General features: G+C 33.2%; 1 protein-coding gene across 1 annotated transcript; it reads right to left on the reverse strand.

Annotated features, from left to right (window-relative positions):
* Positions 1 to 15,552: 15,552 nt before the first annotated feature.
* On the reverse strand, positions 15,553 to 35,095 carry LOC133203440 (uncharacterized). Its single transcript, XM_061339221.1, has 6 exons — positions 34,279 to 35,095; positions 32,085 to 32,390; positions 29,777 to 30,292; positions 24,872 to 24,969; positions 20,759 to 21,988; positions 15,553 to 16,224 (listed from the first exon to the last, which is right to left on the reverse strand). Exons 1-6 carry the CDS (start codon positions 35,093 to 35,095, stop codon positions 15,553 to 15,555), a joined length of 3,639 nt encoding a protein of 1,212 aa, XP_061195205.1.
* Positions 35,096 to 72,089: the final 36,994 nt, after the last annotated feature.

The following is a 72,089-nucleotide window of genomic DNA, read 5'->3' on the forward strand; positions in this document are numbered from 1 at the left end:
AAGGCATGGTGTGATATTGAATTTTACAGAGGAATCAGAGTTATTCTCATTAGGTTAGGTATTGCCTTCATGGCAATGTTGAATCATGTTTGAGACATACTAGCATGAAATAGAAATATTCTGGTCTGGGATATATCTTTAAGAGGGATTGGTGGTCATGATTATTTTTGAATTAATTAAACCTACGGGAAGAAGAAAGCTTTGATTGTTTGAAAATGTTAAAAAAAATGCATTTATTTCTATATAATGGCTAGAAAAATGATAATTCATGTTTTTAGGTGTTTACCAAAATGTCTATGTGATGCGTACAGTGTTTATTGTCTGAGTCTGTGACGGTCACTGTCGCTAACTCTGAGTAGCAGGACAGACTGCAAAAGGGGCGCAGATAGCATGTGTTCTTTGCTGGGTCTCTTCATGGAAAGATCCATGTGGCTCAGATCCTCCTCGAGGTAGTAGATATAAGTTGAATACTATAAGGTCCCAAACAGAACCACAGGGTATCGAGGGAGACAAGGCCCCAAAGAGCAGACCTATTTTTTATATTCATATGATGCAGAATTTATTCAAAAACTTATACATGAGAAGAAGAAAACACTTGCTCTGGCCTTCAACTCGATGTTTAGATAATTATATCGACGAAGTATTATCAATTAACAATAGTATACACTTATCCACTGGCTGTGAGTGGGATAGCTCTTTTATCAAACCCGCGACAGGGACTATTCCCCGAGGGCTTGCCCGAGGGGAATAGTTCCTGTCAAGGGTTTGATGAAAGAGCTATCCCATTCAAAGCCAGTGGATAAGCGTTTTATTATACTGATGTAAATTATAATTTCTGAGGTTTATATAGGAAACATTATAACAGAAGTATAATAATAAATTTTATTATACTTCTGTTAAATGTTTCCTATATAAAGTTAAGAAGGTAAAATAACTATCTTTTATAGTCTGAAAATTTCCACGCATAACAAAGCTATACCCCGGGGTATAGTTTTTGCTACCCACCCCTCGGAAAATTTTCATGCAATTTTTGCCGCCAATTTTGATTTCCTGTAAACAATCTTATGTCATCCTGACTTCAGTAGCATTGTGGCGTCATCAGGATTTCAGCTCATTCTAGCACTGTTATCTTATTCCAAATATTTGTTCAAAACTTTTATAATTAATTTTTTCATGTTTTGTCTATGAAAATGTAGTATCAGGTAATTCAACCCTCAGAAATTTTCAGACTATAGAAAAATAGTTCTTAACTTTATATAGGAAACATTATAACAGAAGTATAATAATTAATTCTATTCATATGCCGACTCCATATACCACAGTGAGCTCATCTAGAGGAACAAAGCCCGGACAGATACACTTATCGATGTGACGTCTCTCTGTAAACCTTCACACAATTTGTATGCAATGAGAGGTGGATCAAGTAATATTTTCAAAACAATAAATGCATTATATGATTATAATAGATTATTATATGCCGATATTTAAGAGGCCATTAATTTTGGTGGGATGTCTTTTTTTAATGATTTTATTCATATATTTTCCGAACATTATCTACTTAACTGATGCTGCCGTATATTTGTAAGCAGGTATATGGAAGGGTAATGTAAGGGTTAAAATCAATCGATCTAGTGCAAGGACATACCTTCAATGGGTCATAGTAAGCTTCTACACAAAAACTCCAGAAGTATTGAGCTAATTGAATAGTGCTGTGATCCCGGTGAAATCCTGAATATGAATTAATTATTTCTAAATTTAATGAAGTTGACCACCAAAAAATTCAGCATGCGGTCTTACAAATATGATTTTAACAATAAAATAGAAGAATCTACAAGGATCACAAACTACAATGGGTGTTGAAAATACTTATAAACTACACTTAGTATTTTAACTTTGTTATGCCCTTGCGGTATTGAATTTTATAGGTGACCTTTATACTGCGAGTAAATTTGCAAAATCACTTGAAAAGTCTAAATAGAAAATCTAATCCTTATGAATATGATGTTAAAGCTGAACATGATTCATAAAAGGAAGAAAGTTATCTTTGTCCGCCATTTTAGTTTTCTCAAGACTGTCCATCTCAAGCCAGTATATAAGACTTAGCTTTGTTCAGAGTTAAGTGTATTTTGCTTGACGGACTACACTTGAAAGGATGTTTCCTTCATTGCCATTGTGACATATTTGGGCACGACAAAAATGACTTTTGATTGCTTCTGCCAAAAAAATGGTTACCAAATATATTCTATATCAATTGCACAGGTCGATGTTACAAAGTGAAATAAACACAAATGCACGTTCAATGAAATTAAACGTAAACAATAAGGACAATGCAAGACATACATGTACATGTACTACTTGCAGTAGCGACAAGGTAAAAGCAATCAGGTGTAACGAATGCGAAGGGTTTATATACCCCAGTGCTGATATAAAATATAGGAAAATAATATGGCGTATACCTATTTACGAGTCGTGTTCAGCTTTAATAACTATTTTACATTTGTCCAATATTAGTGAAATCCTAGAAGAATCGACATCCTGACTAAGAATGTATTTTTGATCACAAAAAATCGCCGATATTTCCATTATGCACCTAACTGTACTGCTCAACTTTTTCAAGAAATTCCGTCGGCACGGGCAATATTTCGTCTTTTTTGGTCATTCTACTTTTTTTTTCATTCGTGTTTATACCTTTAGTGGTTAAGTGATTTCATAAATCTCAATTTTATTTTTCCTCCAATGCAATTGGAAGGAAGTGTTGTTTGGTTGATTTTATGATTGTTTGTATAGTTTTATCATTCCAAAACAGAAATTTCAATACATCTTTATCAAAATGTGTACTGTTTGGCTAAATAGCATAAAAAAGAGAGGTTCACGCATATTTTGTCGTCAGTTGCAAAGTTTGTCAAATCATTTCATCCAAAATTTAAGGAATCCTTTCCCCTCATTCTTTTGAATGTAATATTATTTAATTAATCTGCATACTTTTCATGGGCGCGAATATATTCATTCAAGAAAAATAAGACGTTCTATCTAACTGTTTTCAAATAATTTACAGAATAATTTATCGTAAAGTAATTTTTTTTTTTTACAAAACCAGCATGATGATATATTTCATGTAATGAGCATTGGGGGAGGCATTATCAAGTACCAAAATTCCTTGACAAGCAAACAAAAAAGTCATCAGACGCGGCGTTATTATTGAGGGGGCACAAGAATATAGTAACTATGTTTTCTATAGTATTCTATATATCGGAAAAATTATTGGGATTATTGCCCCCCCCCTCCCGGTTCCTACGGCCGTGCATCATTTAAGAGGAAAGATTATTGAGGCACGGATTTAAAGCAGAGTTTAGAGTTATCATACGGTTTCACTTAGGTAATAAAACATCACACTACGGAGATGACAGAAGAAAAGTAAAATCACGAACCATTCATAATCTGAAACGACTCAAATGAATCACAAAAATTAATTTACATATAAAATGCATTTATTTGAATGAAAAAAAAATTAATAAAGCATAAAGTTATACTTAATTCTTATTCATTTTCTAGTAAAGATGTTAAAACAATGTTACTGAGGGCACATGTTGGGTTCGGGTTTATTGAGATCAATGATAAGCTTGGTTCATTTATAATGCGTCAGAAAGCATGCAGTCATGACCAAAAAATAAGAAAAAGAGTGATGATCAATAATTGAATAGTTTAATATCTTTGTTAATCAATTCATGTTTATCAAGTCATTTCGGTATCATCTCCGTAAACATCATCTGATGCTTATAAACAGTTCACAATTTTTTTTAAAGAGATTAATGCAGAATCTGTTGTCATAGTATTTATATTTATTGTTAAAACATTTTTCTGACGTCACCTTCTGTTAAATATGGTCCACTGGTAAATTTCTTATTGTCCTGCACTCCGTCCAATAAGTTACCTGTAGGTGTCTGATAAGATTCAACTTATTGGACAGCTACAGGTAACATTGAAATGAAAACACGCAGATAAATAAACAGCACAGCAAAAAACTTTGTTAAATCAAACAATTTCATATGAGCAATGTAAAAAATTAGCAGCGTAAATTATAAATATTTCACAGGATAATCCTGTTGAAATTTGCATGAATAATCCACGGTGAACTGAATGCCTCAATTTAAAGTAATCCGTGGAACCGATCTTAAATTTTATTTATTCGCCGTTCATACTCTTTACTTCACATTATTTGATACATAGAACATTAAGAAAATGTTGGGGACACAAAAGAAGAAACAGAATGATACGTTGCCTTACACACATCCTTGGGCTTTTGTGCTGAGTTGAACATCAATTTTTCTTCCTTTAACTATTCCGTTCACCAAATTTCGACTTATTCTTTGATTTAAACTTGTATTTTTGTTAGATGTGACCGTTTTCCCTGCCAGTACCGCGTAAATTATTTGAGCGAGTGTCTATCGTTGCTTATAAGGAGTGGCTATAGTATCAGCGAACAATTTGTTGCAAATTAAAAAAATGTATCAGAAATAATCTTCTTATTTCACTCTAGATAAAAAATGAAGTAAAATTCTTCAAATCCAGTTGTTTTCGAGAAACAGTTTCTTGCAAACTCCGAAATTTGTCTTAGGATTTCACGGCAGAAAAGCGTTTGGTGCTCTTCACGACATTGTCAAGAATATCTGAATCTGAAGAAGTCGTTGCTTTGAAATGTACATCCTCCTCCGCAGTGTTGCGTTGTAAAATAAATAAATTGTCAAGAATTTCATAGAACTAACTTTTACGCATCTTTATCAAAAAAATGTCGCAATGCGGATAAATAAGACTAAAAAAGTTAATGTTCGTATTTATCGATATAAAACGGTGACTCGATGATTCCTACTATTGACAAACTACAGTGGAAAATTCAAAAACTCGTTTTCTTTGGCATAACTTAATAGACATTACCAGGTAAAGTCACCAAAGCAGAGCGAGACCAGTCTACCTGTAGGTGTCCAATAAGTTAACAATGAGAGTGGTCGACATTGGTGAAATGTTTTAAGTAAATTATAAGCCTCATACTGACCATTATATCAGATATTAGACTTTCCTCGGCGCTAACGCGCCTCTAATATCTGACATACTGGACAGTTTGCGGCTTATAACCATTACGTATCTTACTCGGCAAGGACTATTTATCTGACAAACTGAAATTGATATTGTTTACATGACTGTAAAATACAACTAAAACTTTATTTCCGTGAATTTGATTTTATGAAACCCAGCATAATAATAAAATCTTATGAAAACAGCTTCTTGATTGTTTGAGTGTTTCCTAGTTTCCAATAAATTATCTGATCCTGACGTGCAAACAATACTGAAATGAAATACCATTTTTGATATGATTTAATACGAAGATTTTGAATGGCAGTTTTAGACAATCAGTGCAAGACTGACAGAAACTTCAATATACTTTTACACATGTTTAAAAGGTGATAAAAAGAAGATAATAAGCATTCTGATGAAGCCAGATCTCAATGTGAAGCAGTCAATGTGTAGGTAAGACTTCTCTTCCATCTCATCTTACGTATATTAATTTTCCTGTTTCGAAATAATATTATCCTCGCAAGCCAGGGGTCCTGAGTCAACACGTTGCCGTTGGATCCCTGGCATATTTCATTCAATATTCGTGGGCTTGCCTCTGTCATTGAGAAGCACCAATCAAATTAAAGCTTTCATAAATAGTTAGATAAGGATTCAGTTGACACCTCAAATGCACGTGTTACAAGTTGTTTATCATAGAATGGCTTATTGTGATTGGTTGAGAGATAAGAACAAGAGGCCCAAGGGCCTTAACGGTCACCTGAGTACAAAACAACAATTTAGAGGATCCATAAACTGATAAATGAAGCTTTGTTGCCCAAAAGCAAGAAAAATAGTATGATTAGCATCAACAAAATATTTGGTCTAGTATCTGTCTGTCCCCCATTTATCACTATTACCATGCAGACTATTTAAAAAAATGTCTATTTTTAACCCTATATTATTACTTCTCACATTGGCCTCTCTTGGCCTTTGATTGATTGATTGTATATTGTTTTACGTCCCATTCGAGAATTTTTCACTCATATAGAGACGTCACCATATACCGGTGAAGGGCTTCAAATTTTGACCTTTACTCGGCACTTAGGGCCATTGAGCAGTGAGGGATCTTTATCGTGCCAACGCCTGCCGTGACACGGGGCCTCGGTTTTTAAAGTCTCATCCGAAAGACCCGCAACTTTCACTTCAAAGTGCCGAGCGCATGGCGAAGGAACAGTTGCTACCTATTTTTTATCGACTTAGGTCTGTCGCGGCCGAGATTCGAACTCACGACCTCCCGATCACGAAGCGAGCGCTCTACCGACTGAGCTACCGTGAACGGTTCTTGGCCTTTGAAGAACATTTAAAAAGATAAGTTATTTTTGTCTTGTTTTTATTCATCTATTATTTCCAAGTCTACCTGATCATTAAAACTATGAATGTACTTTATGTATTATACAATAAATATTCTTGCATAGTTTTCTTATTCTATTAACCTTTCAGATACATTGTTTACAGTGATTAATTATCAAAGGTGAATGGCAAAGGGCAATAACTTTGCTCAGCAGAATACAAGTTAATAGAGCCCTGGCCAGGACCAGAACACTTGAATAAATGGTCCAGGTGTTCAAAATTCTGGTAAAAATACATGTACCTTTGCATATTAAAATTCTACTCTGTTTGCCTCGAATATGCCCAGAAGCATAGATGATTTCCAAAGAAATGCATTTTTTCACTATATTATTAAATAAATAAAGCCCCACCCTTACACCAGAACATCTGACCCAGGGGCCATAAACTCACGATTCTGGAAGAAGCACCCTTGCTCATCATAACTATACACTTGTTGCTTTGCTTTATAACTAGTAGTAGAAAAAATATTTTGAAAGAAATTATGCATTTTCACTGTATAATCAATAAAGTCCCCCCCCCCTCCCCCTTTCACCAGAACCCCTGACCCAGTGGCCATGAATTTCACAATTTTGGAAGAAGCATTTTTCTTTATCATAACCATGCACTTCCTTTGTTTGAATAATACCCAGGAGCAGAGAAGAAGATTTCGAAAGAATTTATGCATTTTCACTATATAATCAATTGAGCACCGCCCTAACACCAGAACCCCTGAACCTGGGGCCATGAAATTCAAAATTCTGGAAGAGGCAACCATGCTCATCATAACTATGAAATTAGTTTATTTAATACCCAGGAGCAGAAAAGATTTTCAAAGAATTAATGCAATTTTACTATATAATCAATAGAGCCCCTCCCTAACACCTGATACCCTGACCCAGGGGGCCATAAAATTCACAATTTCTGAAAAGGCAGTCATGCTCATCATAACTATGTTCTAAGTTTGTTTCTTTAATACTTAGGAGGAGAGAAGAAAATTTTCAAAGAATTAATGCATTTTCACTATATAGTCAATAGAGCCCCACCCTAACACCAGAACCCCTGACCGAAAGGTCATGAAATTCATAATTTTGGAAGAGGCACTCTTGCTAATCATAACTATGTACTTAGTTACTCTATTTCATACCCAGGAGCAGAGAAGAAGATTTTCAAAGGAATAATGCACTTTCACTATATGATCTATATAGCCCGACCCTAGCACCAGAACCTGCGCAGTACAGTTAAGGTGCGCAATGGAAATATCGGCAATTTTTGTGATTGAAAATATATTCTTAATCAGGATGGCGATTCTTTTCAGTACTTTATTGATATCCGACAAATGTAATTATGGTTAATAATTACATATTGAGAACGATAAGATTTTATATTTAGACTTGTCACGTGATGCAGCAGTCACGTGATATAGCACATATAGTTGCAGTATTGAGGTCACCTATAAATTTCACTAGTGCAAGGGCATAATCAAGTTAAAATTCTAAATTTAGAGTATAAATATTTTCAACACGCATCGTAGTTTCTGAAAAGTGCTGCGATCCTCTATAGATTCTGCTATTTCATTGTTAAAATCAAATGTATATGACTGCATTCTGTATTTTTTGCTGGTCAACGGCATTAAATGTAGATATAATTAATTCATTTTCAAGATTTCACCAGGATCGCAGCACTTTTCAGATACCTTAATACTTCTAGAGTTTTTATGTAAAAGCTTACTGTGATCCATTGAGTGTATGCCCTTGCACTATATCGATTTATTAAGACCCTTACATTACCCTCCGATGTACTTGCATACAAATATTCGGTAGTATCAATTAAATAGGAAATATACGGAATATATATGAATAAAATCATAAAGAAGGCATTGCATCCAAGTTAATGGCCTCTTAAATATCTTAAAATAATATTTTATTTAATTATAGAATACATTTTTTGTTGTGAAAATATTTCTTGATCCGCCACTCATTGCATACAAACTGCGTCAGGTTTTACGAAATGACGTCACATCAACAAGTGCATCGCGATCAGTGACTTGTTTATACCTTGCTATGTGGAATTTAACTCAAGGCAAAACAGAATGTTATAGTAAATTTAGATGTAGTTTAATGGTTTCCTATAGCTTGAAATAGCAAATTATTTCATTTTGTAGTATTTTTAAGAATTGTTGGTTTTGTATGATGTCATAGTTAACATTTCCCGTACAAATTAGGCTCCGCCCCCTTTTGGTAGCCTTAACTGTGCTGCGTGACCCTGGGGCCATGAAATTCACAATTTTGGAAGAGGCACTCTTGCACATCATAACTATGTACTTTGTTACTTTATTTAATACCCAGGCGCAAAGAAGAAGATTTTCAAAGGAATAATGCACTTTCACTATTTGATCTATATATTCCCACCCTAGCACCAGAACCCCTGACCCTGGGGCCATGAATTTCACAATTTTGGTATAGAGCTCAATGCTTTTTACAATCATGCCAACAGTTTTACTGCTTGATGTCCAGGAGCAAAAGAAGAAGATTTTTAAAGATTGCATTAATTTTGGTGGTTTTAGCCCCACTCCTCAGGCCACAGGGGGGCAGGGACCATGAAATTCACAATTTTTGTTCCCCTTACCCATAGATGCTATATGCCAAATTTGGTTGAAATTGGTTAAGCGGTTTCCGAGAAGAAGCTAAAAATGTTCAAATGTTAACACACGACGCACGCCGACGGACGAAAACGGATAGCAATAGGTCACCTGAGTGACTCAGGTGACCTAAAAATAATCAGGATTTGTAATTTTTCGGAAAGACGTCGCTACAGTCAGCCCACAAATATTGAATGAAATATGCCAGGGGTCCAACGTCAACATGTTTTGACTCAGGACCCCTTGCTTCCGAGGATGAAATAACATTTGTAATCTGTGTTGGTGATTATAATAAAGTATAAAATGTGCTGATGATACAAACAGGATATATGACTTGGCAAACTAACGGGATGAAATTCATTGTCCCGTAGTTGAATATTTAATTTATTATATCCCCCGCTTGAAAAGCTGAAGGGTATATAGTAATCGGGATGTCCGTCCGTCTGTCTCTATGCTGTCTGTTAAGCTTTGGGGTACAGATCTCTTATCCGCAACTCCTCTTACACCACTGAATGAAATTTAATGAGACTTTCACAGAATCTTTGTTACATAATGCCATTGTGCACCTCCTATTTTACTTTTTGATCTGACACTTATTTCGGGTCTCCCAAAGTAAAACATGGACTTTCCCATTATGATCATATGGGAGGCAGGGGGAGGGGGGTATCATTTAGTGTGCTCAGTGCTCACAGTACCTCAAGTTTAAGATCATATTTTTCTTTTAATATTTCACAAGTGATTTGACTTGTTAACATATGAAACAAATATCATGTTTCACAATGAAATATGAAGATAAAGAGCTGAGATCATTCTCTAAAGTCCATTTCAACAACAAATTCCACCTCCAACTAGAAAAAAAAATGGATTTTCTGTTCATTACCTTTCCTTTGGTTTTCCTGTTGCAGCTGTTCTTGTTACAAGTCAAAAACAGATCAAACATCAGAATATAGATAAAAGACACCATAGAGTCGACCACATCTGTTTGGATGTTTTACTGACTGTAGACGATAAGGGCCGATTAACAATTAACAATACATAAAATAAGGATTTTTGATACTAAAAGGAATGTTACTTGTATATTACTTGTATATCCAAAATTTACATTATCGGAAAGGAAGTTTTGAAAAACAAACGCTCTAACCCTCGAAAAAAGATCTTGAGTAAAGTTCCATATTGAATCTAAGTAATAACTATTGTTAACTTCAGTTTACTGTAGTAACTTTTTGTGAGCGTATACACGATGATGGCTATTAAAAAATAAACTGTATAACATACGAGATGACTTCAGCTTACCCGTCTCTACTTTATTTTGAATAATGTAGTGATATTCTACTATCATGCACCTATACATATGCTGTAAATGTCTTCCAACTTATCCTATACTAAAGAGTATGCTCAGAATACGATCAATTATCAAACCGAAGAAGGCTACTGACAAATAAGTTGATATAAAAGGGGATTTCAACAACCTCATTGAAAGTTAGCATTTTGTAAATTCTAAAGTTCTTCTAATGACCTTGTTAACAAAAATATTTGTTTGTTGATTTTTGATATATCTTTACTTATCTACATTATGACATACTAGGTGAAAACAATGCAGCATTGATTTGAATGTTGATTTCAAGACAGATATGCCTTCAAAGTGATTACGCACTCCAATCATTCAGGATAGTTAAAATTTTACTTTTTATTTTACAGTGAGAACTTTATTAATGTAAAGCTCAACGTTGCTCACTACAGATATTTAGTACACATATAAAATTATATTAATCTTAATGGAAATTTAGTGTAATAAATAAACATAATAATCAAAAAGCATTGACACAAGTGGTAAAGTGGGATTGCAAATACGTTTTTGAAAAAAGTAATTATGCATTAGATAATAAGTTATATGGAGGCCACTTTCAAACAAGTTGAGGTCTGCAACTACTTTCATACATAGAGAATTGAGATACAATCATTTAAAACATGAAATTACCAATCTAGAAACAAATCGAAATAACCAATAAAGTTTGAATTTATCTAACACTACTGTAATGATTTTCCCCTTAGATTCCAAAAAAAAAAAAAAAACCCTGACATTCCCCTGTCTGTCCCTGACATTTTCCTGTCTCCCCCTGACTTTCTCCTATGATCCCCTGTCGTTGTCCCTGACTACCCTGTCTACTCCCTAACGTCCCCTGACTTTGCCCCTGTTATCACTGTCTAACCCCTGATGTCCCCTGACATTCCCTGACGTCCCTGTAAACTCCCTGATGTCCCCTGACTAAGTCCCTGACCATCCTGCCAATCCCCTGTCGTCCGCTGACATTCATTTTGACCAGGAAAAAGGGTTTAAATATGTTTTTGTTGCTATTTACTTGTGAGAAAATCGATGCCTTACTCCTAGCAATTTTCAATTTTTGTGAAAATGTAGATTTTATCATTAGTTTTTTCTGTTTGAAGTATCTTTAGCAAATTCTTTCAAAATATTATTTTATTGATTGTTTGGTAGCTTTACAAATAAATCTTAATAAGAATAAATGCCGTTACTTTAAAATAATATATAAATTACTAATTTATTGCGTCTTGTGTAGCACGAATGGCATGTAAATATATTTTTATTTATTTATTTATCTATCTCTTTATCTATTTATTTATTTGTTTATTGATTTTATTAATAAATGTACCTGTTTATTTATCAATTTGTCTGCTTATTTATCTATTCTTTTTTTCCATTTATATATTTATTTTTTTATTCAATCTATCTATTTAATTTATTTTTACTTATTTTTTTAATTTAAAAATAAATAAACTAATGGATTTATTTAAAATTTTTATTTATTTATTTTATTTTATTCAATTCAATTATTTTAATTTATTGATTAAATTTAATTCATTTTGTGTAGTTCTTCATATACAGTGTCCGGGTAAAATAAATTATGCTTCAAACTATTTTTTAAGCATATTCAAATTACTTTTAATTCTTTTAATTTCATGATGGGTATCAAAATCATCGTCTCATTACGCACAATCTGAATCTGCAATTTGTTTTATTGTTCCCTTTTACTTTGGTAAAATAAAAATTTCCTCAAAAACTTGTCACGGTTGTGAAAGAAATAACACCTGCAGAGTGGATACGGTCATGCTGCCACAGAATAAACAGTGTATAGTGGTCAGTCAAAAGAACAATAGGTGTCTGGTCTGTGTACCCAGAGTCACTGGTAAACAATCAACAGCTCAGAATTTTTTTCACAACCGAGACAGTCTTTGAGGAACATTTCTATTTTTTGTAACAAAGCAAAAGAAGCAATAAAACGAATTCCGAATTCCGATTGTGTGTAATAAGACGATTATTTTGATACCCATCATAAAATTGAAAGAATTAAAAGAAATATAGATATGCTTAAAAATAGTTTGAAGCATCGTTTGTTTTTCCATAAGACTGTTTATTGGGAATAACACAAATAAATAGGAATTGAGAAAAAATAGTTAATTAAGATAAAATGAACTAACAAAATAAAGAAAGAAAGAAATAACATTAATTAATTAATTAACTAATAATTGAATAAAATAAATATTCAAAAGAAAAGAAAAATGATTAGATTAAATAAATAAATAAACAGATATATAAAAAATAAATAAATAAAAAAAATATACAAATAAATAAGTAAAAAAATAAATAAATAAAAATATTGATTTTGTAACCAATTATTTGTTTGAATTATCTTTAGTAAATTTATTAATTTAAATGAATTTAATTTATTGATGTATATTTTTTTTTATTAATTTCTTTATCCGTTTATTTATCTATTTATTTTTCCATTCATTTATTATTTTTTTTATCTATTAAATTTATTTTAACATTTTTGTTTTATTTAATTTTTAATAAATAAATTAATTTATTCAAATTATTTATTTATTTTACTTTATTTTATTTATTTCCTTTATTTTAATTTATTGATTAATTTTATTTAATTCAATTTGTGTAGTTATTCATAAACAGTCTCCGGGTAAAACAAATTTGGTTCAGACTATGTTTTAACCATATTCAAATTACTTTTAATTCTTTTAATTTCATGATGGGTATCAAAATCATCGTCTCATTACGCACAATCTGAATCTGCAATTTGTTTTATTGTTCCATTTAGTTTGGTAAACTAAAAATTTCTTCAAAAACTTGTCACGGTTGTGAAAGAAATAACACCTGCAGAGTGGATACGGTCGTGCTGCCACAGAATAAACAGTGTGTAGTGGTCAGTCAAAAGAACAATAGGTGTCTGGTCTGTGTACCCAGAGTCACTGGTCAACTATCAACAGCTCGGAACTGAGGAACATTTTTTATTATTATTTTTTTTTACCAAAGTAAAAGAAGCAATAAAACAAATTCCGAATTCAGATTGTGTGTAATAAGACAATTATTTGATACCCATCATGAAATTGAAAGAATTAAAAGAAATGTAAATATGCTTAAAAGATACTTTGAAGTATTTTGTTTTACCTTACAACTGTTTATGCGAAACTCACAAATAAATTGAATAAAATAGAATTATTTAATTAAAATAAAATGAATTAAAAACTAAATAAATATATAATATTAATCAATTAATTAATAATTCAAAAAGGAAAATATATCTAAAAAGAAATATATGAATAGATTGAATTAATAAATTTGTCAATAAATAATTAAAACAAATAAATAAATAAATACATGTTGATAAATAAATTAACATATAAATAAATATAGTTATATTTACTTGCCATTCATGGCAAGATGCAATAAATTTGTAATTCATTCTTTTCAAAGTATTTTGCATTTATTCTCCTTAAAACTTATCTAAAAGCTACATGTACTAAACTAAAACAATCAAATACAATATTAAGAAATAAATTACTAAAGATATTCAAACTAATAACAATTGACTAAATATATATTTTCACAAAACTAAAGAATTGTCAAGAGTAACGTATTTCTCACAAGTAAATAGCAACAAAAACATATTTTAACCCTTTTTCCTGGTCGAAATGAATGTCAGCGAACGACAGGGGATTGGCAGAGTGGTCAGGGACTTAGTCAGGGGACACCAGGAGTTGACAGGGACGTCAGGGTATGTCAGGGGACATCAGGGGTTAGACAGTGATAACAGGGGCAAAGTCAGGGGACGTCAGGGAGTAGACAGGGTAGTCAGGGACAACGACAGGGGATCAAAGGAGAAAGTCAGGGGAGACAGGAAAATGTCAGGGACAGACAAGAGAAAACGTCAGGGGATTTTTTGGAATCTAAGGGGAAAATCATTACAGTAGTGTAATGATGAGCTTTAACTTTTGAGGTAAAGTATTTAAAAATTTGACCTCCTTATACTCTTTATTTTGAAAATGATCTTCATTAAAGGTTTGTGATTTCCCACTTTCTTGAAATCCACTGTTCTTAACATTAAAATAATTAAGGTAACAAATCTAAGTTCCTAATATCAAATTCCTATGTCCAAGACACGATGTAGTTACGATATCGACATATTACTTTTTATAGTTTGCTTTAATGCTTCTCTATTTTTGTGTGTTTATTACAGTACTTTCTGTTTTAAGAAGTTTTCCTTACTGTCAATATCCACGATATCGTACCAATATCGAATCATGATTGTTCAAAAGATTATGGTTTCCATCCTTAATATTGTTTTTTTTAACATGTGAGTTATTTGAAAACTATCTTTTATAAAACTTTCCCTGTAGTGTCGATATCATGTTTACTCAACCCTTGGTAAGTACCGTCCATGTTACTTTGTATGTGTGTTTATGTTTAAATACTTTACCTTTACGAAGATTGTACTTGCAATCGATATCAACGATATCGTACCGATATCGAATCATGATCGTTAAAACACATTACTTTACCAACCTTCACCCTAATACAAAACCTTACTTTTAACATATCCAAAGACAATAACTTCTGTGTTTCTTAATGCAACACTTGTGCATATTTACTTTCTGATTAATAAGTTTACCCTACTGTCGATATCGTCGATATCGACGATATCGTATCGATATCGAATCATGATTGTTAAAACATATTTAACAACTTTCTCCCTAACCCAACATCTTACTCTAAACCTCATCGAAGACAATAACAACCCCTTACCCTTTTTTATCATCATAATTTATTTTCATATTTATGCCCATAGTGAATCAATTTCGACATCACTTGTGGCCTTGTAAATTATGCTATACCTCATTGTGAAAATGAATTGTACAATAAGGATCGATACGATATCGTCATGGTATCGTCGATATCGACGACATCGACGTAGGCCCATTTAATAGTGCTGATCAGGATCGATATCGATACGATATCGACATAATATTATCGATATCGACATCGAATCCGTTCTTGGACATGTATGGAGTCAAATTCCTTGAATAAAATCATTCCGATTCGATTGTGAATTCTATTTCAAGTTACACATGGTTGTTAAGTATTCTAAACAGCATTCTACGAACTCCTAATTTGTAGCACCTTCATTAGGCTTGATTATTGTTTCTAATTCTTGGAAACTTGATTTGATTGTCTCCAAAATTCCTTGAATTTTGACATTTTTTATAATATCATCCTCATCTTCCTTTCTCAGGGTCAATATTTTAATATCAATAAGGTTATCAAAGTACTTCTTTCCGGTGAAGATTTCCAATCTTTGGCAGATATCCGACATCGTCAACCAGGTATCATCAAATTCTGTCTGAGAGGTAGAGGCTGAACTCACATGTGCAGTCAAACTGTTTCGGATTAACCTAATTCTCTCGATATCATCACCCACTGTCACCTCTCCTGCTGCTGGCTCTTCTCCCCATTTTCCTTTTGTTGGTTTAGGGATCGTTGAACAAATGTTTCTTATCATCTTGTATGATAATGAAATATCAAATTCCTTATATCCAGAATTTTTTGCTGTTTTCAAAATGTTTTCTTGATCTGGATTCAACTTCAGATTCATTCTCTTTTTGTTTGTTAAGGAATTCACCTTGTTCTCAATATAACAAGGGGGTACTTCTGATTCTAGAATATCTCTGTATGCCTGATTTAACACGTCGTTCATTGCCATTCCAAGTTTTGCAAATCTAGTTCGACCCTCAAGGTCTTGTCCAGAGGCCACTAGAGTGCTGGAAGTATCCACCTTTTTCTGAAACAAAAATACCCTTTGTTAATCTGTTGAAGCCAATTTAGCAGACACATAAAAGAAACAAAGAATAAATTCTATACAGATTATCCTACATGTATTTAGCAAAGCTAAACCTAAAGCAAATACAATTTGTATTTTTTTTTTAAATTACATATGATACAAAATTGAATGATGTTTCATTCCCCAATTCTTCAATTTTATCAAATAAGAGAAATTTAACAGTATTTGGTGAACTAATTTGCCACAGTTCCAGAAAAGGTGAAAAAATATGAGGAAAACTCGATATCATTGAGCTGGTGACCATCTTAGAGGACTCTGCTTTAAGTTAAGCAAAGTATTAGGATGAAAGAGACTAGGAAAGGATTGAAAGAGGACCGTTTTATGTTCAGAAGTTTTTGATTGCTTGAAGGAGAAAAATAATACTGCTCACATTGGTATCTAAAAACAAAAATAAAAAATGTTTTAGAAACATTTACAGCTCTTACGTTTATTTTTCACAATAGTTAACTTTATCGAACCAAAGTACGACAAAATAACCCCGAGACGTGTTTGATATCTTATATACTGTAAATCACTTTTATTCGCGAGAACTTTATTTTCGCGTAATTTTGCGAGACTTGCGTGCTGGCGAAAATTTCATTAGTATATTAATATTCCTTAAGATTATATAGAGCAATAACCACAATTTGTGAAAATTTTGTCTCGCTAATAAAGAGTTAATGAATATCTCGCGAGAATTTAGTGATTTACAGTAATGGATACAGGTCTTTTGAAAATATTAAGTTTTTCAAGGGGAGTTTATCAATGAATGGTATGATGTTACAACTATGGAGATTCTTCAATTACAAATTGAATTCAGCTTCTTTGATACTATTTGGTTGGTATTTGGTTCACTTCTTGAACGCCAGTATTTTTTTTTCCAAGTACTTTATTCATTTATCAAACTCAAATGGCATCTCAGAGACTGTGCACAAAAATTCCCCCATCTTTACTCCCTGTAAACCTGCATTAATTTTGTATGATTTGAGCTCACCCCTTCTGCCTTTCGGAGGCAGACACCAAGAATTTCAGTATCTTTTTTTCATCTTACCCATACATATAATGTACCAAAACTGGTTTAGGTCGTCATGATATAAGGCTGTAAATGTTCAAAAGCCAACAACAGACAACGGACAATGCATAATGGTGGAGAAACACAGATAGAAATAGGTCTGAGTGACTCAAGTTACCTAAACATAGGTAATCAAAGATTACGAAGCTCACCTCGACGAATATTATCTACAAGTAATGCAAATTTCACATCATATTTTTTTTCCAGTTAGTGTACATCCAAAGATCAATATCCATGCAAGTTTGATTTAAGTAGGACTTATAGTTATTTGGAAATAGACCTGCTCAAAAACTCTTAACCTGTTTACTACTCAAGGAAATTTTGGTCAGTTCCAAAATCCAAGGCAAGTCTGGAAGTTTTCATCCTTAGATGCACCATCTATACAAAGTTTATCATAACAGGCCATCATATTACTCCAAAAAATTATTTTGGTCACTCATCTGGAAAATGTAGGTCAGATTCAGACTCCAAAGCAAGTCTGGAAATATCCATCCCTTGATACATCATCCATGCTAATTTGGTTAAAATATGGCTAAAATTCACTCATGTGGAAAATCTAGGTTAGATCCAGCATCCGAAGCAGGTGATTTACTGTACATCCCTAGATGCATCACCCATGAAAGTTTGGTCCAGGTAGGGCTTATAGTTACTTGGGAATGGTCCTGCTCCAGAAACTTTAACCTGGTCACTCATCTGGAAAATCTAGGTCAGATCCAGCATCCGAAGCAAGTGTGGTAGTGTCCATCCCTAGATGCATCATCCATGCAAGTTTGGTCCAGGTAGGGCTTATAGTTACTTGGGAACAGACCTGCTCCAAAATCTTTAACCTGGTCATTCATGTGGAAAATCTAGGTCAGATCAAGCATCCGAAGCAAGTGTGGTAGAGTCCATCTCTAGATGCATCATCCATGCAAGTTTCGTACAGGTAGGGCTTATAGTTACTTGGGAATGGACTTGCTCCTAAAACTTTAACCGGGACGCCGACGCTAACGCCGACGCCGACACCGACGCCGACGCCTGGGGTATAGCATAAACTCATCTCGACTCCGTCGAGGTGAGGTAAAAATAGTTTGTTCAGAAAGAATCAAGATCATGACACATCCTTAGGCCATGAGAAATCTTAGTATGAAGTATAGCTTACTTAATTTCTCCATTTGGAATGGGTAAGAACTGTGCTTTTTTCAGTACCATTGACCAAATGACCCTGTGTCCAGATCACACTCTTGGGTAGCGTTACCTTTGCATCAAATGTGATCTTCAAGTTTTTCTCCATTACAAGATATAGTATGGGCAGGAATTAAACATTCTTTTCTGGAAAGGATCTTGAACCTGACCAAATAACCTAAGGCTAAGGTCAAGACACACCTGTAGATAATTCACAATTTTACATTTTTGTGCATATTAAGTACGAGGGTTGGTCAGAATGTTCGCGACCACAACTATCTTCGTAAAACTATTTTCAAGAAGTTTAAAATGAGCACATTATCATATGTAAAAATATTTATTTTGTTAATGTGTGAAGTTTTATTCCATGTTATCTAGTAGAGGTCATTTTACGAAATTTCAGCATTTTTTGTAACCACGGGGCAAACTCAACAACTTTGTGACGTCAAAAATATAGAATCATCAGGTTCTAAAACAAAAAGCTCTCCCTATACATTTCACACAGTATGGCCCTATACCAGTCCACTCATTAAAACGTCTCTCTATCACTTCAAATTTACTTTTCTAACAATTTTTCCAGTGGCATAATTTTGTTTGTCTCAATGTATGTTTTTTTTTTTTACTGTGCAACTGTGCATTTACATGATCAACAACTGTTAAGTGCCTTACTTTTACCAAGACCTTACTAAGTTTTTAAAGTTTTTGATAAGATTTTTACAGATATTCCGTTTTCTCACAAACCTTCCCTTTATGATACAGAGTCTCTATCATTCAGATACCGCCTGTGCCATGTACACACTCAGGCATGGCTAGCTTTTGACAATGTTTTGCTTCCTCCAGCATTTTGAGAGATTTTTGTAATCTTTTTTGTGCCGAAGTTTTCCAGAGTACAACACAAGTTGCATCGTTAACTGCATCTCCATGACATTCTACTTCATCGATTTTTACCATTTTTAATGATGACTGTCTATCTGATGAAACAAGGATATCGCTAGTCTCGTTTGAAGTCATCATTTCGCAAGTTTGATGATCGATGCAATGTTCTTGTCAGCAAAAAACAACCTGTCATGTAGTCAAATGCTGACTACGATTTTCCCCTTTTTCCCGATTATGACAAGGAGCACACGGCTGGTGTGGCCGGTCGGCATGGGATGCTCACTCTTCCATGGCTCCTGATCCCACCTCTAGTGTTTTTGGAGGTCCGTGTGTATTGTTTAAATGGACTTTGAGCTTGAATATTGTTCGTTATCACCATATTTCATTGATTTCTTTACAACGAAGCAAAATATTAATTTATTATTTGGAAATATGAAACGATGTAACAATTCTTTATTTGAACGTCTTGGATTTTTCCAGTTTTGCCTCATTCACAGAGGATATGACTACAGGTATTATTTGGAATATTCATTGTAAATTACGAAATTTTGACCTGCTCCGCCATCCGATTTTCCTATTTTTTTTAATTCTAAATAAGTTTGAAAAAAATCAGGATATTTTAAGAAAAAAAACTTAGTACACGTCTTTTGAATGAAATATATGCAAACACGGACCACTAAAACACCAGAGGTGGGATCAGGTGCCATGGAGGAGTGAGCAACCCCTGCGACAGGTCAATCGCGTGCTCCTTGTCATGATCGGGAAATAACGGGAAAATCCTTCGACAATTCAGTGTGTAAATAATGGTCTAACAATTAGTATGAAAAATGTCATTCAGCATTTGACATAATGATAGATTGTGTTTTAACTGAGACTGTTGATATTCTTGTTTCATCAACTTGTTTGTCAGTAATTTACAATAATTTACCTCGTTTTAGACATTGTTCATACGTAGAGCAATAGAGCATGCTCTTGCGTATCGAATCAACTGAGAGGTATAAACCCTGTATGCAGGTCTACTGAATTTATTGTTGGAACATTTCTACCAAATTTGGATATATGATATTAAGTAAAAAAGTTATGAGAGTATTCCACGAACTTTCCGAACAACCCTCGTATGAACTTCTAATATCTTTCCATTTCTGAACACAACTCTTTCTGTTTTTTTGTGCCACTGACCTTTAACGATCCCAAATGACTTTTGTAAAAATCAATTCATAATGATAATCTCAGATTGTAAGCAATTTCTGTTCTAGTGTGATCTTCATAGTTTTTTTCTTTACATAGATATAACCCAGACATAACAGACTGATAAACAAGATGATTCCTATATATCCCTTCAATTATTGTTTGCTGGGGGATATAATGATACGTAATAGCTACCTTTTCCCAGAACCCTAGAGTGTTCTGTACTTTTATCACATGTTTCTCCTGAAGTTGACACTTGCACTGAGTTTTTTCAGTGTTGATTTCGGAGAGTTCACTTGCAAGGTTAAAAGATATATCGTTATTATAACAAATAATGTTCTGACATTTGTATCCTCTTTCAAATGACTTTTTGATGCTTTTGTTAAGAAATGTTTTGGTCATTTTTTCTATGGCATTTTCAATGGAGTCTCCAATTTCAATTGAAACCTCTTTATCTACAGTCAATGGTCTGATTCGTAACACTTGCAACTGAATATCATCATTACAAATGCCAAGAACAACAGTATGTTCTTTATGATCAAACACTGCTGCTGTTTGATAAAGACATAGACTCCCTTCATTATCTTCATCTGTTGACACACTCCATCTTAAAAAACTCATGCAGTATGCTATCAGTCTGTAGAACACAAACATGGCAAAAGAGGTGAACCGATAGCACAAAATGGAGGAACATTCCCATTTATCTTCGCAGAAGTCAGTTTTAAACTGTTTTTTGTTCATACATGGGACATACCATGACATGCCACCTTCTGATACAGCCTCAAAAGACTCCAAAGGTACCAGCATTTGAAGCTTCTCCATGTATGACATAATTTCACTTTTGTTTTTCAAGTATGAAGGTTCATCTTTCCATAGTGCATCTATCACTTTATCTTTAAGTTCCCCCGTTTTGTTGAAGGATTTCCATTCTTTTATTAATCTAGTTATGCAGTCTTTGTTGATATGGTTTTCATCAGCAATAATCTTGCTGAATGCTTTAGCAAACCACTGAATGTCAAGTACTACATGTTCCTTCAGTTTCTCTTCTTCATAGTACAAAAGAAGGCCATTGTCATGGAAACACTTTAAAAATGTAGACATTTCCTCATTATTTTTAATCTGGTATTCACGAGGAAGGGATACGTTGAGTCTCCAAATTTCATCAAGGGACAAAACCTTCCAGGCTCCATCGTATAATAACTGTTCCATTAAAGCCCAAGAAGAAGGCATTTCAGTTTTTGTATTGATCTCGTCTGTAAATAGTTCGACTATGGACTTTTTCATTGATTCCAACATTTCCTTTGATTTGTCATTTAGTTCAACTAGACCCACAGCATATTCCCGATCATTCAGAGACTCACTTAACCAATCTCTGTCCTCGTCTGGTACAGCTTTCCAGAACTCTTTGAAGTATTTCTTTATTTCCTGATGAGAAGAATAAAGTAGCTATGAAATATTACAAGATGCCCATTGGAACACAAAGCTCACCTATGTCTTATTGGCCCTCCGGTTCCTCACTACAAGATTTTATACTAGAAATATGTCCATACAACATAATTGACCCATCTAGGGCTCATTAGTAATGCAACGTAAGAAATTGCAATAATGTATATAGTTTGATGAAAATATCATGGAAATTTCTTTGAAACAGTTTTATAGACAATAATCAATAAAGTCAAAGGTCACTGGGAAGGTCAAATTAAAACAAAATTGGATAAAGTTGATAAATTCTCACCAAAGTATGTATCAGTGCAAATGCTCATATAAAAACATCATGAATACTTTTTTTGAAACTGAGAAAAATGTAAATTTAAGAAAAGTGAAGTCAACGTCAAGGTAAAAAAATGTTGATGCAGTTAAATAGCTCTCATCAGTTTGTATCAGCATATGAAGTTTGATAACAGAATCTTAAATAGTTTCTTTAAAATTGAGCTAAGCACTAATTAAAGAAAAGTGAGGTATACATCAGAGGAAAGGTCATGGTCAATAAATCTTGATGCAATCAGTGTTTATCAGCAAATAATATTTGATAAAAATATCTTAAATGGTTTCTTTAAAACTGAGCTTAACAAAGCGTGACTGAAGGACATACAGAAGGACGGAAAACGGACATGATAAAAACTATGTACCCAGTCATAGCGGGGCATAAAAATTCTATTTTTAATGTCATGGAAATTACTTATTCCATATTGTGGCTCCACCTTTGCCCCAAAGAATCATGGCAAAACCCAACTTATAACCTCACATGAATCAACACATCCTAGGTATGCTTCTGTATAATTATGACCAATATGGCCAAGCTGTTCTGCATAAGAAGTAAACAGGCATAAGGTGATATTTGATCCAAAAATTAGGATAGCCTTGTGTTTTTTAAAGAATGTTTTTAACAATTAGTACCTCAAAGATTTCATTTCAGAATGAATTATGAAGATAACTATCAGTTAATTATGATCAAAAGTCCAAACACGCTGTTCTCGAAATTTGTTAACATTTTCCTTATGCATTTGCAAGCAAACTTCCATCCCCATTGTGACCCCATTCTACACAAACCAGAATATTCAGATTAATATCACTAATCATGGCCCTTTTGTTCTTGAAAAGTTAATTTTAAAATTTTAAAACACTTTTTTCTAGAATACATATACATATATATATATATATATATATATATATATATATATATATATATATATATATATATATATATATATATATATATATATATATATATATATATATATACACACTCATGGAAACTTTAATCTCATATTGAGCCCCACTCTACCCTTTGTGTCATGATTTGAAACATAAATCATTCTACACTACCTTTGAATTCTTGCAATCAAATTTATTTAAAAGTTTTATGATCACATCCATGTCGGTTTTGCATATTTCCTATCTATCATCATGTAAATCTTTGATCCCCAATTGTGGCCCCATCATATATAAAAATTGAATGCATTTGCCGTTCTTCAGTCCCCACTCTTCTTTAATGGGAAATTATTTATTATACAATGTATTGAATGTAAGGAAGCTAACACATAGGTTTTCATATTTTCTGGTCCAGTGGTTCTTGAGAAGTAGCTTTTATATTACCCAAATACAAGTCGTTTTCATTATTTCTATTATCTACTCTTGAAAGAAGCTATGACCCTCCATTTGAACAAACTTGAATCCCCTTTACCTAGAAACGCTTTTTGGCAGGTTTGTTTAAAATTGACATGTAGTTCTGGAGAAAATAAAAATGTGAAACGTTAATGATGATGGCTTCAACAGACAAAGGAAGAGATCAGAAAAGCTAATTCTTTGGCACTGCTGAGTTATAAATACAACGTTTTAATGCTATGATATGCTGTAATGCTAAGTTGAATAATCAAATTTAAAAATCTTAAATTTAAGTATGAAAATTTGTACACAGTTTCGTAGTATAATCGAAATCAGAGGTAGAGATAGCTGCAATAATGTAGCCCTCTCCAATTTTTTTTAATCTGATATTTTCAGGAGAGGGCTACAATTCCACTGCATCTCCGTAATGGTGCAAATATATTTTTTTAGATACGGGAGACTGCAGGCAAAATAAATTGTTTTTGCATTCAACTTACTTCCAATGAGACGGAATTTTTATTCACTATCAACATCATAGCCCTCTATAGGCTAAAATTAAGTAAAATAAATCTGCGTGTTTACCAGTCGTTCTCCTCAGCAGCCATGACAGTTCTCGCGTGATGTACTGAGACTTGCGCTTGAAATTTAGAATCACTTGATAAAGTAAATGTCGGTGTTGATAAATGTTTGTGTTGTATGATATCACTAAACATCGATAAATAAAAGCATTCCATGGGATATTTTTTTTTCATAAACAGTGATATTTATGCTTAAAATAAGGGAAATCCTAAACGATCCGCTCCCCCAAGATCCCGAATTCTCATTGGTTGTCCCGAAATAAAATCGATCAAGGTCAGTAAACATGGCGGATAAATTTAAGTTGTGATGTTGACATACACGAAAAATAACCGATATACGGATTGTTCTGTATAATTTTGGATAAATTCATGTCTTGCATAACTACATTTTATGAGTTCAGGTAAGATATGTTAATAAAATACCCAGTTACTGATAATTTGAGCCGAAATCTGTGCGGTAGTGAATCACTCCCGCACTTGCACCATTACGGAGATCCTAAGGAGTTGTAGCCCTCTCCAAAAAAAAAAATCGGAGAGGGCTACATTATTGCAGCTAAGGTAGAGAGAGAGAGAAAAATATTTTGTATTCACACTATTTGTGATATGTGTTAGCCTTAAAACTTACATCTGTAGATTTTTTTTCTGTGTGTGTGACAACAACAAACAGTGGTGCCTTAGTGCCTCCAAATGTCTTGATCAAGATAATCCAAAACTTCAGGTAGTCTAAAAAAACAAATATTGCATTATAATATAGGTAATAAACAGGCAGGTGTCTCTAACGAGTGTGCAGCTCTTCTGCTTTGTACTTAAAAGTGGAAAGACAAAGTTGCACCTGGAAGTCAACTTATTTAATTTTTGGTTTTACAGGTACAGAATAATATATCTTGATGTTTTTAAAACTCTTAACAAATTTATTGAAATCAGCATAAATTATTAGAGACTGCATTCTGAACACATTCTTCTAACAACTAGGGCAACACCTTACCTTGACATTAAAAATGGACTACACTAAAGTGTAAAAAAAATTCATACATTCTATTTTAAAGTAAATTTAAATGAAAACACTCCTTGTATAATAAGCAAGATGAGTTTGGGAAACACTGATGTCCCTGTATGGCAGCTTATTTCGAAGGTTAAAGTTTCTCAAATCAAAGTCAAACCCAAATATCAAGGTCAAGAGATGAATAATGTTTCCCAGAGAACGGTCTTATCTCAGGCAATATAACTGTGAAATATGAAAGCCCTAGTATCAACCATTTTAGGTTATGGCGATTATAGTTTTTGAAAAGTTAGTCAAACATCAAGGTCAAATGCTGAAAATTAATGCTGCCCACGGGCAGGCCCAAGAAATACATATGTGAAATATGAAACATCTTTTTTTTCTCATATTCATTAATGTGAGCCATACATAAACTTCAAAAGCTTGTCATAGCTGAGGGGTGGCAATGGGGATAAGCTCCCATTGTCTATAAAATGCTCCTCACTGCGTGCGCCTCCAAAAGCCTCCGACAACCAAGTCCAGCTCCTAGCCTGCCCGTGTGGCTTGCATGAAATATATGAAGATAACGAACAGTATTCAGGCTCAAAAGTCCATGAAACAATACAAAATAGGAGCAGAGCAAACACGGACCTCCAAACATCAGAGGTGGGATCAGGTGCCATGGAGGAGTGAGCATCCCCTGCCGACCGGTCACACCCGCCGTGTGCTACTTGTCATGATCGGGAAATAACGGAAAAATCCGTCGACAATTCAGTGTGTAAATAATGGCTTAACAATTTGTATGAAAAACGTCAGTCAGCATTTGACTCAATGATAAATTGTATTTGCTGACAAGGTTATTGTATCGACATAGAACTTACGAAATGATGACTTTAAACGAGACTGCTTACATTCTTGTTTCATCAACTTGTTTGTCAATAATTTACCTCGTTTTAGAAATTGTACATACATAGAGCATGCTCTTGCGTATCGAATCAACTGAGAGATATATACCCCGTATGCAGTTGATGAAGGTATATTGCTGCATAAGTAAGGGAAGTTGACGATTGAAAAGTTAAAGTCATCACGTTTATCATAAAGCTTGGTTGTTAGATTACCATTAACGTCTTTTTCAAGTAAAATATCCAAATATGAAACAGATGTGTAAGACTCTGTGGTATCTTTTATCTCAAGCTCACAAGGATATATCGTATCGACATAAGAATGGAAATAGCCATTATTAATTGACAATACGTCGTCGATATATCTAAATGTCGAGTTGAAGGCCACGGCAAGTGTTTTTCTTCTTTTCACGTACAAGATTTTGGACAAATTCTGCTTCATATGAATACAAAAAAAGGTCTGCTAATAACGGGGCGCAATTAGTACCCATGGGAATTCCAATAGATTGTTGGAAGACCTGGTCTCCAAAAACTACATAGATATTGTCAATCAGAAACTCAAGCATCTTTTTTATGTCAACTTCAGAGTACTTGTGTGTACAATCAGAATGGTTTTTAACAAAATAGTTTTGCAAATGACCAATGACAAGGTAAGTCAATTTACGAGTTCCATTTTTATTGAAAAAGCAGCTGTCAATGATATCAAAAAGCCTGGACTTTAATTTATCGTAGGGAATGGTTGTGTATAAAGTTGAAAAGTCGTAAGTTTTAAAGCTGTTGATTTTGGTAAAATCTTGTGATTTCAAATTTTCCAAAAGTTCCTTGGAATTTTTAAGTATCCACATCTGATTTACACCACTTCTCGAATAAATTGTTGCACAGTACTCATAAAGCCCGCCGGAACTGCTATTACCGATAGGAGAACGGGTGAAGGAGAGTTACCTGGCGCCTGAAAACCAGTGCTTAGGGTAGATGGGCTCAACAGTCTTTGAGGATAGCTCGTCTAAGAGAAGGAAAACTCTGATTTTTAAATCTCCACTGCTTTGCGGCCATATCACTAATGGAAAAGGCTAGGTGAAGGAAATCACATACAAAACTGAATGGGCGGACTTTGCTCAATATCCAGGGATGGAAAGCAGTCTAGGAAAATTAAACCACCTTTCCTCAGGGTTATTAAAGGTTTGTGTAGGGTCAACAACCCTGCCTATAAAAAGCAAAGTTACAGAAAGCATCAATGAAAAACCAAACCAACCAACCTGATTGGACCTACTTCAAGGGGACCTATGATGCTGCACAATAAAAGCAGAAAGGAAGCTGCAGGGCTGACTCCCTTTATGACACTAAGGCAACCATCAGACTCCCTACTTGTAACATCAGAACAACGTATGAAGCAGGTAGAACAGCACAATTAGCAAAGGAGATGAAGCACTACACTATTGTCTTCTAGGACTGAGTGGCCTGGGACAAGGTGGCTAGAGAAAGGACAGCTTAGGTTGACCACTGGATAAACACTGTTGTATTCAGGACACACCACAGAGAAGCCCCCAAACCGAAGGTGAAGGCATAATTCTATCCCTAAAAGTAGGCATAATGCTATCCCTAGATCACGTGTTCTTATCAGATGGGAACCTGTCAACTCCCAGATAAGAACAGCTAAGTTCAACACCAAGAAAAGCAAGATCAAACTTAACATCATCCAGTGTTATGCCTCTACCAATGATGCCGATGATGAAAAGAAAGACACCTTTCGCCAGCAACTACAGGCAGTCTTGGATAAAACAGGGAAGAAAGATATGACGATACTCATGGGCGACTTCACTGCAGAGAATGAAGCTGAAAACACTGGCTAAAATGGACACACAAGGAATGGGCTACATGAATGAGAATGGCAAAAGATTCTCAGACCTATGATCCCTTAAGCAGCTTGTAATAGGAGGAAGCATCTTCTCTCATAAACGGTTTCACAATGGAGATCCCCTAACCATGTTATAGAGAATTAGATCGACCATATATGTATCAACAAAAAATTTCGAAGAGCATGGAAAGATGTCAGGGTAATGAGAGGAGCAGCCATTACATCAGAGCACCATCTTCTAATGACAGCATTAAGACTACTCCTCAAGAAGTTTAACAACATTATAAACACTAGGACAAGGTACAACTTGAGTGTCCTCAAAACAAAGGAAGGGAAGACAGCTTGTCCAACAGATTCCAGCTGCTACAAGACCAGTTAAAAAATGATACTAACATCGAGACCCACTGGCAGCACATCAAGGAAATGTGGCGAAAAACATGTGAGGAAGTGCTTTGCAGAAGAAAGGTTTGACACAAAGAGTTGATTTCTGTTGATACCATGAGGAAACTGGATGTGAGGAAGGAGAAAAAAAAAGCAGCACTGAACACAAGCCAGACAAGAGCAGCAAAGACACAATTCTCAAGAGGACTACACAACCATTGATAAAGAAGTTAAGTAAAACATTAGGAAAGACAACCTGACCAAGCAAGCTGAAGAAGCGATGGAACCAGGAAACTTGAGGGAACTGTATATGGTCACAAAGAACCTCTCCAACAAGTTCCAGCAGACAGACAAGCCAGTGAAGGAGAAGAAAGGGAATCCTAACACAACAACCAAGGAACAATTGAAGAGGTGGGTAAAACATTTTGGAGAGCTATTAAATAGACCAACGTCACAAAACACCTCCAGACATACAAATAGCTAATACAGACTGTCTGATCGACTGCGACAAGCCAACAAAGACGGAGATCAGAAGAGCAATCACTTCACTTAAGCGGCAGGGCCTGACGAGATACCAGCAGAAGCCATCAAAGCTGATACAGAGAGAGCTCTTGACATCCTGTACAACCTCTTTAAGAAGATCTGGGAGGAAGAGAACATTCTGGAGGAATGAAAAAAAGGGAATCCTTGTTAATGTGCCAGAGAAGGGTGATCTGAAGGACTGCAGTAACAAATGGGGAATTATGCTTCTACCAGTGCCTGGCAAGGTGCTCAACAGTATCCTTCTTGAGAGGATGAAAGAAGAAGTGGACCAAAGCTCCGTGACCAGCAGGCTGATTTTAGATACAACATGTGCTGACCAGATAGTTAGTGTGCGCATCATCATTGAACAATCACTTGAGTGGAAGTTCCCCCTCCATATCAACTTCATCGACTTTAAGAAAGCATTCGACAGCTTGGACCGAGAGAAAATGTTGAAGATACCTGATTCAAGGCATGACATACAGGGTTGACAATGCAGGCTAGATGTTCGAGAGTTTCGAGGTCAAGACAGGAGTTCGACAAGGATGTTTGTTGTCACCATTCCCTTTCCTCTTGGTCATTGACTGGATCATGAACAACTACCACATCAGGCAGAAACAATGGTATACAGTGCGCACTTCTGAAGCAACTAGACAACCCCAACTTTTCCGATGATCTGGCTCTCCTTTTGCACAACCACTGTTAGCCTGGAGGCGTGACTTAGAGGCAGAACTAAAGGCATAGGACATGAACTAGCACAAAGCAGCATAAGCAGTCCAAAACTTGTTCGTTGGAGGTCTGTCGTCGATAGCCTATGCTCCTTAAGGAAAGACAGGCCTAAGTAAGAAAGTAATTATTACATAAACTTGATATCACAACATCATGCCTTACCTTTGTAAGTCCACACAGAGAAAATTGATCCTTCTTGATTATCTTTCTCTTTACTGACAACATCTTCAAACCTCTTAGTCATGTCCAACACGAGGATGAAGAAGGCCTTTGGTGTTACGTAAATTTGGTGACAGGCATAATATGCTAACTGCCCAGCAAAATCCAGCATGCTAACAGTTGGTATATTCTCTTTTTCAGACAAGATTTTCTGAAAAATTTCATCCTTTACCATTGCTTGTGCTTCTGAGGAGAGAACACTGGCCATTGTCTCTACTGTATTCTCTTCTCCTTTGCCTTCAGTTGGAGAACTAGACAACTCAACATTCCTTTCTTTCTTTTCTTCTCTGCTATAAATTACTTCAGTATTTGTATCAGAACTTATCACTTCCAAACTGTCTTCTATATTTTCTATATTTTCATTTGAGTTGGAAAAGTCATCTGCACTGCTCACGTTTGGTTTCAAATCTGCAGCGTTTATCCTGATAAATGTCTTCAAGGGCGAGTCATCAGCAGCTACTGTTAATAAGAACTTTTATTATTAGGTAAATGATTTCCTTATTAAAAACATCATATAGTGACTATATATCTCTTTTACCAAATTAAAGGATTGGATGCAAATATTCTACTGATTGTATCAATCTTGTATCTGTATTCATTAATACATCATGAAGCCTAATTTATAATGAAAACAAGCTATATTTATCTATTTTGGTTAATTAATGTCACTCATCATTTTATATATTAAGGTCAGACAATACGCTCCTCGGATATCTGTTTTTTTTTATATCTTTTTATGTATGAAAAATATTTCAAATAATTACCTTATGATTTTTAAACTGGTTTCTAATTGTCTTAAAATACAAAACGCTTAACTTTTTATATTGACAATTTAAGTTATTTCTAAAAGTATAAAGGAAACACCATCATCTGGTATATTGCACAAATGCCTGGTAATAAAGGTACGTGAATTTTTTGTGAAGAAATATGTTAATGTACTCATACTTCAATGACAAAATCTTGGAAAAAATATATATTCATCAACGTATCGTCTGTCCTTAAGTACGTATATTTCACATAAGAACCAGACAGCCAGTGGTACATTAATATAAAACTTTGATTAGAATCAAATCATAATTATTAAATTTACTGTATTTTAAATATTGATCTACATCTTTCTTGTTACTATAGAAACCAAATTGCATTACACTGAAATCCCATGTTTACAATGTTTTCAATCTTATAATCGCTAAGATTGACGTCTCGACCGCTCAACTTTGACGACGTCAAAACGTATGACTCTGAGTTACCACAAGACAGAAGCAAAGGGAACATCAAAGAAAATGTAGTAAACTGAAAATTCAATATTTTGTAGTTGCATATGAATTTATTTCACTCGAGAGACAGGCTTTTTTTTTATATTTTCACTCATGTTTCGCCCTCGTGAAAATATATATAAAAAAATCCTATGCCACTCGTTAAATGAATTTCATATCCAACTGCAATTTTTCATAAAATATCCTCTGTATTACGCTTACAAAAAGCTAAATCGTCGGTCCCTTGCACTTCATTATAAGCGTGTTTAAATGTACTGTGATTCCTTTCACGCCTTATACTTCTTGAAAGATTTAATCCAATTGTCAGTTGGTTTGACCCCTTGAAGCGTGACAAAGTATTTTTTCAATATACTCTTCTTTTAGCTCCAATATTGCAGCCTTGGGACCAGTTCAGAGATTTCACTATTGTTTGCACATGTAACAGAGAAGTATCTATTTCTAAAACCAGGCAAAAAATAGACAAATAAGTTGATGAAACAAGGATATCAACAGTCTCGTTTGAAGTAATCTTTTCGAAAGTTTTATGGTCGATACAATGACCTTGTAAGCACATGCAACCTATCACTGAGTCAAATGCTGACTGACGTTCTTCATACTAATTGTATGGCCTTTATTTATACACTGAACTGTCTACAGTTTTTTCCGTTTTTTTTTTTCGAACATGACAAGGAGCACATGGAGTGTGTGACCGGTCGGCAGGGGATGTTCACTCCTCCATAGCACCTGATCCCACCTCTAAATTTTGAGGTCCGTGTTTGCTCTGCTACAAATTTGTATCGTTTCATTGGAACTTTCGAGATTGAATACTGTTCGTTATCTTCATATTTCATCTTGTTTTGTCTACCTTATTTTCAAAGTATGTTAATAATTTAAATCCTTTTCAAAAATAAGATATACTTTAATGAAGAATCTGATGAATAGGAGAGAAATTTTGTTCATTTGTCCTATGAATAAGTATCAGAAATTATTTTTACCTTCTAAATTTCCATCTTTAACAATGAAGAGATGTTGATGAACTTCAAGTCCCCTGGTGGACTCTGTAACTTCACTGACATTTTGACGTTTCCATCTTAATCGCTTCAGCAGTTTTGTTAGTTCCCAGGTTGACTCTGTTACTTCACCAACATTTTGACTTTGCACTTTCAATCGCTTCAGTAGTGTTGTTTTTCCAGCCTCGGCACATCCAACAAGTATTCCTCTGGCATGGGAAACAGTTGTCTTCTCCTTCCTCAGGAATTTCTTCAACTCATCAACTTTATCAAAATCATCACTGCTTGGATCTTAAAAAATAGATACAATCATGCATGTTTTTCAAATATTCCACAGACACATGAATGACTTTTTCTTTCATTTAACAAATAAAAAAATTAAGAATATATATACTGGATTTAGCTGGTTTACATTTCAGCGCAAAATACACCTGAGTACTAGGTTTTTTATTTGTTTGTCTTGTTTCCCTCTCGAGAATTTTTCACTCATATGAAGGAGCCACCACTTGCTGATGAAGGGCTGCAAATTTATTCTTATTTATTCCTATACTCGAATAGAAGTGAGGGATCTTTTTCTTGCCAGCACCTACTGCAACAAGGGACCTTGGTTTATATCGTCTCATCCGAAGGACCGGTCTCCATATCCCGCAGGGGATTTGAACCCGCAAGGTAAGGATCCTTCAACTGTGACTCTAGAGCAGACGCTCTAACCATCGCGCCACATGGGCGACACGAGTTCCAGGTTAAATATAGGTAACCAGAGATTAATGTACAGAGATAACTTCAACGAATGTTGACTTAAGTAAGGCAAAGTCCCACATTAAACTAATAGTCTAGTATTGTACATCCGAAGATGCAACATGTATGCAATTTTGATCTGATAGGGCTTGCAGTTGTTTGGGAATGGACTTATCCAAAAACCTCAAACAAGTAACTCATCCAGAATAATGCAAATCAAGCATCTGAAGCAAGTTTATCTGTGTTCATCCCTTGATGCATCATTGATGCAAGTTTGGTTCAGATAGGCCTTATAGTTTCTTGGTAATGGACCTGATCACTCATCTGGAAAATGTAGGTCAAATCCAGCATCCGAAGCAAGTCAAGTAGCGTTCATCCTTAGATGTATCATCCATGCAAGTTTGGTCAAGGTACGGCAATTGGTCACTTTAGAATGAACTTGCTCCAGAAAACATAACCTAGTCCCTCATCTGGAAAATGTAGGTACGACTCTGCATCCGAAGCAAGTCCAGAAGTGTGCATCTTTAGATGTATCATTTATGCAAGTTTGGTCATTTTAGGCCGTATAGTTACTTTAGAATGAAGCTGCTCCAAAAACTTTTTTAAATTTTGTCAAATCAATATTTTTACAATTGTCAATACATTTTCTAGGAAAATGTTAATAAAAAAGAATTTTTTAAATCTTAACCATAAAATTTCTCCAAACCCTTATATCTTATATTATATAAGATATAAGGGTAACAATAGTATAATATGTATTATATATACGTAATTGTATTCTCATTTCCTATCATCAAATGGGATTTCAAATTAAAATTTTGGCTGAAAATGGAAGACACAGACATTTCTGCATTGTTCTTTATTTTGGAGTTCTCTCCCTTTGACCTCCCCAGCGTAGCTATGGTCAATAAGAGTGTGTTAACTCTCTGTCCCCTAAACATAGCGTTCAACAAAGCCTTTCTAGCTACAGACCTGATAGAGACGAGTCTACCTGTTGAAGGAATATTTGTAAACGTCAGTAACCTACCCTTTATTATTGGTTTTCACTGCTAAATAGGAGATCAAATTAACTCTCAATGATTGATTTACATGTATAAGTTAAAACGAAACTATGTATTAAATCTTTTATTCTTCAGAAAACTGTCTTGCTGATGTCCTTAAAAGTAATCTTACTAATTAATTAACGAACAAACCCAGTTTTTACAAAAAATATATTCAAACTACAATTTACAATCCTTGATATGTCCTCATCTTAGAAATGTTTCTTGTTACTAAACGTCACAAATTATAATTTAATTAAACATAAACTGTAAAGCACTGTAAACAATGAATACAATTATTCATTAATGACCTCCCCAATAATTATGTAATTGTAATTATTAAATTGTACACACAAACCATTGTAAAACAAAACACATAATCTTACTTTTGTATTACTTACCGCTCTGGGGGTCGCTGTATACAAGTCTGTATAGGTTCACTTTGTTGTTCGCTGTTGCGATCCAGAGAAGCTGAGTTCTATCATCATAACTTAGGCCCCGTGGTCTGTCTTTCCTGTGTGATGTCTGTATATGTGATAGGAATTGTCCGTCCTTGTCAATCATCTGTACTGTGTAGGTGTTAGCATCACACACCAGGATGTGTGACAGCGCGTCAGTACAGATTCCACGTGGTGTTAGTCCTGATCCTGGTGGAGGTCCTGTGTAGGAGAAGCGATGACTTCCTCCACAATCTGTCACCACTACACAGGGCCAGTCAGACACAATAACATCTCCAGTACGGTTCTCTGTGATGTAGATAGGTACACTATACAGTCCCTGACCTTCGTTGTCATACTGTATGGTCTGGATGTGTTCTCCTGTGGAGTTATACCGCACTAACTTGGCTGTATCTGTATCACGTCTATACATCCCGACCAGCAGGTCTCCAGTGGAATGGGAGCTGTAGACAGACAGTGGATACCATAGTGCTGTGTTATACTTTATAAATGTAGTCTTTACTTTGTGATCTATAGACAGTTTGTTGATGTTATACTCCCTGTCTATATAAATTAAATCACCATTTCTGTTCACAGTGTGTACTCCATAAAGAGTAGATATACCTGTCAGATGATGTAGTTTATCACCTGCTGTGTTTGTCAAGATGAGATTGTTATAAGCATCACTGATCCAGACCCGGTCTGACGATACACGGGAAATGTGACGACACTCCCTAACACCTTTCACTGTGACAGATTTCTGTAACACTAATCTATACATATTTACAGCAGACACTTATTTCATCTTTATCCTGTGGTTTTATAACAGAATCCCGTGTAGATTTCCTCAGTCAGGGAGATTTCTCTGTAAATAACAACATTGTTCTATAATTATCTACAACAATAACAGAGCTATATTTAGGATATACTCATATATACCAATGCCTTGGTTTTAAGAACTTTTAGATTTTAATAGAATTAACAGATAAACATAAATACCTTAACGCTGGGTGCTGAATGCTTAATACTCTTAATAGTCTTAATGAATAGCAGCCTCCAAGTGTTCTCAATCAAACCTGTCTAACAAAGCAATGTTTACAAGTTAATATACATAAACCTGTCTAACAGAGCAATATTTACAAATTAATATACATAAACCTGTCTAACAGAGCAATATTTACAAATTAAAACACACATAAACCTGTCTAACAAAGCAATATTTACAAATTAAAACATATATAAACCTGTCTAACAAAGCAAAATATTTACAAATTAAAACATATATAAATATTACATAAACCTGTCTAACAAAGCAATATTTACAAATTAAAACATATATAAACCTGTCTAACAAAGCAATATTTACAAATTAAAACATACATAAACCTGCCTAACAAAGCAATATTTACAATTTAAAACATACATAAACCTGTCTAACAAAGCAATATTTACAAATTAAAACATATATAAACCTGTCTTATAAAGCAATATTTTTCAAATTAAAACATATATAAACCTGTCTAACAAAGCAATATTTACAAATTAAAACATATATAAACATTACATAAACCTGTCTAACAAAGCAATATTTACAAATTAAAACATATATAAACCTGCCTAACAAAGCAATATTTACCAAAAAAAAAATAATAATAATAATAATAAACCTGTCTAACAAAGCAATATTTTCAAATTAAAACATATATAAACCTGCCTAACAAAGCAATATTTACCAAAAAAAAAAAAAAATAAAATAAACCTGTCTAACAAAGCAATATTTACAAATTAATACACATAAATCTGTCTAACAAAGCAATTTTTACAAATTAAAACATATATAAACCTGTCTAACAAAGCAGTTTTTACAAATTAAAACATATATAAACCTGTCTAACAAAGCAATATTAACAAATTCAAACATATATTAACCTGTCTAACAAAGCAATATTTACAAATTAAAACTTATATAAATTGTGAGATGCTGGAAGACTTTATAGATTCTTATAATGATAAATATAAAATCATTTGAAACATTACATTCATCTACCGTGTATTTACAGTCCAGTGAGTCAACTTTATAATGTACAAAATAATTATAATGATGATAAACCTTACAGATATAAATTCATAGATCAGTATTAAATATAAATTTTCTGATATAACAAACTCTTTAAACAGATATGATCTACAGACTGTGCCAGTTATACAAAGTAACAGAGAAATGTTTACCATACTGACTTCTTGTATTTGGTAACTTATCTACAGTGTGCTATGACACAGTAATACTTGTATAAAGTAACAGAGAAATGTTTACCACACTGATTTTGGTATTTGGTTACAGCTGCATGGTTTTCCATTTGTCTTGTTTCTGTTTCTGGATAGAGAAAACAAAGGACATATAATTTGTCATTCTTATAAAACTAAACTTATATATCTCATTTACCTTAAATTATTAACTGACAAAATATTATCTACATTTTAAAATAACTAAATTCAAATGATGACTTTAACCTTGAATGTTTGTGTTTTAAGCCATTCTAAACAAAACATGTCTACAAATTACTGCATGTACATGTATTTACTTTTATCCTGCATAGTTGTTAAAGAAATATGAAACCTGTAAGGTGATGATTTTTTTTGTCCTCTTAACAACTGCACAGCACATCCAAAGAAATCTGTCAAAACAAATACAGAACATTAACCATAATATACATAGGTGTAGATGTAGAGATACAAATAATGTTAATATTGAGTATGTTTTGATAATGCTTACCAAGGTCAAAGTAAAAGGGCAGGTCAAGGTCAGAAAATTATGACACAGGTCAATGGATCTCACCGATATGTACAGTCTGTATATGATTTTGGAAAAAAAGAATTATATAAAGTTTGTTTGAACATGTTGAAACTGAGCTTATTTCAAAGTGTAAAGGACTAATATAGATGAATGGGAACACAAGAGGTAATCTCACAAAATAACACCTCCTCCCCATCCCCCTTTAATTTTTTTTTCAATATGCCCATATGCAATTTTCTAAATGTCACCTTTAACTTGCCATATGACCTCGGTTTTAAAAAAAATTATAACGAACACTTTCTGTGATTATAATGACAGTTGGACAACCAATGTTTCTCCATTTGAATACTATGGACCTGACTTGAATTTTATACTTTTTCTGGCAGTGACCTTGAACCTGCCATATTGATCTTGGGTCAAAGTAATGACATACCTTCAGCTCACAAACCATCTTTTTGAAGGTTCAAGTTCCAATACTCATCCATTAAAGAGCAATGAATTGGACAAAAATTATATACTTTTTCTATCAGTGACCTTAAACTTGCTAGAGTGAATCTAGGTTCAAGGTCATGGCACACTTTCAGGTAATATTTCTGTTAAGTATAAATTTCTAAAGTTTTTCCATTAGAATGTTTTACACTGTATGCAAATTTATCATTAATCTGCCAGTGACCTTGAATTGTCAAATTAACCTTCTTTGTGTCAAGTGTCATGATCAACTTCCAATTAAACTCCATTTGACCCAAGACTAGTTATATACTTTTTTCTGCCTGTGACTTTGAACTTGCTAGAATGAACTTGGATCAAAGTCAATGCATACTTTAGGCCATATGCATTTTTTATGATGAGTGTTTAAATTTTCTCCACGACAGAAATTAAAGATTTTTCTATAGGTGACCTTGAATTTGATTTAATGACCTTGGGTAAAGGTCATGACAAACCTTCCCGTCATGAACAGTCTTTGTATGAGGTATGAATACAACTAGGATATATATGGATAAGTAGAACCGGTATACATTTTCATACGCTAAAGGCTGAAGAATTAATGTGCATTGCTAAAGAATATGAGGAAATTTGGAGAAATTCTATGTAGCGTAGGAACTTTTTGGTAAAATTGTGGACATGTAAACAGGTGGATAGGTTAACAAGTCGACGGGATAACAGGTTGACAGGTCGACGGGTTGACAAAACGTTGGTTGACAGGTCGACAGGTAGACGAGTCGACAGGTTGACAGGTCGACGGATTGACAGGTCAACAAATTGTTTGCTTGACAGGACTAAATGTGTTCAGGAAGACAAGTCGACGGGTTGACAGGTCGACAGGTTGACAGGTCGACAGGTGGACGAGTCGACGGGTTGACAGGTCGACAAATTGACAGGCCGACAGGTAAACGAGTCAACGGGTTGACAGGTCGACAGGTCGACGTATTATTATCTCCAGTGGATTCCTGCACTAACCCTAATCTGTCGCTTGGGTTTGAGGACTAACCCTAATCTCTCAGGTCGGTCCGAGGACTAACCCTAATCTTTCCGACGGATTCTATGAGTAACCCTAATCTCTCGGGAGGGTTTTAGAAAATGCTTTCCCAATTAGGTGTCAACTCTCGACCTGTCGACCTTTGTTGTGATGTATAAGATTTAGCAATTTGATGTTGACCTGTCGACCTTTTCTTTGAGGGATAAGAGTTTACCAATTAGGTGTCAACCGTCGACCTGTCGACCTTTGTGATAACAATACAGGTTAAGTGTCAAGTTGTCAACCATTTCTAGAAGAACTCTTCTTGTGAACTATTTTTTAAACGCATTTATTTGACGTAACAAGGAAAACACTCAATTTTTTTTTTAAAGGAACTATTTCTTTCCTTATTTTAAATTTGAAAGATGCTAATCGGTTTTACGGATCTTCTTTTCCGTATACCCTAGTTGAACCGAAAGGGCATTTTCTATATATTTCTCCGTACAAAAATTGTAGACTTGACATGAATTTTATACTTCTGCCAGTGATCATCTGACTCGCTGGCCCTTGGGTCAAGGTCATGACACATCCTCAGGTCATAAACATCTTTGTTTCAAGCATGAGCTTCCAATGATTGTCTGTTACAAAAATATAGTCTGGATTTGATTGCAGAGAAGACTGACAAGGTGATTCCTATATATTCCATAAAACTTTATATGTAGCGGATAATAAGACAAACAATATATGCCATATTCACAGCGGTGTATGAAAGTGTGTCTAAATTATATCCTAACTGATATAAAGGAATTACTAAACCTGTACAGTGTTGAAATCCTCTTTTTTTCCGAGCTCCACTTCACATCATATAGAATCTGTCAAAACAAATTCATGGCATTATTTATATACTTTTCAATTTGCCATACAAAAACATTATAACAGATGATTTTATTTGTCTTAGAACTTAAATCCCTTGTAATGTATCTCTACTTAGTCCAAAGGATAATGATGTAGACATATCTGGATTTACCCTATTCACAGGGATATTATCTTCAGAAATTATTTGACAATTGGAGGCCTTTCATTTATTTTTATTTATTTATTATGTTTAATTAATTCCCCTTTAATAAATCATATAATAGAACTAAAAATATGTCCATAGGACATGAATGCCAACCATCTTGGGTCAATTACCAATGCAGCATGAAAGTTTGTATTAGTGTATGAAGTTTGATGAAAATATATTGAATAGTTTCTCTAAAACAGGGTTAAATACACAACAAATAATAACGTCATAGCTCATTGGGAGATTCAGGTAAAAAAAATGGACACAGTTGTTAATCTCTTCCCAAATTATATATCAATGCATAAACGTACAAATAAAAACCTTGAAAAGATTCTATGAAACTGAGCAAAATCAAAATTTAAGAAAACTGAGGTCAAGGTCAAAGAGATTTCAAAGTAAAAAAAAATGTGATGCTCTAGCAATGTGTATCAGATATGAAGTTTAATAAAAATATCTTGAAAAGTATCTTTGAAACTGGACTAAACACTAATCAGAGAAACGAAAGGCCAAGGACAAAGGAAAAGTCAAAGTCATTTTTTAAGAAGTTGAATAGATCTCATCAATGTGTATACTATTAGCACAGGAGGTTTGATAAAACTATCTTGAAAAGTTTCCTAGAAACTGAGCTAAACACAAATTGTGACAGAAAGACAGACAGTAGGATGGACATAACACTGTATGCCCCGGTCATATTCATGGTGGGACATAATTAAAACCCCTTCCCTCCATATTTCCCTGGCATGATTCTTCATGTACAGTGGTTTTCACCTATAAATGTTTTGCACATTCGAGGAAAAAAAGCTTTAATTTAAAGATACAGAATTGTGCCATAAGTGAAAAATGACGCTACCCAGGTATCTTAAAACTGTCCTTGTGGCTTTCATGTCACAAATTTACACATAAAAAATTTCATCTGCAATGCATATTCTTAATGCAAACAATATAGCCAATCATTAGAAAAATTTAAGTGATGATGTCAAAGAAGTAATTGTTTTGTCAATAAGACAGGATTAAAACAGCAAGAAATATCTCATAGATTAGAAATACCCGTAACTGATTTTTATAAAATACTAGTCAGACAAATAATTGAACCTTTGGGTAAAACCTCTTGGAATAGAGTCTTTGACCTGAGAAATGGTGAAAGGGAAAACATTTTTTTTACTTCCATTCAAATTTACAAAAAACACAAAACATCAGTGGTTCCAATTTAGAATAAATCATAAAATGCTACCAACGAATTCCTTCCTGCATAAAATTAATAAAATTGATAGTAATATATACCTGTACTCTTTTTAAAAAAGAAACCAAAACAGTTGAACACTTGTTGTGGGAATGTAAACATGTTCAGACTCATTTAGAGAATTTTGCAAACTATTGTTTTATAAAATCCAATCTACTATAACTTTCTCAAAAATGGAATTTTTACTTGGCTCTTTGAAGAAAACTGACAAGCTTAAAAATATTATTGTTCTACAAATAAAATTTTACATTTATCTGTACAAATGTACAATTAAACAGAAACATTTCCTTAGATTGGTTGATATTCTCTATTAAAACAATGTGCGAGTTTCAAAAATATAAATCTTATAAATATAATGAAAGAGAATCTTTTGATCATGATGAAAGCTGGAGACTTTTGAAAAACTTCTCTTAATAATCCCCCCTCTCTCTCTTTCTCTCTCGCAATGTTTTTTGTAGCACAAATATTGAAAATACAATAAATTATAAAAGAAAAAAATCCCCTAACTGCAGTTACATCAGTGATAGATTTTGGAAGCCAGGTACTATAGAAAATATTCTAAGAAAAGGGAAACTGGATTAAAGAGATGCACAACAAGTTTTAACTCGGTGAAAGAAAACAGAAAAAAAGATTGCCTGATGATAATCTGATTTGTTAAACCAACATAGAGAAATGTTGAATAGATTTCATCAAACACATGTAATCAGAGATTACAGAGCTCACCTCAACGAATGTTATCTTTAAGTTAGGCAAAGTCCAACACTAAACTAATCATCTAGTAGTGTGCATCCTTAGATGCAACATTTATGCAATTTTGGACTGATAGGGCTTGCAGTTACTTGGGAATGGACTTATTCGAAAAACTTTAAACTAGTGACTCAATTCGAAAATTAAGTCAAATCCAGCATCTGAAGCAGGATTGAGAGTGTTCCCTTAATGTATCATCCATGCATATTTGGTTCAGATGGGTCTTATACATGTAGTTTCTTGGTAATGGAAGTGCTCCATAAAACTTTAACCTGGTCAATCATCTGGAAAATCCAGCACCTGAAGCAACTCTGGGAGTGTACTGCTTCAAAAACTTTAACCTGTTCACTCATCTGGAAAATGTAGGTCAAATCCCTTATTCAAAGCAACACTGGTAGTGTGTTTCAATAAATGTATTTAGTGCAAAGTTGGTTAGCAGAGAGCATATAGTCAATTTAGAAAGTAACGGTTCAAAAACTTAAACTTGTTTGCTTGTCTGGAAAATGTAGGTCAAATCCAGCATCCGAATCAAGCCTGGTAGTGTACATCCTTAGATGCATCATACATGCAAGGCTTTTAAGTACTTGGAATTGAGACCTGCTCCAAAAAATTGAACCTGGCCACTCATCCAGAAAATGTAGGTCAGATCCAGCATCCAAAGCAAGTCCAGTAGTGTGCATCCTTGGTATGTATCATACATGCAAGTTTGGTCAATACAGTGCTTATTGTTACTTGAAAATGAGACCTGCTCCAAAAGCTATAACCTGCTCCAAAAACATAAACCTGGTCATTCTTTAGCTGATATTGCAGCATCTGATCACCAAAATAAAGGTCTGTAAGGACAAGCTGCCCTGTTGTTTATTGCAGCCTTTAGAACCAGAGTTCAGTTTGAAAGTATGGAGATGTGTAATATTCAAGGGTTTTTGGGAAACTTACTGTAAAATAGAATGAAATGAATGAAAATATGTTGAAAATATGTTGATATAGTGCAGGGAACTAATTTTGTCACTTAAATCAGCATAAGCAAAATAAGCATTAGCATCCCGCTAGCATCAAGATAGAATCTGAGAAACAGAATTGCCAGGATCAGCATCAGTAAGCAAAGGATAGAAGTAGCATAAATAGCATTGACTTACTTAAAATCAGCATTGACTAAATGCATCTATCGTCAGAAAAACAACGAATTTTTTTTTCAGTAAAAAATTGAAAACAGAGAGAGAAATCTGGCTGACTTCTTTTTTTCCAATTCTACATGTAGCTCTGTGCTTCATGAGAAATTTGAACAAAAGGTCCGTAGACCAAAATTCTCACCTGAGTCGCAATGACCCTGTTGTTCTTCATTAGCAGATTCACCCCCTACCCCATGCAAACTGTGATCTCCTGTTGACATGATTGTGGCACCACCCTTCCCCTAGGGGTCAAGAATAAATAAATCTGAATCTACACTACCTGAGGATGCCTCCATTTAAACATGAGTAATCATGGCTTTGCTGTTCTTGACAAGATCTCTAAAGATTTGTTCTTATATATCTACCTAAAAGTAAAGTTTATTTGTTCATTGGTGTTTCGAAAAGCAATAAAATTGAATTTAGAAAGTATGACTTGTCCTATCTCTATTTAAAACAAGATGGACTTTCAGTGTATTTATATTTACCGGTAGATAAGGAAGTTTCAAATCTTACCTTTTTCAGTATATATGTATTTTGAATTATACTGTAATGATGATTTTTAAAAAAGCACTTCAAGCAGATTGATAACCATATAACAATACCGTGAAATCCAATCTGATTAAAATCAGATCTTTGTTCCGCTCCGAGATTCTGAGAGGTGATTTGTACAGTGACTATCAGAATTTCAGAGCCTAACAAAGACCTGATTTTAATCAGATCACTTAACATCCAAATCTATGGTGACGATATCTCTAATTATAGAATGTATCAATTGATTTTGCACAGGTCTCATAATTCGTTTGGTGATAAGCAGGAAAATTATAACAACATAAATCACAAAATTGACAATGTGTAGAACTGAGAAGAAAACAAGCATGAGTACCATGGAATGTGCATGGATAGTTAATGTACATAGTAAAGTAACTAAAAAATGACCTTGGACCCCCCCCCCCCTTTAAGAAAACGCGGACTCCTTTTAAGTTGGTAGAAAGAGTCATGTATATTTAGCTTAAGAAGTAAAGCAAAGCGGCTCAATTGTTTTTAAGTAATCATGTTAAAACTTCGTAACATATCAGACAACAACACACTTTATCCGCCCAGAAAATTTTATGAATAAATATTAATTTCTGTTAAAGATATGAGCTAAGTCTTCGGAATTTAAAAAACCCTCGTATTCTTATCCAAAACTTTGATTGCCCATTATGGCCCCATCCTAACCCTGAGATCATGATTTGTAAAAAAAAAAAAAAAAAAAAAAAAAAAAAAAAAAAAAAAAAAGGTTCTACAAAGTGTACTTTCTGAGCTCAAAAGTCCGTTTAAAATTACAAAATAGGAGCAGAGCAAACACGGACCTCTAAGACATCAGAGGTGGGATCAGGTGCCATGGAGGAGTGAGCATCCCCTACCGACCGACTCGCCGTGTGCTCAATGTCATGATCGGGAAATAAAGGAAAAATCCGTCGACAATTCAGTGTGTAAATAATGGCCTTACAATTAGTATGAAAAAAGTCAGTCAGCATTTGACTTACTGATAGACTGTATTTGCTGACAAGGTCATTGTATCGACCATAGAACTTACGAAATAACTTTAAATGAGATTGCTGATATTCTTCTTTCATCAACTTGTTTGTCAATTGTCAATGACAAAGACACATTTTTGGTTAAAGCCTAAGGTACTCGAAATAAAATGACTTATCTTTTTTTGTACATACGCTGTATGTTTTTTCTTTTGTGTTTCTGCTATATACCTGGCTCTATGTTAAAAAAAGAACTATTTGTTTACATGCAACTGCAATGGTATTGACAATGTTTATTGCACTCTTTTTTATTGCGAGTGAGCCAGTGTTGGTGCTCTACAACAGAATCAAAATAGATTATGTCTTTTAATATATCTTGCTTATCTCTAAATGTAAGGGGGTTAGGTTTATCTAGTAAAAGAAAAATGTTTGTTTACATTGTTTAAAGAGAAATTTCCCAATCATTTTATTTATTTACAAGAAACACATTCTACTGAACAAGATAAACAGATGTGGAAAACTGAGTTGGAATCGGATATCATTTTTAGTCATGGAGAATCTAATAGCACAGGGGTAGCAATTTTATTTCCACATCATATAGACTATAAAATAATTGAACACACAGGTCATGATATCGGCAGATTTCTGAAAGTATCTATTTTACTAGATGATTCAAAATTTACATTGATAAATATATATGCTCCTACAAAAGATAACTTAGTTGAACAAGTTGAATTTTTAGATTTTTTGTTGAATCGATATTGTTGGCCCGATATGTTGGGCCAACGTTGGCCCGATGTAGATTGTGATTCTACAGATATTGGTCCAACATTGAACCAACATTGGCCCAATGAATGCGACATTGGGTCAATGCTGGGCCAACGTCATTAATTACATCGGGCCAATGTTTGCAAATGCGTTGGCTCAATGTCAGTTTGCTCATCGGCCCAATGTTGGCCCGATATAGTGGACCAACACTGGCCTAATGTGTATTCATACACAAATTTAATTGTTACAAATCTGCATATGAACTAATCCGATCGTCTCTACAATCAGAAAAAAAATCTACCGTCAATCCTATACTTGAAAATACAAGTTAGCTAAAATAAATAAAAGGTAATATCAGGCTTGTTTAAATATTTTATCAGATCAAAATAAATTATCAGCGATGGAATTCATTGTTTCTACACAAGGGAAGCAAATGAAAGTATAAAATAACAAATATGTATTTTGAATATAATTAAAACAATAAATAATTTTGCCCTTTTTTAAGATTAAAATTTGTATCTTGAATAAATTTCCAAACTTTTCCACTTATTGTTACTATATTTAATTATTTTTAATCTCTCTCTCTCTCTCTCTCTCTCTCTCTCTCTCTCTCTCTCTCTCTCTCTCTTCGTCTGATTTTATAACGAACACGTACTTTACCCTGTTCCCTGAATTCTGACTTCACCCCAATGTTGGCTCAACGTTGTCTACCCAACAAAATGTATCAGAATAAGGACGTAATTCACAATGTTGGCCCATGTTGGGCCAACGTTGTACTCCCAACAAACTCCGTCAACTCAGTGGTGACAAACTAACAACAATGGCTCAACGTTGGGCCAACGTTGTGTCCCCAACCAACCTCGGCTTTTGATTAAAATAGTTTTATGTTGACATTGTCCCAACGTCGGGCCAACGTTGTACACCCAACGCCAACCATCGGCCAATGGTCCAACCATTAGCCAACGATGGGTCAACGAAGTCATGCTATCTGGGATCTAATCGCTGGAATGAATGATCTAAATTTAATAAATATATGGAGAGAAAAAAATCCAGATAGAAAACTTTTAACTTTTTTGCAAAAAAAATCCAATTATTTTATCAAAATTAGATTTTTCTTGATTCCAGCTTTTATGGTACCTTTTGGAACGACAAGTATAAAACCATCAAAAAAAGCAAATCATAGTGTTATAACCTTAACTTTAAAGGGAAAAAAATTTGTAGATAGAGGCCCTGGTTTTTGGAAATTTAATGCATCCTTATTACAAGATGAGATATTTGTAGAGAGAATAAAAAATACAATTGCACAGTTAAAAGAAAAATACTTTAAGTTAGAAAATAAGCAGTTGAAATGGGATACAATTAAATGTGAACTAAGAATATTTATTGTAAAGTATTCAAAACTTAAAGCTCGTAGAAATCGAAAGAATGAAAAATGTCTTATTAAGAAACTAAAGGAACAAAACGTAAAATTGGCAACAGATCCAACTGAAGAAATATTAACATATATAATGAAATAAGAGAAGAGTTGGAAATATTAAATGATAACAAAACCAAAGGAATTATATAAAGATCTCAGGCCAAATGGTGTGAAGAGGGGGAAAAATGCACAAAAGTTTTCTTATCCTTGGAAAAAAGAAATTACAGAAATAAATGTATCTCAACATTAAATGTAAATGACAATATTGTAAAATGTAAAAGTGAAATATTAGAGGAGAAGATGAGATTTTATAAGAAATTATATACATCTGTCTTGGATTATGATGAATATAATGAAAATCTTGGCTATTTTGTAAATAATGTAAACATTCCAAGACTTCAAAAAGAGGAATCTCTTTCATATGAGGGAACAATTACTTATGAAGAATGTGAAAATATTTTGAAAACTTTTAGACATAATAAATCACCAGGAACTGATGGGTTTCAAATGGAATTTTATGAGTATTTCTGGAATCAGATATCAGAACTAGTCATTGATAGTATAAATGAAAGCACTGAAAAACACACCCTCTCTGTTAACCAAAGAAAAGGAATAATAACTCTTGTTCCTAAAAAAGATAAAGATAGAACTTTGTTAAAAAACTGGAGACCAATATCTCTTCTAAATTTTGATTATAAAATATTATCAAAGGTATTGGCAATAAGGATGAAAACTTATTTACCTCATTTCATAGATTTTGACCAAACTGGATATTTAGAGAATAGATTTATAGGAGAAAATATCAGAACCATATCTGATCTTATAAACTATTCTAGTATTAAGAATATTCCTGGACTAATTCTCTTAGTTGCTTTTGAAAAGGCATTTGATACGGTTGAATGGCCCTTCATTGATAAAGCTTTAGAAATATTTGGATTTGGTGAAAGTTTCAGACATTGGGTTCACATCCTGTATACAGATATCTCTAGTAGTGTTATAAACAATGGATATACAACCTATTTCTTCAAATTAACTAGAGGGTGAGACAAGGATGCCCTTTATCACCCTATCTGTTCATTTTATGTGTCGAGCTACTTGCAGTAGTCATAAGGGCAAATAGAAATATACGTGGAATAAAAATGGGGGGGGGGGGGGCAGAATTTAAGATTAGCCAGTTAGCAGATGACACTACATGTTTTCTAAGTGATGAAAAATCAGGAATTGAAAAATTAAATGTTATTCAAAAATTTTAGTACTGTTCTGGTCTTAAAATTAATTTGAATAAAACTGAAGCAATTTGGATAGGAAAGAACAAAAACTTCAAACCAGGAAACTTGCCAGTGAAATGGTCTGAAGGTCAATTTTTTACTTTTGGTATTTGGTTTAGTTCAAGTGGTGAACAAAAAACCCTTGCTAAAACTTAAATACAAAATTAGATGAACTAAAAGCAACTTTGAATTTATGGAAAATGAGGAATTTAACACTTATTGGCAAAATTCTAATTATAAAAACTTTAGTAATATCAAAAATAGTATACCAAGCACAAATACTTCAAATTCCCCCACAAATGATAAAGGAGGTGTCTAAAGAACTGAATAAGTTTATATGGAATAATGAAAAGCCAAAAGTTAAAAGTTCAGTATCCTGCCAAAAACAATAAAGGTGGATTGAAAGTTCCTAATCTTGAAGCACAAATGAAATCATTAAATTTTGGCTGGATTAGAAGGATATTTATTAATACAAAGGCAAGATGAAGTATAATTCAATCTTACCTGAATGATATAGAATTGAATGATTTTATAATTATCAGAGGTTGTCTAAATAGGCTACATACATGTTCATCATTACCACATTTTTACAGAGACGTTTTTGAAACATGGACACAACTTAGATGTAATGATATTAATATTGAACCAATAATATTTAAAGAAGCTCTTTGGTTCAATGATAACATTAAAATAAATAATGAGACAGTGTTTTGGAAAAAATGGAGTAAAAAAGGTATCTTATTTATTGGAGATATTTTAGGTGATAATTATGATTTTTTTAAGCCATAAAGAATTAAGTAATCTGTATGACTTGAATATACTTTTTTAATTACTTTTGTTTAAGAAATGCAATTCCATATGCGAAAATATATAAGACAAAACAAAAAAGTTTCTTTTATTAGAGATTCTTTGACCTTATGTTTCAATAATAAAAGAAGTCCTTTGTCAAAAATATCTTGTAATTAAAGATTTTATTGGATTACAGTGGAAAGTTTAAATGAAGTACCAACATTGTACAAAAATGGGAGGAAATATTTAAAACAAATTTCTCACAAACAGACTTGAAAGAAATTTCATGCTACCTTTTGTATGTTCTAATGAAACATCGCTATAGTCTTTTCAGTATAAGCTAACTCATAGATTTTTATCTCAAAATAAACTACTATTTCAAATGAAAATTAAAACTTACCCCAATGTTTTTTATGTAAAATGGAAGATACTATAGAACACAAGTTTTATTACTGTACTTGTGTTGCTACATTTTGGAACCACTTTCTAACTTGGTGGAATGATTTACACATTTTCCACATAGACAAGCTATCTTGTCAAAATGTTAATAAATTAGGTCTGTATGAGAGAAAATGTGATAGTTTGAATTACTCTATTTTGCTTTCTAGGTTTTATATACATTCAGTGTCTATAGCTAATTTGAATGTCCTTAAAAAGAACCAAATTTTCATGCCTTCTTATACCTTCTGAAAAAGAAATTACTACTTAAAAAGGCAGCATATTGCTCAAATAGTAATTTAGATATTTTTAATGAAACTTGGCAACCAATATTAGATACATTATAGTTATTACATCAGAACTAATGGTATTATTTTACTATGTATTTAAATAAAATGTCATAATCAAAAAGTAATATCCCCTGTAACATATTTCTTTGTAAAAGTAATGAATATATGTTTTGTATCTGTAGATACTATGCACTGTGATTTTTCATGATTTGCAAAACATTGTCTTGTAGGATGCAGATTGACGCTACTGTATATAGTTAAATTTGTTGCATGTTTATTATTTTATTACATTGTATATGAAAAAAAGAGCCAATTAAAAAAAAAAAAAGAAAAAAACAATTTGTTTGTCATTAACTTACAACGTTTTAGAAATTGTTCAAACGTATTGCATGCTCTGGCGTATCGAATCAACTACGAAATATAAACCCCGTATGCAGGTGATAAGGGTATATTGCTGCATAAGTAAGGGAAGTTGACGATTGAAAAGTTAAAGTCATCAACTTGTTTGTCAATAACTTACCTCGTTTTAGAAAAGGTTCAAACGTATAGCATGCTCTGGCGTATCGAATCAACTGAGAGATATAAACCCTGTATGCAGGTGATAAGGGTATATTGCTGCATAAGTAAGGGAAGTTGACGATTGAAAAGTTAAAGTCATCACGTTTGTCATAAAGCTTTGTTGTTAGATAGTCATTAACGTCTTTTTCTAATAAAATATCCAAATATGAAACAGGCGTGTCAAACTCTGTGGTATCTTTTATCTCAAGCTCACCGGGATATATCATGTCGACATAAGAATGGAAATATCCATTGTTAATTGACAATTCATAATTGGTGAAAATTTTCAATGCTACCCTCAACTACATGCAGCTAATACCGGGGCGCAATTGGTACCGATTGGAATTTCAATTGATTGTTGGAAGACCTGGTCTCCAAAAACTACATAGATATTGTCAATCAGAAACTCAAGCATCTTTTTAAAATCAACTTTAGAATACTTGCATGTACAATCAGAATGTTTTTAACAAAATGATTTTGCAAATGACCAGTGACAAGGAAAGTAAATTTACGAGTTCCATTTTTATTGAAAAAGCAGCTGTCAATGATATCAAAAAACCTGACTTTAATTTATCACTATTGAAAGTGATTTAGCTTTATTAATGAAATTCGTAAAAATACAAAAGGAAATGCCCCGCCATGAATATGTGGTGTTTATCTTGTCCATATGAATTTCACACTTTGCGTTGATTTCAGTTTAAAAAAAGCAACTCAAGTTAAATGACCTTGAATCAAGATAATATTATACTTCCTTGTTCATACATTAATCAATCTATCGTAAAGAAATGGAAACAAAAAAAATTACCAACTACTCCAGCCTCAAATACTGCTTTCTTCAGGAACTTTGTAGGGTTATGCTATAAATACTCAATCGCTCTTCTCAACGTCTTATGTCCGTCTCTATCTCATTCTTTACATAGAAGGCGCGTTATCAAGCTAACTATTTGGGTAGCACGTAACCTCTGTGTACACAGCAGTCTCTATCTTAGTATCTACTATCATAGGCCAGTTTGCGTCAAAAACTAGAACAAAAAAATAATTTTGATCCTAATGTTTATCGTGTTTTTTTACACGGCTGGTAACGCCAACTTAACTACATTATCTAAACAAGTGCACGAACGGGTTGATAAATGCATAATTTTATTGCCGAAATCATGTTATACGTTAACTCTCTCTCTCCATATATCATTCTTAGGGGGTTTAAAAAAACACCAAAGCTTTAGTTACATAATATGTAAAAATGTATGCTATAGTAAGTACATGGTTATTGTTTTGAAATATAAGCAAAATGTCTTCATGTGGATTATTTTTTGATGTACATGTTATAAGGCAAAAACATTATTTTTTTGTACTATTTCTTTTCTTCTGTAAATAGATTTTACAAATCTACTTATCCGTATTTGGGCGAGGGTAAGAAAAGGCGATAGAGGGCGAGGCTTGCCGAGCCGGCTTCTATCACACTTCCATACGAAATATAATTAGCGGAATTTTTAAGAATTCTATTGAATTCTATCGATTCTAAGGCTATAACATAGACCTGAAGCTTCAGGTCTATGGTTATAAATAGTGAAAAATTATATTTAGGACATCCAAATATATATTTCCTTTAATGTTGGAAAATATTGTCGTTCCCAAGAGATATATATTATCTCTCTCGAACGATTTTTTTACTCTAGAACATTTTTTTATATTTCAAAGCTTAAAATCTCTTTAATTCGTAACAATGATGTAAAATTTGGAAATAATATGTCACTATATAAGCAATACTTCCATTTCACAGTGTTTAAAAATATTTTTTCAAAGTGCATATATGAATTGGCGAAAATAAAAATTCTTTGATTTACTGTAAAAACTTCGATTTACTATAGTAAAAACTGTGCTAGTATTCCCTGAACATATTTCTGAACATCTATGAATCGGCAGAGAGAGAGAGAGAGAGAGAGAGAGAGGGAGAAGAGAGTCGTTAATGACATTAATTGCAAATACCCTGAATTTTTTTCATTATATTAGTTTTAACATTTGCTTTGATTGACTATTGCAGATTAATCATAAAGGGATCAAGAGTAAAGGCAGTTGAATAATCAAAAGATTTTGTGAAGATAACCTTGTTTACAAGCAGGAAAACCCAATATTCGCAATGGCCATATTACAGGGCTCTAAATGGCGAATAATTTAGTCGCAATGGCGCCAAAAGTTTTGATTGGGGCCTAAAATTTTTCTGTAATTGACGAAATTGGAGACCACTTTAAATTGACTTGGAGATAGTCTAATTCCAGAACTATCAACATTTTCTTTTACTAAAGAGAAGGAAAGAAGCTAGGAATGGACATGTCTTGTGTTCTCTTTGTCAGCTTGTTCGTTTTTTAGTCACGCACGTGCGAACAAAATTTCGCATCGCGTCAGTGCACACAGCTCAGGTAGACCTGATAAGATTAACAATTAAATTCTCACTCATTAGAGATATCGTCCAAACATTAATGTTGGGTCATAATTGTACGAACTGAATTCCATAAGGTTTTAACTTAAGCATGCATGTAAATGATACCCCCACCCCCTCATTGCGTGGACCCTGAGGTCCACGCAGAAAATATACAAGTGGAGTTAAACCGGATGCCATGGGCTTACGTCAGGCTACGCATGCACGAGAATGCTAGAGAGTTCGCCTCTAAGACAACTTGCCCTTAGAACAATTCGCCCCTTTCGAATTAGAATATACCAATCATTGGCAAACCTCGCTCTAAAATCTGCAATTAAAATACCATAACAACAACGTTTTTTTAAAATTTGTCTCCGGATCAAAATGAATTTTTTTTTAATTTAAAAAAAAATGCAATATAGCTTTCTTTAATGCATATTATGTCAACGAATACCGTATCTTACAAAAAGCTTAGCTTGTTTATTTTTTCATAGACCAGCTTAATAACTCAATATAATATCATTTTGTTCAGGATTGCTCAAGTCCAGGTTTAATATCAGAGATAAGGGATATTATACGATTTCCTGTCATGAAACATCTATCACACTACTCGTCGAAGACAACAAGAGAAGCGTATACAGTTACTTATTTTTCTTTATATGAAAACAACATGATTTTTCAGACTTACATCTAAAATACAATTATTTGAATTGAAAAGAATGCTATAGTTCTTATTCATTTTCTAATATATACATTTGTGGTATCTCTCTATTATATAAACATGCAGAGAGCAAATATCTTCATACCTGTATGAAGTTTTTCGAAGGTCATAGGTCATTATGTGACCTAATCACACAGCGCAGTAATATCTACATAAAATGACTTGCTCTACTTCGCATATATAGCATGTTTTTCATGCATAAAAATGTACAAAATACGCAAGTAAAATAATAATCATTTTATTTACAATGTAAACAAGTATTTAATACAGTTCTTGATCAATTTTACATACAGATTAGAAAACTACGTGTTATAAGTTTCATGTCTGAGCTGCATAGTCTCAACGTTTACCCTTATTTTTCTCGCAGACCTCTGAATGCTATTTTTTTTTTTTCATTAAGCTTTACTCACAATAAATTTGAAAATCTGTTGAAAAACATCAATGTAATGCAATCACGCCACAAACAGCTAACAAACACTGCACTTTGGAAGTTCGGTAGGCACACCTCCATCATCGAGATCGTTGTGACGTTGTCTTTAATAACAATGTAAGCTGGCGCCAGTGTCTCCATGTCAACATCATAAATTAATAAATGTCTGACTGAAATCGTAGATTTTATGTTTTTGATCAAATTTTATACTTGATTTCAAGTTATCTGGTCCGGACAAGTGTCTCCATCCATCCCTTTCCGACCGAAATTCCTCCAACTTTTTATTATCAAACATCGGACGTGTTTCTTGTGTTTTTTGTTTTTTTTTTACATCGAATATGGGTTCTTATGAATACAAAAATTCCCAGACACCGATATGCTCACTATAATTGATCACAAGTAGCCTTTCATAGAATATTCCCTTCAAAACAGAATCCTTTGCCAGATAAATTTGAAGCGTATCCGCTTTTCAAGCCGATTTACACCTAGCGTAATATGTCAAAATCTACGACGTGCAGTTAGTGCAATATTTATATTCGATTACATTCTATTGTCCGTCTCAAATGTATATATAATTAATAAATAACAAGTTTAAAAACTTCAATGGGAATTGAAGTGGGTCGGTACGTGATCAAATCTTCTGAGAAGGCCTTCGGCCTTCACAGGATTTGATCACGTGACCGACCCACTTCTTTTCCCATTGAAGTTTTTAAACTTGTTATTTATTTCTTAAATAAAAATGTTGAAACAGTGTTAGTGAAGACATTTGTACAATTCGAACTTAATGAGATCAAGTAATGAGCTAAGTGCCTTTAATTGCGTTGTAGCACACGCTAATGATAAAACACCGCTTAATGATAGAAAAATCATTAAGCGTTGCATTGTAACGCTTCATGTCATTAATTATTGCATTAATAAATGACATTCTTAACCGCTAATGCTAAATCAACGCTTAATAAACAAGTTATATCATTAAGCGGATGAGAATATCAACTATAAATGCAATAATTTATGACATTAAGCTTTGCATTGCAACGCTTAATGATATTTCTATCATTAAGCGGCGTTTTATCATTAGCGGTTACTACAATGCGTGATGATTGGCAATGAGAAAAAGAGAGATTTAATAATTGATTTCTTTAAATCTCTGTTAATCATTTCATGTTTGTGAGGTCTTATTACGGTTTCATTTCACCAGACATCTGATACCTGTAAACGGATTACAAATTTGTGTTTGAAAGAAAAAAAGACAAGATTTATTTTTATATAATTTATATTTATTGTTAACTCACTCACCTAAGACAATTTATCTGACAGAGTGAAGTTATGTTTATTTGGCTGCAAAATGCAATTAAAAAATATTACTATGAATTCGATTTTGTGAAACCAAGTATAGGAATAAAATCCTATGAAAGCTGCGTCTTGCTTTGAGTTCATTATTAGTTTTCAATCAATTATCCAATCTTCACACGCAAACAGTTCTCATCGAAGGTATCATTTTGATATAATTTAATGGAAACAGTTTGAACTGAGGTTTGCTAAATCAATGCAAGAATCAAAGAAACCGCCCCAATGTATTCTCGCACATGTATAAAAGGTGAAAAAACATGATACGAAGCAGTCTGGTGAATGGAGATTTCCGTGTAAATCAGTGAATTGGTAGGTAAGACGTCTGTTTATCTCATCTACACAACAGGTATAAACTTATCCATTTTTTACTTTTCACTTTCGAAAATGATATTTTCCATCTATTTGTTGGTGATAAATTAAGTATAAAATGTTAGAAAAACTTAATAAACTTTGCAAACTATCGAGTATTTTCAGTGTTTTGCAGTTTGATATGAGATTTATTTCAGAAGCATGAAACTATCAAAAAGTTATGTCTCTTGAGTGAAATTAATTTAATATCCAACTTCAAAATATTGAGAATCTGTGTATCACATTTTTCTGTTACCCCTATCAACTGTATCTTTATGGATTTCAAAACAATCTTGCTCGGTTAACGTAGATCTATAAGAATGATCATTACGATAAAGAACTCAATCAGTTTGAACAATTAGACAATTTAATTTATTATGTCAATTTTAACGTCAAAATGTGAAAGAAAAAATGATAGAAATAGAAATGGAGTTTCTTGTTATTCCCTCCAGAATGTCAAAATCACAATTTTGTTTTGTTACACGATAATAGAACCTGTAAATATTCAAAATCTCCAAAGAATTTTCAGAAAATTTGAAATAGAATTTTTTTTTCCCAAAATCAATAGCATCGAAACATATGATTTTTTTTTCAATACTGTTTAATACTATTCCTCACAACAAATTAAAGACAACACAAGATAAGATAATATTTATTTAAAGTCGGGTTTTTAGAACAAAAAAAATATTAGCTCTTAAATGCTATTTTCCGATTATGATGTTCTTCGGTAAAAAAAAAATTCATTTCGAACACGGTTTGCTTGTTTTTTTAAATCCTTTCTTGGACGTTTGTCATTTTTGTCTTTATAGTACCGGATTAGTAGAATACTTGTTAAAAAAACGAATAAAATACATGAATTGAGCTTAAGATTCAAACGATTATCATTCAAATACTTGATATGCAAATCGTATAACCATCAGTCTAATTAAAGGATTCGCTCATGTGAAAATAATATTTCTTTGAATATACATCATCAAAAAACTTCATCATGATTTCCCTTCCTACTTAAGTAGTGATCATTTCTTTTACAATGAACTGAAAACTAATAAAGCATTTATAAACCCTTATTATTGACATTTCCAACGAATGCATAAATCACTTTACAGAAACGTGTTTCTTTTATCAAAATCATTACAGCTTCCTGGAATAAATGCATGAATCCTATTTATTACAATATACAATAAACTAAAATATTTGTTGAATTAAAAATGATATATTTATGACATGTATCTGTACAACACCGTTTAAAGATATTGTTATCTTAAAGAATAAAGTTTTTAAGAATTGTTTTCATCCAGCTTATCTTACGCATTCTTTAAAAACATGTAGCTTTGGCTATTCAAGGTCTTTGTATCTCGACTTTCATGTAGAATCTTGTTATCATTTCCTTGAAAAGGTACTGTATGAGGAAAACGAAACAAATGATTTTTCTTTAAAGCACATCGTCAACGCAAAATGTAATAAACCGTAATTATTACATTCTGCGTTATTACATTTTGCGTCGAGATCAACGCAAAATGTGATAACTCAAAATGTAACGACACGGTTTTTGGATTATTACATTTTGCGTCGAGATTAAGCAAAATGCAACAACGCAAAATGTAATAACACACTTTTTGGTCAGTCAGGTTGAGAATAATTTTCAATTAGTAGTAGTGGATGAAGAAAATAAACGGAAAGAAAATAAAACAATTTGAAAAATAAACATATGCTAATTCTTACATTAGGTCTGATTTCATCATCTGATTGCATCACGCACGTGCGTGTATGTGTGTGTAGAGGGGGGGGGGGTCATTTCGTTAATCAGTGTTTCAGTTTGCTTTTGCTTTTTAATAGGCACATCCATGAAATTTAGAAAAGAAATTTATTTATTTTTACTGGCAGGTGTAAATATAGCGGGAAGGGTGTTCTTGACAATTAAGATTCCACACTGTTTTACAAATCATGTGCAGACCTGCAAAAATAAAATTCTCTCTCTCTCTCTCTCTCTCTCTCTCTCTCTCTCTCTCTCTTCAATAATAAAATGGATAGTTTCTGCATACGCATAAAAATACAATGATCAACATACGAAGTAACCCCTTTTTCCCCGCTTATCCTCGCCAGACACACACACACACATGCACATCTAATTTGCTAACCAATGTACACATGCACGTCGTACATGCATATCAATAGCTTTTAATGGACCCATGGGTCAATCTTTGGTAATTAAGAATGTCAGTGATGGATATATAACACAGTCTGATTTATAAATAGACATGTAAATCAAAGTTAAGTTAATGTTTTATAAATATTCAATAAAAATGTTAGAAATAGAGTTTTAAAAATATACAATTAGATTTAGTAATGTAGGTAAAAACCGTAACGTTTGTCTCATAGTCATAGGTCTTTCTGTCTATTTAGTAAAGCGAGCTTCCCCATTGTTATATGTTTAAATCAATCTTGTAATGTTTCGCGTTGAACACAGTACAAAAAAATAATCATATATTGTTTTATTATATTTTGCGTTGTCCTCAGCACAAAAATTAAGTAACGCAAAATGTAACAACCAAAAAGTGCATTATTACAATTTGCGTAAACCCCAACGCAAAATGTAAAAATCCAAAAAAAATGTGTTATTATACTTTGCGTTATTACATTCTACGTTGATCTCGACGCAAAATATAATAACTCAAAATGTAATAAATTTGCGTTGTTATTACATTTTGCGTTGTAACCTAGGACTCATTTTGCACAAACGAGTGATTGCCAAGAAAATTACACATAATACAATTACATTATTCCGTAAATAAACTTTACTTTGAAAGATAAATTAAAGCCATATTTTCTCGTTTTTAGGAATGACCTTCTTAAGAATCAAAAGATTTAGCCACATAGACATGCCTATTGTCTGGATGTTCTTGTTATCTGCAATAATTGTCACAAATCAAGTTAATTTTTCTGACGTAATGGCAGCTGAAGATAGTCTTTTCTTTCCACCTTTACTTAATGTCGACGACAGTGACAACACCAATAACACCGTTGAGGAAAATCATGACATCATTAACATTGTTGAGGAAAATCACCACATCAATAAAACTGTTGAGGGGAACCATAACACCGATATTACTGCCGCGGAAAATCACACAGTAGAGGAAAATCACGACAAAAGTGAAATTGTAGAGGGAAATCACCCCATTAATAACACTGTGGGTGGGGAAGACTTGCGAAGTAATACGAGTTGGCAGGATTCGAACACAGAAGAATTGAATATGTTGACTGTTGTTGACAATAAAACTTTTGGGGCACCACGTGTTTTTGATTGCTCTCTTGTTAAGCAGTTGAACTTAATTTTTACGCTGGGTAAGAAAATGCCTTTATACATCGAAGTCATTGCTATTGTTATTGCTGTATTGGGAAACATAGGAAATATAGCAACAATTATTACAATTATGGTGAATATAAAACTCAGAAAACCTTATTTCCTTGCCTTATTAAGCCTTGCAATTGCAGATTTGTTTGCTCTAATCCAAAGTAGTGTTATTTTGTTTTATGAATTTGAAGTTTTCATGTATCTGCAATGTTTAAAGTCAACATTTGTTATCAACATAGCTATCATGATTTCTGTAGAAATGAATGCCATTTTGAACATCCTTCTCATCGCTGTTGTAAAGTTCCTACTTTTGGTCTATCCAATAAAAAGTAAGACGTGTCTGACTAATCGGATAATCATTGTACTTTGTCCCGCTATGATGATTGTAAGTCTTTGTTATGGTTTTGCTTCCTCATTTGGGATGATGTTATTGCCTATAGATTCAGAACGTCTTCTAACACAAATTCCTGTGCAAGTTATCAGCACTGTCTTGCCCTGTTTATTCATCATTGTGATGCACATCATCAAAGTTATCAAAATGGGAAAGTCGAAAGCCCTGCAGAAGGAAGTGAAAACAATGAATACAGTTCTCGTGTGTATTATTTCTATCTTCCTTGTCTTGAACCTTCTAAAAATAATAAGTCCTTTGGTAAACGCCTTAACAAGGAACATATCTATTTCCCAGATATTTCACATCACTATAACCATTGCTGCACTATTTAATCATGCAGCGAATCCTTTTATCTATTTGACCTTCACCCCTCTCGTTCAAATACCTATGCGAAGATTTTTCAAAAGATTTAAAACTAGTAAATAGTCAATAATCTGTATACATGTATCAGCTTATGTAATAATAGCAGCTAACCCCAACAATGAATTTGAGGGAGATTATTTCTTTTGTATGACTATAGTTTCTTCTGTGTTAGACTGTTTGTAAACTGTCTGTCCATCTGTCTGTGTTTTTATAATCGTCTGTCTGTCAGCCCCTGCAAAAATAATCAAATCGTTTGTAATTTATTAGTGTATCACAGAGACAGGTAGCCTCGATTTGAATTTAAGGAAGGTCCATTGAAAGTTTTTACTGACTGTATTCGTACCTTTTGATAGATTACAAAGCAAAATGTAGAAAATGAACATAAAAATATAGCTCTAAATTGTTCTCAAATCATATATCTACACGTGTCAGCAAAACGTTTCATTTTGCAGATACATGCACTCTGTCGGTAACAGAGCTGGTGGGGTTAACGTTTTATTGTTTTGTGTACATATGTATATTTTTCATTGTATAGAGATATACTATGACACAGGTAATTTGTGCGATTGTAGTATTTCATTTTTGTCATCCCTTTAGCTGTTATAATTAACGTTCTCAGTCAATTGTGTATTTGTCTGTGAATGATAAATGGACTTTTGAAAAATAAACATCACGTAATGTAAAAAAAAAGAAAAAGAAATTCTACCTTTTATTCCTTTAGTTTCTGCCAAGGGAAGAGAGCTGAATGAAAGCAACCAGTGAGAAAAGTGTTTTTATCACGATCCTGACAAATAAATTTATATCGATAATTTATAATGATAATACGAGGTCCTGTTGCTCTTAAGGAAATTTTACAGTAACGCTTTAACTAGAGGTTTTAGTAAATACCGTGTTTGATTCTGATGATGATATATAGAGGATATTCAATGTTTTGTAGATAAATATGGAATTTATTTCACGAATGGGAGATGATTTTTTGAAAATATTAAAAAATCATGTCTCACGAGTGAAATAAATTCCATATTCATCTACAAAACATCGAATTTTCTGTTTATTACATTTTCGTAGATTTTCCCTTTCCCTCTGTCTTTTCGTAACACAGTGTCATAGGCTGTGACGTCATAGTTGAGCGATTGCGAGATTGAAAAAGGTTGTAAACATGGATTTTTAACGACATATTTGGAAAAAAAACCTTGGCAGGATAAATATTAATCTCTCTCAGGATGGCTCATTAACTCTATCTTAAAACAGACCAGGGATTTATTTAAAAACACTCCTCTTGAAGGGAACGAAAATCGTAAGTTTTGCCGCACTTCTGATATTCTCACACTGTGAAAATACCATGCTTTCACACTGTGTCAGAATATCACTTTTATTCAGTAAATAAATTACAGTATTTCACTGTTGAAAATGTAATAAATATCAGTTTTAATTAAGAGCTATCACAGAGATTTACTGATCTGCATGCTCGTGTTCTCTAGAACTTACTCATTAAGATCTTTTCATCTTTAGTTGCACTCACTTAAACTATTTACAATAATTCTGTGCATTGTGATTATAATTTTTGGGGGAAAGGATGTCCTCTTCCATGGAAGTAATTTCGAATAATTTAATTTTGGTTGTAACGAGTCATTTGATGGATAAAATAATTAGTTTATATCGTATAATCTATGTTGCCTAGGTCACAATGACCTACGTCAAAAAACGTTTCAATCAGCTTGACGTTACATTTAAAATATGTACAATTTGAAGGCATTTTTGAATGAAAAATCAAATTATAAGGAATGAATTTAATAGCTACCCAAGTTATACTGGTATAACCTAGATTAGAACAGTTCACGCTTTTTCATAAACCGCTTCGCGGTATATAAAGCGTAAACGTCCCCCCAACCCAGGTTATACAGTATAACTTGGGTAGCCATTAAATCCATTCCTTAATTGCTAGGCTGAAGACAACTCATTAATGATCAAGGGAATTTACTAAAAATTACTACTATAATTAGAAATAGTTTGCAATAGCGATTGTAAAGCCTGTTCTAGAATATTGGCCTCTGCATGTATTCAACAAACGGACAAAATTTTGTATCTCATCAATTTAATTTTGTTCAACCTTTCAAAAAATATTTAAATTGTATAAGATCGCTTAATCCACATGATAAGAATAAAATATTTTTTTTAAAAGGTACACTTTTTACACCATTTGTAAGATATCAGCCATCATGATGACATGATAATAGAATGTTTATTTATTTTACTTTGATATAAAGTGAGTAAAACATGAGAGAGAAAAAAGAGATATTCAAAACTTTAAAATTGTCTTAGAAAAAATACTATTTTTTTGTATTTCAAAATAATTTTTTGGTAAGAAAAAAAAAGACAACATGCTTTTATTTTAGAAACATGATAAAAGAGGTGAAATTAACTCTTTTACGGCGGACAGAAATTTAGAATCTCCAACAAAGGACGCATTGACATTTACTTCCTGTTTTCTTAGAATTACGTAATGCTGATTTATAACTTATCAGTAACCGAGAAAAAAATGACGTCAATGCTTCAATGACAAACATGAATTTAAAAAAAATAGACATATATCAAATATATTGAGCATTTCGTTTTAAAAAGACGTTTAATTGTTATTAATTACGCCAAAAGATTATATTTATCATACTAGTAGCCAATTACGCAGACTTGAAGTAAAAAAAAATATTGATTTGGCGCGTCCCTACAGCTAATTCAATGAAATATATGGAGATAACAAACAGAATTCAAGCTCAAATGTCCATTAAACAATACAAAATAGGAGCAGAGCAAACACGGACCTCCAAAACATCAGAGGTGGGATTAAGTGCTATGGAGGAGTGAGCATCCCCTGCCTACCGGTCACACCCGCCGTGTGCTCCTTTGTCATGATCGGGAAATAAAGGAAAAATCCGTCGATAATTCAGTGTGTAAATAATGGCCTAACAATTAGTATGAAAAACGTCAGTCAGCATTTGACTCAATGATAAATTGAATCGGCCATAGAACTTAAGAAATGATGACTTTAAACGAGACTGCTGATATTCTTGTTTCATCAACTTGTTTGTCAGTAATTTACCTTGTTTTAGAAATTGTACATACGTAGAGCATGCTCTTGCGTATCCAATCAACTGAGAGACATAAACCCCGTATGCAGGTGATGAAGGTATATTGCTGCATAAGTAATCATTTATTAATATTTCCTTTAAAAAAAGAAAACAAAAAACAAAAACAATGAATCAAGATATGTGTATTACTATACATTCCATCACAAATACCTATTAAACTGTCGCGGATTTCTCTTAGTGAATTAAAAAAGACCAATCTCTATATCAATTCTATGGAGCCTACCTTCCTTTCGAGTAATCAGTTGATTCCAACAGAATCTTTGTACCCTACAGATCAGAAGTCATTAGAAATACTTTTTTTTTATCATACCCGCAGTTTCTTAAGAAAGTTCGGGTAAATTGTTGTTACCCTGGTCCGTCCGTCCGTCTGTCATACTTCTTCCTCAAAATCCTCTTTTTTTTAAGCAGTAACCAATTGAGATTTTGGAATATTATATGGGGTGTCCCTAAGATGTGCAATAAGGCTTTGGAATTTTTAATTTTACCCTGGGGGCAGAAAAAAGGTCAAAAAATGATTTATTTTTTTTTAAATATCTGGTTTCCTGAACCCCTCTTACATTTTACCCAGTAGCCAAATCATCTTTTGGAAGATGCTTTGTGGTGTCCTGTAGATGAGCAATAACGTTTCGGAATTTTTATTTTTACCCTGAGGTAAAATAAGGGTGGAAATTGACGCCTTTCTACATAAAGCTTGTTCCCAGAATTCCACTTAAATTTGATGCAGTGGACAAATCTTTTGAGATACGATTGCTGGTGTCCTATAGATGTGCAGTAAGGTTTCATTTTTTTTTATTTTCATGGAAGAAGAAAGGGGGTGCACTGAAGATGTGCATTAAAGTTTCGGAATTTTTATTCTTCTCCCTAGAGTTCAAATGAGGGTCGAAAAACTATGGCATGTCAAACGTTGCAATATTCGATCTTTTCCATTTGTATTGTAAAATTTTCCATTTGTATTGTATAATTTTTATTTGTATTCTATAATTTTCTATTTGTATTTTATAATTTCTTATTTGCATGCGATAATTTTTTAGTTGTATTGTATAATTTTCATTTGTATTGTATAATTTTTATTTGTATTCTATAATTTTCCATTTGCATTGTATAATTTCTTATTTGCATGCGATAATTTTCCTTTGTATTGTATCCGCGGATTGTTTATTTGTTTCGTTACGAAGGATTTCATTGGTCAAGTTTCAGCCTGTATCGGGTTGAAGATGTTCCGGGTGCTCAAAGCAAACTGGGCTCCTATGTATTTGCTTGCTTGCTTGATTGATTGATTATTGTTTAACGCTGAGTCGGCAATATTTCAGCCATATTTCGGCGGCATATGTATGGTGGCAAATAAATAATCTGTCCTTAGAAATAATGACTGAGAAAATAAATAGATTGACCTTGAGTGGTGGAACCTACCTCCACCCCAAAGAAACTGAGTTTTCGGGTTTGGGCAGATTTTCTTCTTTTCGTTTTTCTCCTTGTCTCTGGTCACATTGGAAATAAATAAAAATTATACAATACAAATGGAAAATTATATAATACAAATGGAAAGTTATACAATACAAATGGAAAAGATCGAATATTGCAACGTTTGACATGCCATAAAAAACGATGTCTTTTTTCCCAACAAAAACACCCTGGTTCCCATAACTCCTCTTACAATTTAGGCAATAACCAAATAATATATTGAAAGACGATTGCTGGTATCCTATAGATATGTAATAAGGTTTTGGAATTTTTATTTTCACCCTAGGGGTCAAATGAGGGTCAAAAACGACGTTTTTTTAAAAGACCCTTGTTCCCAGACCTCCTCTTTCATCTTAAGCAATAGCTAAATTATCTTTTGACAGATGATTGCTGGTGTCCTGTAAACATGCAATAAAGTTTCGGAATTTTCATTATCACCCTGGGGGTCAAATGGGGGTCGAAAAATATTTTTTCTACAAAAATACCCTGGTTCCCATAACTCCTGTTACATTTTACACAACGGTCAAATCGTATCTTGGAAGATGAATGGGGGTGTACTGTAGATGTGCAATAAGGTTTTTGGAATTTTAATTTTCACCCTAGGGGTCAAATGGGATTGAAAAACGAAGTTTTCTACCAAAAAACGATTCCTAGAACTCCTCCAAATTGTAAAAGGAAAGCAAAAACCGATGCAAAGAATTATGTATCTTCATATAGTCTACTTGTGCTTTAAGTCTTAATAAAGTCGGGTCAAAACTGTAGGAGGGGTAAAGTTTTGAAAGAACAGATTTGATTCTACACTTTGTAATGAAACTTTTATATAAGTTTCAATTTTTCTTGCCAAGTTCTTTAGAGGAATTTGTTTGAAAATTTTCATCCATTCTTATCTTCTTTAGAAAGAGGATGTGACCTTTCATTTGAATAACCTTAAATCCCCTTCACCCAAGGATACTTTGAGGCAATTTTTTTTAAAATGGCCCAACAATGCTTGAAAAGAACAAACTGTAATACATATAGATATAGATATATATATATAGATATATATATAGAAAGCACAAAGAAATTCACTTTTATAAGGATACCCACTTCCGCCCCAGCCCGGGGTTGAACTCTCGACCTACGGAATATGTCTCCTTGCAGTACAGGAACAACGCGCTAGACCGCTCGGCTATCTAGGCAAGTCAAAAAACTTGCTTTCGATGCCGATGGAGTTCTCGCGACGCTGCTCTATACTACACGGTCATTGAGAATGGAAGTGGGATACAGTTATTTGGACATTAGTTTTATTAGAGGATCGATACCAATACACGTAGTAATGAAATTAATTTTTATTTATAAAGCACATTTTACAACAACTCTTTAACTAACATAACTGCCCTAAGTGAAGAAATATTAATATAGAAAGCACAAAGAAATTCACTTTTATAAGGATACCCACTTCCGCCCCATCAATTATCATTGATGCACTTTTGACGCAGGTCATATTGTGATCATTTCTGGTTCCATAGCGTGGTGTGACCTTCAGGGGGTCATATTCTTTATACCATTAAATGCATAATGACAAGGAACAGGAGTATGTATGGTTAAAGGTACAAGTTAACAACCATTTTTGAGATATATATCATTTGTAGTTTCAGGGGTGGTTGGAGAGACCTCTGGGGGTCATGACCCCTTATATCATTTAATGTGTCAAAATACAAAGATGGCTTGGGGGCTTTCGATTTTATTTAAAGCTATTTGATTGTTTCTAGTTCCAGGGTGTGGGAATGACCCCCAGGGACTTGCTTCATTGTATAATTTGCATGTGGCGTCCGATGATCTTTCACCCTTTTCAAACATGGCCCATAACCATTTGTATTTCAGATTATTTTACCCTGTTCTATACCTAAACTTTAATGGAACCCCATAATTATAATGTACTTACCACCTATTATTGGTACTGTTAACTTCATAAATATATATTCCATTTAAAACGCATTATGAATTCTTACTTACTTAATGATATATGTACATCATGTGCAATGCAATAATGATAACGATGAAACTATTAATGGTAGAGTGACACAAGTCCAACTTCGGGTGCGGTTCGATTAATTCCAGAAATTGTCATTTTGCCATCAATTTTTTTTTTATATAAATTAAGCCAAAACACTATGCACTAAAATAATAATATTTGTTATTTTGACAATACCCTAACAAAAAAAACTATAGTAAACTATAGTTAACTATAGTTTACTAAAGTTAACTAAAGTACCAAAGTAAAAACTTTGGAACTTTGATTTACTATAGTAAAAACTTTGGAACTTTGATTTACTATAGTGAAAACTTTGGAACTTTGATTTACTATTGTAAAAACTTTGGAACTTTGATTTACTATAGTAAAAACTTTGGAACTTTGATTTACTATAGTAAAAACTTTGGAACTTTGATTAAATACGATAAATCCCTTGGAGTTATGATTTTGATTCCCATTCTTACATTTTCTGATAATCCAAGTTTAAGATTCATAAAAGCTTTAGAGAACATTTTAAAAACCCGACACCTCCCCTTAAAGAATAATGTACAAGATATGAATTTCAATGTAAAGGTTGTCGCTTGCACCGATAAATAAGCAATATTTATTTCAATGTATTTAATTTTAATGTTATGCAGATGTAACGTAAGTCTTATTTATGGAGAAAAAATATATTATAAAAAAAATTGTGTCATTTAGAATCAAAATATCTGCTTCATCAACTTCAGTCAACATGTATTTTTTTGGAATTTATAAATGTAAATATTGCATTTGAATTAACTACTTCGTATATTTAAATAAAGATGTACAACAAAAACTAGCCCAACCAACCCCATATCTACCCCCTCCCCTGAAATGGCTTAATAATAAAAAATAATAATAATAAAAATACATAATTTGTTAAACTAATGAAAAAACTTTGAAACCTTGATTAACTATGGGGAAAACTTTGAAACTTTAATTAACTATAGTAAAAACTTTAGAACTTTGATTTACTATAGTAAAAACTTTGGAACTTTGATTAACTATAGTGAAAACTTTGGAACTTTGATTTACTATAGTGAAAACTTTGGAACTTTGATTTACTATAGTGAAAACTTTGAAACTTTGATTTACTATAGTAAAAACTTTGGAACTTTGATTTATTATAGTTAACTATAGTTTACTATAGTATTTTTCTGTTAGGGTAAATTCAACAAGTTTTAATTATGAGTCAAAAATTTACACACCCCTTAAAAAAAAAAAAAAAAAAAAAAAAAAAACACTTCATTCCAAAATAGACGATTTTTACATTCTTAAGAGTTATCTCTCTTTGTTGGTGTAACGCTCATTTTTCTCATATAACTTCCCTGAAAATATTTTAAACCTTCAAACGTTTTCGGACTATTTTGCACCGTTCCTGTATAGCCATGGTATGGGGCACGAAAGGAAACATTATAAACCTAACAGATTTCATTTGTATGTCACTGCACCATTAAGTTAGTAACATTATAAAGGTAAACAAGTAGGTTACGCTTATGACCCCGCAAAGGGAAATTACTTTTGTAAATGTGAAAGTCGTCTATTCTCTTTAAACAGAATTTTCATCATTTAATTCTGTAATTTAAGACTGGTAATGAATTTCGTATAAGAAACATTTATATATTAGAGGCTCATGGGTCACATGTTCACATGAGCATTTTAAGCTCGATTTGAAAAATACATGTATATACCGGTATTCTGTGTAATTTATAGAATTATTGTGGCTTCTTTCCTGGCTACCCAAATATGAAGGACATTGCATTAAGAGGCAAACACCTTAGTGCGGGTATTATTATCTTATATATATGACAGTATATAGTCTTTCTTTTTTATTGCAGAAGTTCTATTTCCCGAAAAAAGCACAAAATTGAAATAATAATAAATCTTTAAAAATTGTGAACTTTTTCTAATTTAATACCTTTTCTCAATAGCTCTCTAACCCATTGTGTGCTAGTTTGTTTGAGTTGTAAATAAAATGTAATGATATGTTGGAAATGTAAATGTTTTAAGGTGTAAATGTTGACCTTGAAACGTAAGAAACATTAAATGCCAAAGTCTTTTTTTAAAGAAAAAGTGATACACTCATTCATGGGCTAATACAACCTCTGTTAACAGCAGGGGGTCAAACGATTAACTTTAGTCTACAGTAAAGACCCTGTGAAATTCCAAGGGTTGACTTCTTATCTAACACTTGTGCAACGTCATTTAAAAGATGGCGTTGCATGATAATCATTTTAACGAGAATTGACTACAGAAGTTCCTGAGTAAGTTTCCTATTTTACCTAATAAAATTATCCATTAATTGTGATTTAAGTAATTAGAGAGTTAAATGTTGTCAATGAGTGCTGGTGCCTTCTGATGTCGTATGACGAGCTGTTACAGAATTTTTAAAACTAATTTTGGATTTGAAAACTATATCAAAAATTTATACTTGAAACAAAGAAAGGTATTGATGAAAATGTGTACTTCAAATCATCATCTACCTGTAGAAACACGGAGATGGTGTGGTACCCCACTAAATGAAAGAATATGTTTACCATGTAACAATGGAAAAATAGATGATAAATACCACTACATTTTAGAATGTACAGCTTTTTCAGAAACTAGGGAAAAAAGGTACATAACAGCTACTGCAGTAGACTAAATGTTGTAAAGTACTATAAACACATGTCAAATTCAAATGTTAAATCTTAAAGAAAACTTTGTACATTTATTTCAAAAATCTTTGAGACTGCCTGTTTCCCTTAATCGTCCTCCTGGCGGTCTTCCTTGCATTGAATACATACACACTGTTATTACTAATGTCTATCCTTTTTACATGCAGTTGTGAAATATTTATCTATGTATACATATGTTATATGTACCTTTTACGATTTAATAGATATGATTTACACTTTCTGTTCCTCATGTACCATGTTGTATGGTTTGAGTGAAATAGATAAACTGAAACTGAATCAAAGAAACAGAGTATTCCATGAATTAAAGGATAATTTTATACTAATCGAGTATATTGCGATCAGGAAATGACCCCAGTGAAATAACAGTCATGGCCTATAATAAGAACATGTTAATCAGATTTAATTTTGTAGATCAATTCATGTTAATGAGGCATTAATTTGGAGTAATTATAGAACACATTTGATACCCCTGGTTATTACCAAATATTTTTTTTTTAAAAAGATTAGTTTTTTAATATGATTTTGCTTATCTAACTATCTTACTCAGCAGAGACCATTAATCCAATGGACTGAAAATCAATATGCTTATACAGGCATATTTCAAATTTCAATCCCTGGGATTCGATTAAGGAAATCACGTTTAATAAGATCTGATGAAAGCCGCGTCTTTATTGGGTGGTTCTTTAGCAGTTTTCAATAAATTATCCAATCATGACAGTGATGACAGAATAATTGTCAAAAAAAGAACAACCATTGATATATGAAAAAGGTTCGAGTTGCGATTTGAGACACTCAATGCAAAATGCAAAAATACCTCCCTAACATATTGTCTCGCCCATGTATAAAAGGTGGGAAAAATCAAGATAATAAGCATTCTGGTGAAGCGATATTTCAGTATGAAGCAATGAATTTGTAGACAGAACTTCTGTTTCATCTTATCTCTACAACAGGTATGAAATTGTCCATTTATTATTTTCAACTTTTCGAAATTTTTGACATATGTGGGAGTGATTTATTAAAAATGTGTTCGTTTCACAATAATTTACCTGACTGTAAGACAATAATGTGACATCTAGACATGCCTCGAGATTTAACTTTGTTTTAAAATTAAAAAAGAACTACACAATGTATGTAAGTGGGATCCACGATACAGAGAGATATTCATGTTATGTCTAGATATCCCTGTGACTTATGTTTGTTAGACAAAAATGAACGGTGTAAGGGGGGGGGGGGGACTCCAGAGGAAGATTAAGGGAACCCCCTTCAGATTTCAGGTGTACTACTCTGTTAATGTTCTAAACCTCCTCCCGTATGATAAGTACATCTCATTCACTTTACATTAATTATGTTAAGTAATGGACCATGAATGCACTGTACAATAGTGACGTAAAATTTGGAATAAAATAATAAACAGATTTGTAATTTATTATTTATTGTAAAATGTTCAAATGGAGACAAGACTGATATTGTTTCTTAGAAAGACCTCGTCTTTTTTTAAACCCCCATTCATTGCATATATTTGTATTTTTGCTTTTCGCTTCCACTTCCTTTTCGTCTTCTGCATGTTGGAAGTTTTAATAATTAAATAATAAATGAATAGACTCAAAATAAATTAATTGCTCTTAAGGCCAAGAGTTAGTAAATAAATATAAAAAGTACCCACAGATTTTTCAAATTTGAGAAATTCCTTAAATAATCTATTTTGAGAAGATTTGAAGAAAATCAGGTATAAACATGGGAATTTTCTCCCTCTCAAACACAAGAAAAGTATCAAGATTGCCCTAGTCTCTCAGAAAACCGTGTCTCATATTTTCATGACCTCTTCTTTAAAACGATATTAAATTCAATGTAGGTATCGGGGTTACTTTTGACATGATTTCAAATTGAATTCTCTGAAAATTCATCATTTTCTACATAATTCTGTTGCAGCTGTAAAGTACGGGAAAAAGTAATTTTAAATTAATAATGACGTCATAATGGATCTTGCACCAAAAAGACAGTCTTAACGTAGATCGCGGGTTTGCTAAAGTCATTAAAACTGGGTATGCAATTTATATGGTTTGGGCGACTTTCTTGTGCACATTTGATTATGACGTCACAATGAAAAAGAATTTCTGTATATCATTATCTAGCTATAACTTTTGTTGGAATTGGTATTTTATTGTTATATTATTTAAGGCACAACTTATCACAAATAATGAAGGCTTTTTACGATTTGAATAGTCGATACAATAATTAGATATAACTTTTGTTGGAAATGGTACACTGTAGTTTAGTGTAATATATTATTTAATTATAGAACAAACTGAAGTTATCAAATATAATGAAAGCTTATATTACGATTCGAATCCAACACTGGAAGTATTAGAAAGCGTTTTATTATGTGTTATCAATCGCATCCCGGAGAGCGCTCGAAGAGAATTTTCGGCTTGTCGGAAAGGTCCGCGAAATTGCGATTGATTAGACATCACATGGTATCGCGAAACGATATGGGCACAAGTTTCAACTGACCTCCTTTCCTTTGAACGTATTTGAATTAACAGTTTGTTTAGTTAATAAAAAAAATCATTATATAAACAATCACAAATACAGCTATTACATTAAAAGTTTAACCTTTATTTTTAAAAGAGACATTTCAAAAATATATTCAAAGGTTTATCACAAATTAAAAACTGCTAAGGTACTATGAATCATAAACTAATACATTTTTTTGAGCGACACTGACCTCCTGTCAGTAAATACAGGCACTTGGGATATGGATTCCCCCTTTCCATTTTTTTCTCTTTAAATCTGGGGTCGAGTCACCCTTTTCCTATTTTTGTATTCTAATACCGACTATTTACCCTTAGGCCGTAAAGATGCCCTTAGATGCGGGTGATTTAATCGAAATATTTACTAATCGGGGGCACATGAAAATTAAATGGAAATATGAAACGGACCCCAGATTTAAGAAAAAAATGGAAGGGGGCGGTCAATACCCCAAGTGCCTGTGTAAGTAACGGCCTACAATGCTGTTATCTACAGATTTTATTCGCTTCTTTGCTTTCCATGTCCAACCAGTCGAAATAATGTTATATACAAGTCTTTTGACACCCCCCCCCCCAAAAAAACTGCCTGTTGATTACGTCAGATAAAATTAATTTTCAGATTCTCGTCCCATTTACCACTCTAAAAATGTCTCGGTCGTTTGTTTGTTTTTTCTATTCTTATACGTACAATCATAAAATCAAGTTCAGATTTTTTTTTAGTTATCCCCTGTCTGTATGTAAAAATAAATAAAAACAATTTTTTTTAAATATATACTGAAAATACGATGTATATAGCCGGGACGATATTAGGCGGAAATTTATTCATTAAGAAGTTATCGTAGCTATGAGCGCATAGCTGAATGTTCTAAAAGAAAACATTTCATATGTATACTTGATTAAGAGGAAAACCGTTTTTTTCACCAGCACGCTGAAAAAATACACAGCAGATAGACGTGAATTATAAATGTTTTAATTTGTTTTTCTGCTGTGTATAACGGATCGATATTCACGAGGTCAAGCGTGACGTCGCGATATTTTATGA

This window comes from Saccostrea echinata, unplaced genomic scaffold, assembly GCF_033153115.1.
Source record: "Saccostrea echinata isolate AGI-Se365-2 ecotype Australia unplaced genomic scaffold, CSIRO_AGI_Sech_v1 ptg000051l, whole genome shotgun sequence".
Taxonomy (NCBI): Eukaryota; Metazoa; Mollusca; class Bivalvia; order Ostreida; family Ostreidae; genus Saccostrea; species Saccostrea echinata.

Coding starts and splice junctions, on each gene's coding strand:
- LOC133203440 (XM_061339221.1), bottom strand. CDS start 35,095: ATGTATAGATTAGTGTTACAGAAATCTGTCACAGTGAAAGGTGTTAGG. Junction 30,293..32,084: donor TAAAGATGGAAATTTAGAAG/GTAAAAATAATT, acceptor TCTTATTAACAG/TAGCTGCTGATGACTCGCCC. Junction 16,225..20,758: donor CTCTAGGGTTCTGGGAAAAG/GTAGCTATTACG, acceptor TTTTTGTTTCAG/AAAAAGGTGGATACTTCCAG.